We start from the raw sequence: 72089 nt of genomic DNA on the forward strand, positions 1-72089 counted from the left end.
CAGTTGGTTGCAATAGATAAATCATTGGCCGGTACAAGTTCTCCATTGTCTGGTTCTTATGGCAATTTTTAATGAAATGATCCCAACTCAATCCATGTCTTATACAACCAGCCATTGCATGAGAGCACATCATATGATGGATCGCCCATTTTCCACACATGCACGTACAGTCATTGAGGTTGACGGCCTGGGTTTTACCTCCCTTTACCCTTCCCTTAGCAGTTGTGTACTGATGTGTAACTATTTTCAAGATCCCATGTACACGGTGAAAAGTAATAACCGTATGTCATGTTGTCTTTCTTTGAATTTTTGCTAACATGGCGGCTGAACACGCACATAACTTTTGACCCTATTGCAGACCGTCATCCACTATATTTCGATGTGTGTCAATAATTGTGACCTCCTTGTAGAAGAGGTACTCAATCATCGCTGTTACCGGAAGGAAACGAGCCCTTCTTATGTTGCCGTTGAAACGCTCAAGCATGTTTGTGGTTGTTTGACCATAGAGAACACCATTATCGTGGGAAAGTGTCCCCTCTCCACAGGTATTCTGGCAAGATAGTCCAGGGCGGGTGGGGAAATTTCACCAATCCTTGCCATGTATGCATCATGTTTCGAGACTTGCGTGGTTGTTCCAGTTTTCCACATCAATTTTTTTAGTTCACCACTAGGGTGATGATGGCAAAAGTTGCTTCTGACATGGAGTAGACAGACTATGGATTCCTAATGGCTCAGCAAATCCATTTTAAGGGTCTCGTATTGTAGAGATAATACTGGTTGCACGATCTGAGATGATGCACACGCCGACCTTTTGGCGATAAACATGTCTACGAATACTTTGCAAAAACCAAGACCAGTTCTCGTACGTCTCCTCATCAACCAAGCCATAACAAAAAGGAAAAATGTGGTTGTTCGAATCTACACCCATAGAAATAAACATCTTGCCCCTATATCTTCCCTTCCAGAAAGTTCCGTCTATTGAAATCATAGGACGTGCATGTTGCCACCTGTCCATCATTGCCTTCAAACACCAAAAGATTCACTTGCATACAGACGTGCCCCATTCCTCAGCATGAGGCACATCATCGATCTCAGCAATGGTTCCAGGATTTGTCTTCATGAAGGCTGCAAAAAACATGGAAAGAGTTTGGTATGTTGTAGCCCAACTGCCATAGACTTCCTCAATGGCTATTTGCTTGCCTTTCCACGCTTTCTTGTACCCCACTATATGGTTGTGCTCATTGTTGATAAGCGGGATAATGGTTTTAATGGGGATTTCTGGTGTATCGATTACCTGTTTCACATATCACAGTAAATGTCAAAATATTTCTGTACCAAATATGTATCGAAGTTGAATAGTTATGTATGTGAAATTGCTTACGAGTGGTTTCACAATCCGCGAAATCATCCTTACAGATAATTTCTTGTAAACTTGCAACGGCTCATCAACCATGCATATATGTTCCTCTCTATTCACATTTATCCTCCAGTAGCCAGAATTATGCATGAAAGCAGCTCGCATCCTCCAGTTACAGCCCTCATCCCGACACTGTAAAATGAGTTATTCTTTGTTACTCTTCGTCATTTTATATGTACGATCAGTGGAAATATGAGCATGCTTCACTGCCAACAAGAGGGTGGCTTTGTCACGATAACACATTCCTTCACTCAGTTCCCCCTGATCGAGGTCTTCATCATCATACATATCAATAGGGTTATCTATTATTGGGGGAATATATTTCTCTGTGCTAAACCATGTAACCCTTGGAACATGATGCTCTTCCCCAACTACTGAAAATATGCTGGAAATTTCTTCGTTCCTCTCGAAATGCCCTTCATTTCCATCATTGCCTGAAGATTCTTCGTCATCATCATCATGCAGGTGAAAATTCTCCTCACTAGATGAACTGGATAAAGCTTCATCTGCCACGAGTGCTAACCGCTTACCTGAACCTCTTCCTACCATATTCTTTGTTCGTGAAAAAGCCATATCTACATTACCTCCACCATTACCTTCCTCATTTTCATAACTACTCCCCCCTTCATACCCTCCACCATATTGAGTACTCTCCCCTTCAAACACTCCACCATGCTGACTAGTCCCCCTTATACCCTCCACCATACTGACTACTCCCCCTTCCATACCCTCCACCATATTGACTAGTCCCCCTTCCATACCCTCCACCATATTGACTAGTCTCCCCACCTTACCCTCCACCATATTGACTACTCCCCCCACCATATCCTCCACCATATTGACTAGTCCCCCCACCATACCCTCCATCATATTGACTAGTCCCCCCTCCATACCCTCCACCATATTGACTAGCCCCCCCCCCACCATACCCTCCATCATGTTGACTACTGCCCCTCCATATCTTCCACATTTTCACTATGTTCGCCTTTGTACTCTCCACCTTGGAAAACTAGATCTGACTAGCCTGGGTTGACATTACTGTCGTATGTTATTTGTGTCGGTTGTGATCCTATATTAAGTTGGAATGAGTAAGGGTCATCAACATCAATTTCCTCTGTTTCGATAAACAAAGAAACATCTCCTTGAACGTTCAGTAACATGGCAGGGCCATTTAACATGCGTGTAACATCATCATCGCATAATATATCCATTTGATAAAAACCCTCGACTAGGTTGTATTAACCTTGGTAAGGATACTTCAAACTCAATTTCAAATTCCATTGATACGAACGAACTAATATTCATTAAATTGTAGACAAGACGTTTAAACTCATCAAAAGTGGTACCAAACCTAACAAACATCATTTTTTGGGATCTATAGAGTAGTTGATATTAGTACCTTCTCAAATAACCACTCCACCCAAAAAAAAATTGACATTCACGTGCCCTTTCATATCCCTGCGGAACATAAAACATTAACAATTAAGCAACAAAAGTGAAGAAAATGTATATATATGTATTTAAACATACACATAACTGTAAGGACGACATACCCTTATACATGTAGGAGGTTTTAACAAGTATTCGTTAAACTTTTAGAAAATTTGAACATAAGTATGTGTTGAACATGTGCAGTGCATGAGGACATGTATAAATAGAAGACGAGTATTATTGTGAATTATTGATTGTGTCAATAATTCCTCCAAAGAGAAATCTGATACTGCCCATTTCAGATAAGAATGAATTATTCATACTATCTGCTTAAGATTTCAGATAAGATTACCTTAAAAAAAATCTACTTTTTCGTCAGAAGATAAAGTTCTCGAAATTTTCAACCAAAAATGCAACATTATTAAAATTCAATCAGTAAAAATTACAGAAATAATTATTTTAATTTATGAAATTTTAAAGTTTAATGAAATACATAAGCAATTTATGAATTAAATTGGTGAAATGATATAATATATTATGAAATTTATGAATTTCTGCAATTTATTTTAAGTTCTGGTAAATTAAGAAAAAAATATATTATTTTGGTAAAATAATATATTAGTACTAAGGAAAATAGTAATAATACAAATACAAATTTATGAATTAAAATTTTATTATAATTAGGTTTACTTATGGGATTTTAAAATTATATTTTATGAATTTTTACAATTTATGTTTTATGAAATATATAATATTAGTTGAAAGTAATATTATATATGAATTACAAATTAATTCATATGGGACTAAGTAATATATAATAATAAAAATTAATATAAAAAAATATAAACAACTAGTTAAATATGAATTTTAATATTAAGATATGAACAACTAATTAAATATGAATAAATAATTAAATTAATATTTTACGTCATATTATATATGAGATTAATTAATATATAATAATAATTATTAATATAAGGAAGAAAAGATAAGGAAAGAAAGAAGAAATAAAGAAAGTGCAGATAAGAAAGAAAGAGAGAAAGAAGATAGAGAGAGAAAGAGAGAAAGAGGAGAAAGAGAGAAAGAAGGCGGAAATCAGGCGGTTCCCCGGAGCAAGTGGCGTTGTATGACAGAGAAATAAAAACGGATGTCTTCCCCTCCCCGGAACAACCGGCGTTCTCATGTATACTCTCTCTCTCTCTTCCCAATCCCGATTAGTTATTCATATTTAAATATTTGTTCATATGTAATTAGTTGTTTTTATTTAATATTTAAATATTTGTTCATATTCAATTAGTTGTTTTTCTTTATTTACTTGCGTAAATTTAATTAGCTGCTTACAATTAATTAATAAATGTGTTGCTTAAATTTAAATAATTACTAAATTGCTTAAATCTAGTTAATCAATTCATTGGTAAAAATTAATTAATTCATAATTATTAATAAATTATTGTTTAGAATTATAATAAAGCAGGATGATTCCTACGTGCAATACTATTTTATTTGTACTTTACTGTATTTTTACGTAGTTAGTTGTTTATATTTACGTAATTGCCTAATTTCATTCATTTGCTTATATTTAATTAATTACTCATATTTATGCCTAACTTTAGTTTGCTTCTTATATTTAATTAATTGCTTATATTTAAATAATTAATTCGTACATGCAACATTATTTCATTTTTTGCTTACATTTATTGCATAACAGACTTGTTATAGTGAGTTTGTTGGTTGTATTTTTGGAATGGGAATGTGATAATATAGCGGAAATGTTGCCCATTTTTTTAAAATTTTATAATTCCTTGTAGCAAATTCCTTTCTTGTGCAGGATTAAATGGTTGGACGACAAATGATCAACCCGGGTCCAATTGACGGGGAATTACTTAATCAACAAAATAGGCATCGTTCAAAGCTTGTGTGGGATGGCACGGTACACATTCATTACCCAAATTACGGTTTACTTTTCAAAGTTCTTTATGCGTTTTTAAAATACATAAATTCATATTTACTTGCCAGGTAATGACGATCATTTACGGCTCCGCTCAAATTTTAAGATATATTGGGATTGTATTGAGGCTAATCCACTACCACAACATATCCAGGATGCCATAAGAGAAGCTGGTTTTATGGGTGTTCTGCTAACCGTTAGTATGAAATATGATGCTGGCCTCATATCGGTTTTTCTTGATCGATGGCGCCCGGAAACTCATACTTTCCATCTTCATTTTGGCTAGGCCACTGTGATACTTGAGGAAGTTTACTACATATTAGGGCCGCACTGTGTCGGACGTCCCGTGTTACCTATTCTAGGGGATGCAGGTGCATTGTTATTACATGAGCTTCTTGGTGTTGCCCCCGATCCACAACAAGATACAGATGTCATCAAGAAGGGTGAAATTAAGATTAGTTGGTTGGTTCGTCATTTTGGTGATTGTTCACGTCTACACTCAGCTACTGGTCATGATCATGAGCGTGAGCTACTATACCACACACGTGCACACTTGCTTCTGTTCATTGGTTCTACTGTGCCGAATTATAGTGGTTACTGCATGCCTCTGAACCTCCTCCCATTTGTGCGCCATGTGGCACAAATTAGTACTTAGTGTATGTCTTATTTATCTTTACCGCCGCTTGTGCTCAGCCATCATTGGATATAAGATGGACCTATGCAGGTCCATGACATTATTACAGGTACATATCCACACAACATACTTCATATTATAGGGTGCACTATCTATGCATACTGTAGGGGGCATTAAACACACCGCATACTTCATGCATACCATTAGGTGCATTATCTATACTTCATTCGTCCAACAAAAAATTATTTTTCAAATGCATATATGGTCCAAGTTTGGATATATGAGCATTGTATTGCCTTAGCTCCCAGGCAGCGAGACGGTTATTTGATGCAGCATCCCCGTGCTCTTAGGTATGCTAAATTATCTATGACTCTTTATTTCATGTTCAGAAATATTGCAACCATGTCGTTAACACAATACATTTGGCTTCAGGTGGATGATCCCATTGGATGGTACGAATGTGCAGACACATTCGTTACGCGACATTCGTTATGACCTAGATACCATGTCTCAGGATTCCTTCAGGTGGATGCCCTACGATGATTGCGCGGTTGAGGCACGAGGCATCCCTGAGCTTGAGCTATCATTTATGAGTGCACCTTGTCCCCTCATTTACTTGACATGGGTGGAGTGGTGCAACACTGATAGGGTCACGAGACAGTTTGGATACTTGCAGCAGGTCCCTACCGACTCTCCGCTTACATACCATGATTCTTTCCATAGGGGTCAGAGAGAATGGCCTTTTCAGTTCGGTAGGGTGCGTGAGCTGTGGGAGTTACGCCACACTGCCGTGCTTGGGCCACCATCTTACAGACGTACTCGCATACCTATGTGCGCAGTTCAGTATCCTCAGTGGTACGATAAAGTCACTATGCGTTTCATGATCAACCCCAGGATTTTGAAGGACCAACAAGGATTCCAGGGGTCGCAGGGGCACCTACCTATGGCTGTAAGATTTCTCTTCTTAGATTACTACCTCTTCATTTATCACAATATGAGTTTATATAAACACATTTACATGTTGTCAATACAGGCTGAGGGCTTGTCCACTGCCTACCACCAGATTCGGGGTTCCGGCGTGGCTGAGGATGATGATACTGTGGATGAGGCGCTTCAGGGTTTACATGGCACATTAGATGTCATAGGTTCACATCTCTTTTACAGAGGCCCCTGTATCCAACTCCTGCCACCCCACATACTAGCGGTGCTCATGCCCGTAGGCCAGGTACTGCATTTCTTCATGCTGCACCAGCTCCTCGGGATCGTTGGGAATTTTGGCTTCATCCATCAGGTGGAGAGGGTTCTTTGTTATACACCTCCTCTGGATCAGGTTGGGAGCATAGTTCACATAGGTCTACTTAGGGTCATAGTTCACAGGTCCATGATGCTGGTGGGTGTTCGTGGGGGTAGAGCTCACAAGTTCACAGGTCCATGAGCATTTCGATGTGAAGAATCTGAAAGTCTTACACATGATCTGATTGCAATGGGTGTAAGGGTTCCACTTCGTCGTTCCCTATCTATATATCCCCGCCCTGAGGAAATTCTTCCTTGGTCTGAATTTAGGCGAAAAGTGGTTAAATCTGTGACTTATATTCGGAGGGAAAATAACCGAATGTTGTTGCGTATGAGTCGTTATTATATATTTGAACTGGCACCAGATTCAGTACGTACTTCTGGTATAGAGCTTACGAAAATGGAACAACATAGACTATTACAAAATGAGGATTACATTTCCGATGATTACATGTCTGATGAACAAATTTGACTTAAATGTTTTCCTTCTTTTTTATGTTGTATCTGTTTCATGAATTTCCTTTCCATTTCATAGTTCCATTTTCAATTTAAGGATAATTATTTCGCACACTTGCATGCTATGTTTTGTATTTTTTTGGAAAATACTATTATTTTTAATGTTATGTACATGCAATGACTTTATTTCATTTCATCTGAAAACAGTGAAATATTTTATCAAAGACTTATCTTTTCCTCAGCATTTCATTAATATGATTTGACTTGTCTTTGATGCTTGCATGTGGTTTCTACTGTGTATTCACTCATTTGCTCAAACACAAGTTCCATCACATAACATAACATTTTTTGAAACACAAGTATTCGCTACACAGTCGAAAACTATGCCTAGTTTGATACACAATAATAATAGTTACCGTGTTACATAATAACAGTTAAATGAAACACGTTAGATTGTCCATAGCCTACGAAAACACGATACATAAATAAAAATGAGTACAATCCAACAATACAAATATTAAAAACCAACAAATATGAACAAGATCATTCATATGTATCATCGGAGTCATCATCATCTTCATTGATGTTCCAGCTATGGGACTCGATGAACGCCTTCATTATCTATAATTCCCTCTCTGCCTCCTCATTTTCACGCTGCAACTCACGAATTTTTGCACAGTGGGCTACATTCTCCATGGTAATTTCTCCCCTAAGCATTTCTATGAGAACTGCTGCACGAGGTTTAAGTGGCTCTTCGATCCAACATTCATAAATGCAAACACCGTCAGGACATTTGATAAAACGTCTGCCTGCGTCAATACCCTTCCAGTAATGCGCTACAACAATTGTTTTTTCACAAAAAAAATATCCAAATTTGGGAGTGAAGACATAATTACTTTTGACGAGTGTGCGTTCATGAGGTTGTAGCTCTCTTTTTATAAGTGATTTGGTAAAGAATAGATTTACAACTGTGAAGCTACTTTGAATGACGGTCCACGTGCTAAACATACTATACAATTATAGTTCCTATTTCAAAACTTAATTATGACTTGTCATTGTTGCTATCACATGCATTATTTTCAAAACAGTAGATTCATTGTCTACAATGACTTTATTTCATTTCATCTGAAAACAGTAAAAACTTTTATGAAAAACGAATCTTTTCCTCTGTATTTCATTTATATGATGTGACTTGTCATTCTTGTTATTTTTCATGTGTCCATCCACTTGAACAACTCATTTATTTTGATGAATTCTGCATGTGGCTAGCGGTGGCCACCCTTTATAAATTGACAGTTGTTGAAACGGATTTTGTTTTAAATGCTCAATGCACACTATATGTACCTCTACATCAAACAATTAACATTTTTATATATCATGTTGAACCACAATGCTAAAATTCATGACTATGAGTACTCGTCAAGAAAAAATATATTTCGTCATCATACCTTTTTCCAAAGAACTAAAACCATACCAAAAAAATTTAAAATTTAAATAAAAATTACATACTATAAATAAGTTTACATCACTACTCAACAAAAAAAGTAAACCAAAATATTACTTTGAAAATTAAATATGAGCGTTCCAAAACATGCCCTCATGTAACAAATGTGCACTCGACTCGTAAGGCACCCTTTCCGAAGCTACGAAAGCTATATATATATATACTATTATTTAATTAAAATAAAAAATGTACTAAAAATAGGTTCATATCACTAACCAATAAAAAAAATTAAACCAAAATAATTTTATAAAAATATAATATTAGAGCTCAAAACTTGAGCTCCAGAGAATTTTTTTAACCTTTTTAACCTTCAAAAATAAGAGACAAAGACAAATGAAGGGGGAGAAAAAAAACAAAAAAATTTTATTTAACCCAAGTACGCCACTACTTCTGGGCCTCTAGCGTTGAACCCCAAAAGTAACGGCGTTCTGGAACCCCAAGTGATTTTTGTGTTCAACCGTGTCAAAAAGGTTCGTAGCCATTTTTTGGGCCCAATACAATAAAAAGCTAGGCCCAAAATTAAAAAAATTAGCTGAGTCGGTAATCAGTAATTTTTGGTGTTTTACCTAGATGTACTTCTTTCCTGTACTCTATTCCAAAGAGTCTCCCTTCTTTCAATTCTCTCTTCCCACTAACAGGTATAAAGATTAGCGTTTTTTTTCTTTTACGAGTTCTTGAATTGCTTTATTTTTCTGCATGGTTTGTTGATATAATTTGACAACATTAGTGTTTGTATGACATGGTTGTGAATTTTTAACAATCCTTTATGTTTGAGTAAGGAGTACACATGAGTAGGAACACTATCTTAAGTATCTTATATTAAGCATAGTCTTAGTTATAATGAATTGAACAAGTCTAACCTTAATGAGTTGAGAACCAAAGCACCTGTTTTGTTAGGGCATGAACCTTTCGAATATTTTACACTCTCCCAAATCACAACTGATATATAAAGTACGAACAAAGTATGAATGCAAGACGAAACACAAGTCATCCTAACAGTCACGGTGCATGATCCACCAAAGATCCTTAAGATACAATCATGCAAATGTAAGTGTTAGAATAATATAAGATCCCGGAAAGGGTTATTCTCTAATACCTTGAGGTTTTAAAGTATCCTGTTCCTTGAGAGTAAGGATTGTTTATTTTGTTGCTTATTTAGTAAGTACAGAGCTTAGAGCATTTGGAGGCAGTAATACAACTTCTTTTTTGTAATTGGAGGCTTTGAATGTACCTTTTTTCTTCTTGTTCTGCAATGTGCTTACGTAAAATAATCCTTTTTTTCCTTATATAAGATGTCAAGCATTTGAGAAGGGCTTGGCAATGCTTCTACGTATAAACAAGCAGTAATGAACATTACCTGAAAAATAAGAAGCTTCTAGGGCTTGATGATAAACACATTAATCTGATTTCTGAATGGTCACCTGGACTGTTGTGCCTGCATTTTTAAGTACAGTATATGTTTTTCTTATGAAAGCAGTAGTGGGTTAATTCTGTTTTTTCGCTTAGTGATAGACTTTTATAGTGTTACAGTGTGAAATTAGATTATGTACGCTGATCTAGAAACAATTGCATGCCATCCTGACAGATTGAACGCAAATCTAGTTATTATTGAAAATCCTTCAGACAGATTGTTCATCAAACACAATCTATTTTCTAGCAAGGTACAGCGTAAATATTATCAGTCTGAGGTTATAGAATAATTGTTTCATGAAATATATTATACATTTAGAATAACTGCCCATTCTGCACATCCAGAAATCTTTGATCAATCAAATATATGGTAACGATCATTCAGATTTAACAAATGACCACTGTCTTGGTGAATCTTAACAAGCGAATGAGCTGATCCTTTCTCTGTTATTGGTTTTTATGACTGTTAAGTCTCTAGTAGACTGGTTCTTTTTTTTTTGTAAATTGTTTAACTGATGGTTAATGTTGGCCCTCTTTGTTTCAGAATTTAGATTTCTTTATACAGTATCCATATCTATATATCATTTTCCTATCCTTTTTGTACTTTGGTAGAACGTCAGAGTAATAGAAGATGGGAAAGAAGAGAGGAAAATCAGCGAATGCATCGGGCAAACCAAAGAATTCATCTGATGCCAACCGAGCCAAAGGCGGTCGTACTGCTGCTACTGTAAGGAGACTCAAGATGTACAACAAGAGGCCCAAGAGAGACAGTAAAGGGAATGTTCTTAAGCACGACTTGCAATCCAAGGAGTTGCCTTCTACTCGAATTCAGCCTGATCCCCGTTGGTTTGGTAATAAGCTTTTTCTGTCTTGTACTATTCTTATTTAGTCGTCTTACTGTCTTAGGTTACACTCTTTTGAGAAATTGGCAAGTACTGGTACACAAAAACATAACATTTCTAAGAGCAACTCCTATGGAGGATGCCAAGAGGGGTGCCAATGCCATGTGTCTTGACACCCTTGTTAGCATTCTATTGGAGTCGAGAGATGCCATTGGGGTGTCAAATGAGTTGGCATGGGGTGCCAACTTGGGGTGCCAAAAATTGGCATCCCATAAAGTAGGGTGCCAACTTCATTAGTGGCCCCAATATGATCCCAATGATGTATAAAATATCATTTCTCTAATATATTTCTATTAAGCATTTTTTTTATTGAATTAATGAAATTGACATCTTGGGATGCCAACCATTGAAGTGTTTTTTGAAAGAAGGGTGCTAAAAATGATATGGAAGAGAGAGAATTTAAAATATAATACTTTTGATTATGTGGCGAAGTTGACACCCTTTGAGGGGTGCCAACCATTGGAGTTGCTCTAATTAGCTACTAGTCAGATTTGAACTATATCCTAGATAGAATGACAACAATCATAAGCAACAAGCTCAACAGAAAACTAGCTAAAGGCCCTGTTTATCAAGTAGTATTAAGATCATGAGCAATGATGCTGATTTTTTTTTTTGTTTTGACGAGTGAAAAAAGAAAAAGCAACCAAACTCGGGTAATTTTCAGTTGCTGGACCTCCATAGTGACAAAATGGTGAACGAACCAAAGTAATCAATTGTGATGAACTATGTAATTAATTTAAACTGCACAAATGAAACACATTAAAGTAATCAAATAATTTACGTGAATTAGCATCACACTGTACCATCTTATAGAAGAATGCAGTATTTTATCTTGTTTTTAGCATTTTAGAATCCAGTCAACCCACAAAAACGATGTGGCTGAGCTGATTGGTCCAAGCTCCCTTATGGACTTACCTATAACCTATTCTTGTTAATGACTTATTTCTATAGAACTGATTTAGGCTTCCAATATAACTAGCATCAAATTTAGATTCCTCTTCGAGTTTAATTTCAAGTTTCATTTTCATTATTGGTTGTCTGTGATGGTTCCTTCTATAGTTCTACGTGCTATTGCAGTGAAAAAACTAAGCCCAACAGCCTCAGTTTACTCCTTTCACTTGTAGGCAATACACGAGTTATCAGCCAGAAGGAGCTGGAACGGTTGCGGGATAAGCTCCAGAATCACTTACCAAGTAATTCCACTATCTTCATGAAGATGTTTAGGTCACCGTTGTCTTGTTTGTTTGGCTTATGGTGCTATTAGCCCATTCTTAGCTGCGAAAGTTGCTAGAATATGATTGTCTTCATTCTTTCTTGCATACTTTTCTTAATTTGAAAGTTTTAGATAATTCTCCACTCCCATCACATAAGTTGGTCTAGCTGCAACACAAGTTCATGACTATAACTCCAAAGCAGATATATGAAGGTACAGAAGCTGTCAAGCTCAGTACTGAGGGGATGACTTGTTATATATGTGCATAAACTTTCTCCTGGTTTAGCATTCCGTAAAATGTCATATGAGTTGGGTGCTTATTGTGGCTGCCATGCGAGTACAGAATACTCACCTGCGTAGTTGCTGATTATGGATATAGCGATAGAATTCAGATATTTATGGCCTTGGTGGGTGCTTCATAATAATTTACAACATGTATAACTTTACTTGCAGATGCCACTAAAGCGATCCACGTGGAGAAGGGACCGAACAAAGCAAACCTTGTCTCAGGTGCATGCCTACTAGACCCAAAGCAAGCTTCAAGTAAGAATATAAAACCAGCTGGCTCGGCTACAAAGAAATCACAAGTTTATTTTGGAAAGATTTAGCAACAGTAAGGAATGCAACTGTCTTAGATGGTCAGAGCAACAAACGACATTAAACTCCAAAAAGAGAAACATCTGCTTAAACTTCAACTTTATGTGCTCATGTTTTCTGCGAGCAGCTTAGGAAAAAGGCTAGTGATTCGGTTTTTTTGATTCGAGAAAGTAATGTAATTAAGTGCATTTCGAAACTTAAAACACCTGACTAGTTCAATTACATGAGTACAGGGATCGTAATTAGTTCAATTTTATATGTTGTCACTGATGCTTCATGGTATTCATCGTTCTCTTAGAAGAACTGCAGGTACAAGAAAAATCAGTCGAGATCCCATAGTTGTTTCCACCTTGGTGGTCATGTTGAGAACGTACTGGAATATGTCATTTTATTTTTCACTTTTTATCTGAATATTGACATAAAATTTAAGAAATATGAAACAATTTCAAAAATAAAAATAATTTGGTCTGAAATTAAACTAACCTTTTAAAGTATAATTTCGATACTAATTTTCAGTGGAAAAACTATAAGTTAGTTAATAAAATCCATTTTTAATGTCGTAACAACACGAACTTTAACTTGACACTACTAAAGGCCGATATTGTTGTTACAGACGGTTACAACAGTTTTTTGCAAAGTTATTGTATGGAGAAACGCTTTTGGTCTAAAAGTTGACGTTAGCAAAATCATGCCCCCATACTTTTGTAAAAAGTTGTTTTCAACTTTTGTACGAAATAACTATCAATTTCACCATCAAACCTTCTCAAAAATATTATTTTTATATATTATATCTCAAAATATGCATAAATTAAAAAAAATACCAAACAATCATCTAATTTTCGCGACAACATTTTTTTCTCGAACACTTTTTTCTCATAGCACAACCAGCACTCTCAAACGGAGCAACAATACCAAATGCCCCTTTTGACAAAATTTTTCCCCAGGAAAAGTACATGTAGATTTTTTTTTGAAAATAATCAACTTATTTTTTTTTTTGAAATAATATTAATCTTAAATTTCTATAATAAATACCAATTTATTGATTTCTTTTTTAAAAATATGATTTTTTACAAAAAAAACACCTAATTTGTCAAACATGGCCCAAGTTAGTTAGGTTTCTGGGCCAACTGGGTTACAGGCCCACATCTTCCGGGTTGAGTCCATTAAAAAAACCCACTTACACATTCATAAAACCTCCTCACCGCCACAAACCCTAGCTCCTCTTCTTCACTGTTTCAACTCGCTCAATTCAACTCAGGTACTTCAATTCAATCACTTGATATATATACAAACATGTTTTTTTTTTATAAATTAAAATTTGATATCATTTTTTTTGCTTCGTAGAGCGATGGGTAAAAAGAGGGAAAAGTCAGTGAATGTATCGGGAAAGCCAAAGCATTCACTTGATGTTAACAGAGACAATGGCGGTAGCGCATCTAAAAACAGCGCATCTAAAGGCGGCCGTACAGCTGCCACTGTACGGCGTCTTAAGATGTATAATACAAGGCCGAAACGAGACTCGAAAGGAACTATTCTGAAACATGATTTGCAGTCCAAGGACTTGCCGTCTACTCGTATTCAGCCTGATCGTCGTTGGTTCGGTATATAACGTTTTCGTTATTGCGTAATTGTTCGTATTTGTTTTAATTGGTGTGAATTGGATAATTTAATTTGTTTTTCGTAAAATTAAAGTAGTAGTTTTACTTAGAGTAGGCTTTCGTGGAGTGATTAAGTGATTATTAGTTACTTGTTTTAATTGATGTGAATTGGATAATTGTGTTTGTTTTACGTGTTAGTTGAAATAGTTTCACTTCGAATAGGCTGCGGTATTAATAGCTTTCGTGGAATGAATAAGTGATTAAGGAGTACATGAGCTCAATACGTCCCAACTTAATACTGTTTTGTCAAGTAGAATGCGAATAATGAGCTATGATGGTTAAGTTTGAAGTAGGTTATTCCAAAAACTGCCTTCTAGCTTCTGTGGGAAGTTAAGTGATGAAGGAGTTCATGAGCTCAATACATCCCAACTTAATGCACTGTTGACAAGTAGAATGTGAATAGTGAGAAATGATGGTTAATTTTGAAGTAGGTTATTTGATAAATTGCCTTATGTAACACATCTGAAGTAATAAAACAATATGCATATATTAATTGTATTCTAGTATTTACAATTATATTCTATTGTGATGGTACATATTGTAGAAGTTTGTAATTTTTTTTATAGATGTCTGAATTTCTTAGAATTTTATGTTTGCAATGATGTGGAAATGTGTAACGTTAATTGATGGACTTTAAAATACCTGGTTCTAGATATAAATGAATTTGTTCTTTTTTCTGTTAGAAATTGTTTCTTGTATGTATTGCATCAGAGAAATTAAGTCAGCCGGTCTTAATTTACTTCCTTCACTTGTAGGTAATACGCGAGTTGTTGGTCAGAAAGAACTTGAGGTTTTCCGGGATGAGCTGGAGACTCGCTTATCAAGCAACTACAATGTCATTTTGAAGGGCAAAAATTTGCCCATGTCGCTTTTAACTGACCATCAGAAGGTGAGATTTTTCCATATTTAAAGTTCTTAACATGGTTGTGCGGACATGAGCCTGAAATGTAGTTTCCCAATACCCTGTCGAGCTTGACTGCATTAGTACTTGTTTGATGTACTTGGTGTAATTATCTCCTGTGGTCCTGTAATATCTCTGATGTGCTCACTCCATGCTAAACTAAATTGTATGTTTTGATGTTGATTAAATTGGCGTCAAATTGGCTCATTTGAAATCGGTTTTTTGGTTGCTCCCGGTTCACGCAATCTAGTAGACATATGTTCCTCGAAACTTAACTTAGCACTTAACTTTTGATGCATTTGAATGCCATAGGTTACAGACATATTAATCCAGTGTTTTATGGTTAATGTCTAGTAATTTGTATCAATAGGAAAGTTTTAAATGTTCATGTTCCATGGTCATTTAGGCAAAAGAAATAGTCATCCCCATTTATAGTCACCCTTATGATTTGCGTAGTATCTTTCTATACTACATAGGAACTATAAAGTCCAATTATAAAAGATTGCATGGTTGATTTGCCGTATGTGACTTGGTTTTCTTTGTACATGTAGCAAGCACGAGTTCATCTTCTTGACACAGAGCCCTTCGCTGATGCATTTGGGCCTAAAAGGAAGCGGAAGCGTCCAAAGCTAGTGGTATCAGATTACGAGGCATTAGCCAAAAAGGCTGATGGTTCACAGGGTATAGACTTAAATCTTGTTAATGGATCCTAAGTTTGTACCTTGCACAATATAATGTGTACAGTTAATTATGTTGAAAGATAAATTTCGGTCAATAATGTACATGGTTTAGTTCTATGAATAATAATTGGTAAATTTTGTAGTGGCGATTATCACTATTTTGTGTCATTTTTTTGCTAAGTATTTTTTCTTCATCTTTAGATGCCTTTGAAGAGAAATATCCTTCCAGCGCCATCGAAGCAAGCGAAGATGGCTTTAGAGATCTTGTTCGGCACAATTTGTTTGAGAAAGGTCAAAGTAAGAGGATATGGGGAGAACTCTACAAAGTGATTGATTCATCTGATGTTGTTATTCAGGTTTGCTGTTTTAAGTAATCTTACTTTTCTATCTACAAAAGTTTCCTATATTCTTTTTTCTGCCAACAATGTGATATATTACTTGGTATACAGTAGATTAAATTATAGAATAACCTATCTGACATAAATACATTTGATTAAGCGGGACAGGATTAGTTCTTTTAACTTGCGTTGTTGGCCATGATAATGATTGTATAGGCTGGAAAATTTACTATAAATTTACTCATGTGCTTTACCTTTTCAAATTATTAAATGCTTTTGTATTTAACGTTAGCACTAAAAGTGACGAGGAAAAACAGAAAATACAGTATTCTTATGATGCAATGTACAGGTTTTGGATGCTAGGGATCCGCAGGGTACAAGATGCTATCACCTGGAGAAGCATCTGAAAGAAAATTGCAAGCACAAACATATGATTCTCCTTTTAAATAAGGTTATTGCTTGTTATTCTGCAGTAGAAGTATGGCCAGCTGTTTGTAGTTTTGCTTAGTTTGAAAAAGTATCAAACAGTTTTTCTTTGATTTTTCTAGTGTGATCTGGTTCCTGCTTGGGTAACAAAAGGTTGGCTAAGGGTTCTATCGAAGGAATATCCTACTCTAGCATTTCATGCAAGTGTCAACAAGTCTTTTGGCAAGGTAATTAGTTAACCAGTGTACTGTAGGCAAACATGTTTTACTAAAAAAATATATAAAGACGTGGGAGTGGCTGAAATACCTCGTATAAATATTAAGGAGTGTCCATAGTAGAAGTCGGAAAAAATACAAAAATGCCTCGAATAAATTTTAAAGACTGGCTAGAGTAGTTGTAGAAAAAAGAATCACAACTCCTTGTTAAGTAACTGTACAGGGTAGATTGACCCCATAGAGAAGTACATGTAAAGCAGTTTAATGTCTCCAGTAAGAGGCATATGTTTCCGGTTTACTGTCCTCTAACATGCTTATCTTTTACATTCTCTTTTCTCTAGTTTGTATAATTCAAAATTATTGTCATGTGGTTAAGTAGCTATTAGCTAAGCCTAAGATCCAATATACATAAGATATTTAGATAGTTTCTTAGGAGATTAAAAGTTAGATGGTTACAAACTTACAATAACGCGGATGATTTCATTTTAAACTTTAAACAAAGACAAAGTTATTTTAATTCTGGTGTTTACATTGTTATTAATTCCGTATGATTTACTACTTTTTAGGGGTCACTTCTATCAGTTCTGAGACAATTCTCCCGTTTAAAAAGTGACAAGCAAGCAATAAGTGTTGGATTTGTTGGATATCCCAATGTTGGGAAGTCATCAGTTATCAACACTTTACGGACGAAAAATGTAAGTCATATATTAGATTGTAGCTCATCTTCATTGTTATTTATGTGCCTGCATGTATCTAGAATGTTTGATGTATGTGGTTGTTTGCACCATTTGCATACTTAAATGTATCAAAGAACTTGAACTGTCATTGGATAGTAGAAAGAGTGACATGCCGAGCCTATCCCGTGAGGTCCCAGAAGTTTTATTGTTATTTTAATATTTCTGGTCTTATCTCTCGTAGATGCATCATTCTTCCATGCCATCTTGTTTGTATTTAAATTACTTGCTTTATTGGTTTCTGTCTTCATTAACTTGTTAATTGTGGTATGTGAACTTAATAGAGAAAATATTATGTCAAATTTAACAGGATATATTGTTATAATATATAAGAATTTTATGTGGTGTTTTTTATGGGGGACTTTTGATGAATTTCTAATACAATTCCTGAGAGAACCATTATATGACCCTTTCATGAAATCCTGCAACAAAACACGTTATTACTTTTCCAATATATATGTTTTAAGAAATCGATATAGCACATATTAATAGACCTCCTTGATATCACGTGGATCAGCTTGCATATTTTTTTACTGTGCTGTAGAATCCAGCATGTTGCAGTGTAAGTTTTATGTGATGTTTTATTATATTCTTGTTACTTTGCAATATTTTCACTTTTTCAGGCTGTGATTAGATGATGTAGCTTGTATTTGTTCTGTATTTACTTTCAATCAGTTGAGATAGTTGTTGAGTCCTTATTTGATATATGCAGTATATAACTTGGACCTGATTTTTTGTTTTCTTTATATTCATGCTGACTGCATGGTTCAATAGTGTAAGTTGACTTTATATTGTTCTATTTTCTGAATAAAGGTATGCAGGGTGGCTCCTATTCCCGGAGAGACTAAAGTCTGGCAATACATAACACTTACAAAGAAAATCTTTTTGATTGACTGTCCTGGAGTTGTTTACCAAAGCAACGACTCTGAAACAGATATTGTTTTAAAGGGCGTGGTATGCTATTATTTTGCTCCACTTCTTAATTCATACTTATCCCAACTTTTTCCAGTATTATTAAGAACTTTTTGTAAGTATGCAGCTAATGTTACCATGGTATAGTTGGATTTTACAGTTGCTAATTCTATGTAGATTGGCCACTTCTCATGTTATTTATGTTGCAATAATATGTGGTTTGGATTTCTGTAACCAGTAGAATTTAGTTTAGAATTTCTAGTGACTTCTTTGCTAAATAGTGAAATAGCTATGCCGACTCCACAGGTTGATCGGATAAGTATCTTTTTTTCCTAGGTACGTGTTACAAACTTGCCTGACGCTTCAGAGCACATCGGTGAAGTTCTGAGACGTGTGAAAAAGGAGCATTTAGAAAGAGCTTACAAGATAAAGGAATGGTATGTTGTGTATACTTTATGTACATATTTGTACATATGGCAAGTTCTGTGCTTGCCATATGTACGTACGTGTACAACTGGTTTGTAGTCATTGTGGCTCGAAGTTCTGAAAACCTTTAAGAAAGAAATGAGAAAGATACTTATAATTAAGATGTGAATCTTTTTATCTGCAAGCTAAAGTTGGGAAGAAATGACTGAAAATAAAAAGAATTCTCAATTCTATAAAAGTGTAATAAGCACAGACACAGTTCTTAAAGCTGTTTTTAAATTTCACTTGTCCATCAGGTTTTCAATTTGTTTACGATTTATGATAAAATAATCATTTGCTTGTATTGGCCTTTGTACAATGAGATTTTTTGGTATCCCAAGCACAGGAGAATACTTTTCATTACCAAGTTGATAATTTTATTTGTTGTAAAAATTTTGTGGTTACATTCTCTCATATACAGATCACAAGCTGGTATTCTAATCTGAGAATAATATCCTTTGTATGGTTATCAGGGAGGACGATAATGATTTTCTTGTCCAGCTATGCAAACTCACCGGCAAGCTCTTGAAGGTAAATTGATGGTCTGGTCTTTTTACTTGTATTTCTGTAGTTGGCAGTAGTTATATTATGGCGAGATAGTATTGCTGAAATATGACATGGTTTCAACTTTTTGTATACAAAGTAAGGTTTCCTCTTTAAATACCTAATGTGATGCAGGGTTTGGTAGTAAAAATTTTGCTACTCAATTATTAGTAATATTGACACCATCTTACACTGCTTGTTATGAAGCAAAGTTTGTAATTAGGACTCTTTTAGGTTTTTGTTATTGTACAGGAAAAAACATTGCCCATTTTAAGTTTAACATGGTAAACTCGGGAATGAGAATACTGAAGACTTGTACAAATGCTGAGAACCTAATTAGATATATAAGCCTAAAAATTGATTAGTATTGCAAGCCTATGACCCAAGTGTTTTCTGTGCATCCAAATTTGTAATTTCTTATATGAGATCTGAATTTCTAAAATCCTTTGGAGGCTCATTCAGACCATTTCAGAAAATGTCTGTCTATTGCTGTTTTGTAAGTAGATCTAGGTCAGGAGAGTTGGTAATGTTTTAATTTTTCCTCTCAAAAGATCATGCTATACATAGCAGTAGTAAATGTCTGAATCAGTTATGGTTTAATGGTTGTGTTACAGGGAGGGGAACCTGACTTGAAGACTGCAGGGAAGATGATTCTCCATGATTGGCAGAGGGGCAAGATTCCTTTCTTTGTGCCACCACCAAAGCTAGAAGAGGAGCCATCTACTGAACCTGCTGGACCAAGTGTGGAGCAAGACAAGGTGATAGATGATGATCAGCAGGCTGCAGCTAGAAAGGCCATTGCAGATGTAATTTCTTCACAGCAGCTAAAAGAAGTCCCCGTTCAAGAGGAGCTCTTTAGTGAAACTGAATTAAGAGGTGAAACAGCTGAGCAGTGTGAACCCACAGCATCATAAACTCATCAGGGGGAATCAAAATTTTATTAACAAAAATTACAGTAGTACATGTGTTTTTTCTTTTTATTCAGATTTCATAGAGCTTTACTTAATGCCATATTATAAAATTTTATGCAAGCACCAACTCGTATCTTTATTTATCTATACCGTCCTTATACATTAAAAGTTTTTTACTTAGTATCGTGGGGGTTATTTTTTTAATTTTTTCCAAAAATTAAATTCTGTATTGTGTGTAGTGTGTGTGTATGAGCCAGCGATGTGTGTGCTGTGGAAATTTATATTTTTAATGAATATTTATAAACCAATATACTTTCAAGTAAAATTATTCAAGAAATAGCTATAAATTAGTTTAATTATTAAGTTAATCACTAAATTGTGCTTAATGTATTAAATACCTATCGGTATTTGCTCAACCGCATCCAGTATATACCGTCTATATACTGTCTATGACAGTGTTTGGGGAGATTGTACTGTATGCAGATATGTGTGTTTAGGTATAAAGTGATGTGTGTTTAGGTAAAAAATAATATACAATGATACATATTATAGTACTACCAAATGTGGTACCATTTATTATGTTGGTGCAAAGTGATATACAAAGTTAGTTGGTGCCTTTAATTTCTTATTGTTTCCTTTTATTTTTATTATGTTGGTGCAAAGCGATATACAAAGTTAATTAGTGCCTTTTATTTTTTATTGTTTCCGGGATTAATATAGTTATTATGTTGGCTAATGTGTGTTTCCGGGAATGTGGCTTATTGGTGGTGTCTTTAGAGTTGCGTTGAAAAGCAACTGGTATAATAGCAGCGATAGGTGCTGCCCGAGTCCCGTTGTTTGTTATTTTCTGTCTCTGGAGTATTATTTTAGAAGATGAATTTAGGCAATCATATTATAAATAATATTTTCTTTCCTCGGCCCTAATAACTTCATAAATAACTACAATATTTTTGCAGTTTGTTTTTTATTTATTGTTAATGTTAATAGGGAGATGGAGGGGGGGAGATGGAGAAAAGAGAGATGTATGAATTGATGTAGAGAGAGGAGGGGGGAGAGAGACTGAGAGAGATGGTTGTTTTAGTATATTGTTATTTTATTGTTAGAGATAAGAGTGAAAGTGTACACATCTGAAGCACATGTATTTTCGTATAGTATTGTGAGTATGTTTTGCGATTTTGATAGAGATTTTGTTAGTACCTTTTATTTCTTATTATTTCTGGGATTAATATAGTTATTAGTTGGGTAATGTGTGTTTCCGATAATTTGACTTATTGGGTGGTGTCTTTAGAATTGCATTGAAAGCAACACCGTTAAAATAGTGGGTTTCGCTGCTACCCAAGTCCAGTAGTTTGTTACTTTCTTCCTCTTGAGTATTATCTTAGAAAATGAATCTGTAAACCTTACTAAAAATTTATTGAGCTTGTTTTGTTCTTTTCGCCCTTATTTTGTCGCTTAGCAGATAACGAGCCTGGTTGAAGCTCCCTATCAGCTTGCTCCAAATGGGATTTTGTGTTATAAACGACATATGAGCTCCAGTACTACTATCATATAAGATATGGACACATAAGTAATAATGCAAGAAGTTAAAGGGGGTAAAAAGGGTAGTTCAAAATAATTATGTAAAAAGGGGGTCCGGGGAGAATAGGGATTCATTCTAAAAGTATTATCGAGTTAGTAGTATTTAAGAGAGTCTTTCACCTCTCGAAGAGTTAGGCTAATACATCTTATTGTAAACACTGATATTTGTATTGTTATCATTGGAGCTGAAAATTGTGTTTATTATTGCGTGAGTAGTGAGTTCATAGCAAGTGGTATTAGAGTCATACGATTTTGACGGGAGGATGGGGCGCCACCGAGCAATCAACATCGAATAGAAGTGATAAAACAAATTATGGGTGATCTTCGTTCATTTATGACAGAGCAGATCTCAGTAGCCGTCAACGGAGCCACTATAGAGATGCAACGAACACTGATTGAGCAACTAACTCAGTCGATATAACAAGCTACCCAGTGTTTGGAGGATCGAATCGGTCGATTCAAAGAGAGACAAGATGGGTTGTTGAATGGAATGAAGGCAGAACAGGAAAAATTCCAATCAGAAGTACGTTCATCTCTATCGTCTCTAAAAATAGGAGAGGTGTCACAAAGATTGGTTGAAATGGTTGAAATTATAGGTCGTAATGGAGAAAGATGTACAGATCTGGGTCGAACTGGTGGGTCCGGATACGGGGCAGGTCGAATTGAAGGTAACGGGTCGGGTCATATTGGTGATTCCGGGTTGGGAATTTTTTTTTACTGATACTGGCGGCCATTCAGGGCAGGGTTACAATGAGGGAACTAATTGGCGATTTAAAAAGTTGGATTTACCAACTTTCGAAGGGCAAAACCTGGATGAATGGATTCTTAGAGCGGAAATATATTTCAATTTTTGTAGACTAAGTGAAGAATAGCAATCGGAGGTTGCAGTAATGTCATTGGATGAAGATGAACTATATGGTATCAATGGGAACATGGGCGCCGTTGACGGTGGGAAGAATTTAAAGGGATGTTGTTATATCAGTTCCGCTCTACGTCTTCAGGATGCTTTCACGAACAATGGTTAAATCATCACCAAACTGCAGGAGTGGTGGAGTATATGAGGAGATTCATTGAACTGATGGCGCCATTGATCAAGATTTCGGAGAAGATAAAAAAGGGGCAATACATAACAGGGTTGATGGAGGATATACGAGCCGAGGTCCGACTGTTAGGGCCACGTAGCTTAGACCATGCAATGGACCTTTCAGTGAAAGTGGAGGATAAATTCAGGAGCGGACTACATAGTAGCTACAACGGAGAAAATAGGCGAACCTGACAGTTGTCTTTCTATTCTGGTAATTACAACTACTCTTTTAGTCATAATTCTTTTGGATCAAGTAGTCCTTCGACTCGTACTACATCAGTTACTCCCTCACGCGACACGGGTTATCTTTAGTTGGCTAAGCCGGTTAGAGACGTTAAACGATTGACGGAGAAAGAGTTACAAATCAAAGAGAGAAATGAGAGTGTTTTAGGTGTGAAGAGAAATGGTTTGTAGGGAACATATGTAAAAGGGGGGAATTGAGTGTCATTTTAATGCAAGGGGAAAAATGGAGGATAAAGGAGGCGAACATGAGGATGGAGACACTATGCAGAGCTAGTTGGGGGAATTGGGGTAGATATCTTTGAATTCTGTAGTGGGAATCACCAGCCCTAAAACCATGAAGCTATTAGGGGAAATATCGGGTCATCAAGTGGTGTTCATGATCGACCTAGGGGCCCCACACAACTTTGTGTCGGTGGAAGTGGTGAAAAAAATTGGGTTACCACTTGTTCACTCAAAGGGATTTGATGTATCTTTAGGAACATGTGATGATGTCCAAGGTCAAGGAGAGTGCAAATCTGTTGTCCTTTATCTACAAGGAGTGACAATAATAGAAGAATATTTTCCTCTACAGTTGGGAAATTCAGACGTAATTCCGGGGGTCCAATGGCTCAAAAAATTCGGGACGGTGTCAACCAATTGGAAGACCCAAACGCTAAAATTGAGGTTAGGTGAGGACAATATAGCGCTGGAAGGAGATACCTTATTGGGCAGATCCATGACTTCGTCAAAGGCAATGGTTAAAATGTTTCGTAAGGGAGAAAATGGGTTTTAAGTGGAGTGCTACCATCTGGGTGTTTCTGCAACGCAGCGGAACACTAATAACAACAAGATGGGTGCCATTTTACTTGCAACCAATGCTAAAATATTTTACCGAGGTGTTTCACATGCCTCATGGACTTCCTCCACAAAGAGAACATGACCATGCCATTAACCTAAACGAGGGGACATATCCCATCAGCGTGTGTCCATACTGTTATCTCCAATCTTAAAAATACGAGATTGAAAAGTTGGTCTACGACATGTTGGAGGCAGGCATACACCATAATTTATATGATAATGAGAAGAAATGTGAGTTTGGGCAAGCACAATTAGCCTATTTGGGCCATGTTATATCGGCCTATGGAGTAGCAGCAACAGATGCAGAAAAAGTTCAGGCCATGGCCAACTGGTCGACTCCATGAAATGTAAAGGAACTACGAGGTTTTTTAGATTTAACATGTTACTACTGCAGATTTATTGTAGGTCATGCTTCAATTGCCAGGCCTTTAACTGATTAAACGAAGAAAGATAAATTTGGGTGGACGGAAGAGGCTTCCATGATATTTGATAGGTTAAAGGCTGCTATGATGCAGGCCCCAATATTAGCTATGCCAAATTTTACGAAAGAATTCATCCTTGAGACTGATGTTTCTGGATTTGGAGTGGGGGTTGTGTTACTCCAAGATGAAAATTCGATAGCGAACTATAGTAAGGTTTTGGGGATGAGGGCTCATCTCAAATCAACATACGAGAAGGCGTTAATGGCGATAGTCTTGGCGGTATTAGTATGGAGGCATTTTTTCTGGGGCAGAAAAACTATAATTAGAACTGACAAACAAAGCCTTATGTTTTTATTGGAATAACGAGCTGTAGGATTTGAGTATCAAGGGCGGGTCTGTAATTTGATGGGTTTCCATTTTGACATTCATTATAAGCCAGGGCCTACAAACAAGGTTGCATGTGCGTTATCTCGGGAGTTTCCAAGTGATGTTGAGTTTGGTTCGCTAATTTCAGCGAGAGGGCCGAAGTGTAAAGATATTCAAGCACTTATTCAGCATGACCCATTTGTACAACAGTTAACAAGTGATTTAAAAGCTGGCAATTAGGTGCCAAAAGGGTACCACCTCGATCATGACGTGCTGAAATATAAAGGAATAGTGGATAATTCCCAAGAACTCATCTCTGGTGACGACATTGTTGCATGATTACCATGATTCACCTATGGGGGGTCACTCAGGTAAATAAAAAACATATCAACATCCGGCTGTCAATTGGTACTAGCCCACCATGCGCAAAGAAACATCGAACATGTGCAAGCATGTGTAACGTGTTAGCAATAGAAAACATCTTCTCTGAGCCCAGCAGGCCTCCTCCAGCCTTTAGAAATTCCATATCAGGTCTGGGAGGATCTCTCCATGGATTTTGTGGATGGCCTCCCGAAAAAAAAGGGTAGATTTCATTTCGGTGGTGGTGGATCGTTTAAGTAAGTGCACACATTTTATACTACTAAAACACCCCTTTTACAGCATCAAATGTGCCTGAAATCTTTGTGCGAGAGGTAGTCCGTTTATATGGCTTCCCATCTACAACTGAATCGGATAGAGACAAAGTGTTTATGTCCTTGTTTTAGAGAAAATTATATAAACTCAAGGGAACTAAACTATGCCATAGTACAACCTATCATCCCCAATCGGATGGGCAGGCGAAAGTAGTTAACATGTCGGTTGAAACTTACTTGAGGTGCTTTATTACTGGACAGCCTAAAACATGAATGATCTGGTTACCATAGGTGGAATATTGTTACAACACAGCCATCATACATCGACGGGGGTTAAACCCTTCAAGGCGGTATATAGAATAGATCCACCGCAATTAGTCAAGTTTACACCAGGGAGCACGAGGGTGTCATCGCTTGATGATTAATTACTCGAAAGGGATGTGATGCTAGATGATCTTAAGGCAAATCTGGTTCGAGCCCAACATAGGATGAAATTACAGGAAGATTTAAGTCGAAGGGAGGTGGAATTCTAAGTGGGGGATAAGGTGTTGCTCAAACTGCAGTCTTATCGGAAACAATCACTGGCTAGACGTCCATTTGACAAGCTCAGTATCAGGTAATATGTTTTTTTTGAGGTAGTGCAACGAGTGGGAAAAGTAGCCTACAACTTATCACTTCCTTCTCATGCCAAGATTACCCCCGTATTTTATGTGTCATAGCTTAAAAAGGTTGTCGGAGAGAGCTCTTCAATTCTGCAGCTACCACCAGTCTTCATGTTTTTGGAAAGCAAACCCGAGAAAGTCTTGGGTATTTGTAATAAGGCATCAGGTGGTTACATTGATTCAGAGGTGTTATTCAAGTGGGAAGGGCTACCAGAAACTGAAGCCACATGAGAATAATTCTTCAATATTGCTAAGCGTTTTGTTGACTTTCACCTTGAGGACAAGGTGTCTCCTTCTGGCAGGGATAATGCTATAAACGACATATGAGCTCACGTACTAATATCATATAAGAAAAGGGCACAAAGTAATAATGCAAGAAGTTAAAGGGGTAAAAAGGATAGTTCGGAATAATTATGTAAAAAGGGGCTGGGGAGAATTGGGATTCATTCTGAAAGTATTATCGAGTTAGTAGTATTTAGGAGAGTCTCTCACCTTTTGAAGAGTGAGGCTAATACATCTGATTGTAAACACTGTTATTATTATTGTTATTATTGAAGTTGAGTATTGTGTATGTGATCAATTATGTATACATCAAAATAGTAATTATATTGGCTAATGTTTGTGGTCGTTTATGTATAGTGAAAAGAACAAAGGAAATTTTATTTATTGATGTCTTTATGTTAGATATATTTGATAATGTCATGGCTAATATGTTTTATGTTTAGATTTCAGATCTTATTTGAACAGAACAAATCAGTACTTAACTGATCAGTACTTATACTGGAAGTCAGAACTTAAGGTACTGGAAGTCAGAACTTAAGGGATATCAGTACTTATGTTATCAGGAGATAGATATCAGAACTTAAGTGCTGAAGGACGATCAGATAAGGACAGTAGCTGATTAAAGTTAAGAAGATCAAGATAAACATAAGAAGAGATATGCATGAAGAAGGAATTCCGTGAAGGATGGAATACTTGGAATAGAAGATATCTGATTGATATATTTTAGGAAGCAGAATTATATTCCATATCAATTAGCGAATATCTTGTAACTGTGTAGTATATAAACACAGAAATAGAGTTTACACTAGAGGTGTTATCATTATCGAGAATATTATTTATTATAACTCTAGAAGCTCTCGTGATATTTTGTTCATCACTGAGAGATAACAGTTCCAGATTGTAACAGAGTTTATTGTTTAAATAAAGTTTGTTTTCTGTTACATAAGTTCTTGAAGTTTGATTTGATTGTAATAAACACTGTATTCACCCCCTCTACAGTGAAAGTGTGACCTAACAAGTGGTATCAGAGCTATCTGTTAACACACATACAGTTAAAGATCCAAACACAATCATGTCTGACACAGAAACTCCAACTAAGCCTACCAAAACTGAGGAATCATCAAAGATATCAACTCAGAGTCGATATGAGACTATCAGAGTTCCCATATTGAGACCATCTGAATATCCCATATGGAAGGTAAGGATGACCATGTTTCTGGAAGCAACAGATCCAGAATACCTTGATAGAATCAGGGAAGGGCCTCACAAACCTACCAAGCTCGCTGTTGTAGTTGCAGGTGAAGCAGCAATGACCGTACCAAAGGAAAAGACTGATTACACTGCTGAAGATATAGCATCTATTGCTAAGGATGCCAAGGTACGTCACTTATTGCATAGTGCCATTGATAATGTAATGTCAAACAGGGTAATCAACTGCAAGACTGCTAAGGAGATATGGGATGCACTGGAGACAAGGTGTCAAGGAACTGAAACAGTTAAGAAGAACAGGAAGACAATACTCACTCAAGAGTATGAACACTTTGACTCTAGGACTAATGAGTCATTGACTGATGTATATGATAGATTTGTCAAACTCTTGAATGACTTGTCATTAGTAAATAAGGAGTATGATCTTGAAGATACAAACCTCAAATTCCTGTTAGCTCTTCCTGAATGTTGGGATTTGAAGGCAACAACAATAAGAGACAACTACAATCTTGATGAAACAACTCTTGATGAAATCTATGGAATGCTCAAGACCCATGAACTTGAGATGGAACAAAGAAGCAAGAGAAAAGGAGGAAAGTCAAGGACAGTTGCTCTCAAGGTTGAAGAGGAATCCCCCAAACCACCTTCCTCAAAGAAAGATAAGGGTAAAGCTCTTATCATAAAATCTGATACTGAGTCATCAAGTTCTGAGAGTGATGATGACTAAGATTCTGAAAGCTTGCCTGAAACTGATGCTGATGAGGAGATGATGAAGCTGTGTGCTCTTATGGTGAAAGGAATCACAAAGATTGCATACAGGAAGTTCAGGAAGGGAAAGATGTTTTCCAGGAAAGGCATAAGTTCTGATAAGAAGAATTTCAGAAGATCTGAAGGAAAAGGAGGAAAGTCTGACAGAGGAGATTACGCTAATGTTAAATGTTATAATTGTGGTGAGAAAGGCCACATATCTCCTGATTGCAAGAAGACCAAGAATGACAAAGGCAAAGCTCTTATCACAAAGCAGAAAAGCTGGACAGACACCTCAGACTCTGAAAGTGAGGAGAACTATGCATTGATGGCAAATGCTGATAAATCAAGTTCTGAGAGCAGTTCTGAAGCTGCTGAAACAAAGGTACCTCAGACTACTTATGCTTTTCATACTGATGATATTGATGAGTTGAGAAGATATCTTAAAACCATGTTTGTTAGTTATAGAGATCAAACTTTAACATGTGAAAGATTAACTTCTGAAAATATTGCTTTTAAGAAAAGAAATGATTTCTTAGAAAAAGAGTTAGTCATGTTTCATCAAACTCAGCAGGATAGAGATAATGCTTTTTATATTAGGGATGAAGTGCTAAAAATGAATGAATCTCTAAAAACTGAGTTAGAAAAGGAGAGAGAGATTATCAGAACTTGGACTAACTCTGGCAAAACAACTCAAAATTTGCTAAGCAGTGGAAACTGGAAAGAGGGTTTAGGCTATGGAGAAAATGAAAAAGGAACTGTAGAAATTAAGCCTGTTGATAAGCAAAAGCCGAAGTTAAAACTTGTTAAGTTTGTAACTGAAAAATCCGAAAATGAGAAATCAGAAGTTAAAAAGGAATTAGCTTCTGACAAACTAAAACAGGAAAAGACAGCTGAAGTTAACATAGGCTTAATGACGAAGAAGCAGCTTAAGCATAAGCTGAAAGATGTTAAGGATGCAAACAAGGTAAAATCACCTAGGAAAAACAGGAATGGAAAGGAAGGTGTGAATAAAAGCAATAACTATAAATCTGTTCCTGATGCTCCTAGGAAAGCATGTCATAACTGTGGAAGTTCTAACCATCTGGCTTCTTTTTGCAGGAAGAATAAGAATATTAACTCCTTATCTACAAAGTCAGGAGTTAAGAGTCAGTCTGTTAGATACAAACCACAAAATCCTTGTTTTCATTGTGGTAGTTTATGGCATTCCATTTATACTTGTAAGGAATATCATAGTTTGTACTATGATTATTATCAAATAAAACCTTCTTTAAAGAAAGTTTCTGTTGTTCCTTCTAGTATAAGGTCTGATAAGAAAACTGTTAACATAAAATCTGATGTTAAATCCGCTGCAAATGTTAACAAACCTAAAAAGGCCAAAGGATCCAAGCAAGTCTGGGTCCTTAAAACTAATAATTAGTGGTCTTTTTGATTGCAGGGCAACAGGAAAAATATTCTAGTTCTGGACAGTGGATGTTCAGGACATATGACTGGAAATAAGGCCCTGCTATCAGACTTTGTGGAGAAAGCTGGCCCAAGTGTTTCTTATGGAGATGGCAACATTGGAAAAACTTTGGGATATGGCAATATCAATCTTGGGAATGTCATTATTAAAGATGTAGCTCTGGTCTCAGGACTTAAACACAACTTACTGAGTATAAGTCAAATTTGTGACAGAGGTTATCATGTTGATTTCTTTGCAGAACATTGTGAAATAGTTAGTAAAACTAAAGGAAAAATTGTTCTGAAGGGATTCAGGCGTGGTAACATTTATGAAGCTAAGCTTTCAACAAGTTCTGATGGTTCTGCAATCTGTTTAGTGAGTAGAGCCTCAACTGAAGAAAGCTGGAATTGGCACAAGAAACTCTCTCATTTAAACTTCAACAAGATAAATGAACTGATCAAGAAAGATCTTGTGAGAGGACTGCCAAAATCAGTGTTTGTTCCTGATGGTCTTTGTGACTCATGTCAGAAGGCTAAACAAAGAAAATCTTCGTTCAAGAGCAAGACTGAATCATCAATTCTTGAGCCTTACTATCTACTTCATGTTGATCTATTTGGTCCAGTGAATGTCATGTCTATTGCAAAGAAGAAATATGCGTTGGTCATAGTAGATGAGTTCACCAGATACACATGGGTGTATTTCTTGCACACAAAAAGTGAAACTGCATCTATCCTGATTGATCATGTCAAACATCTGGATAAATTGATCAAAGATTCTGTGAAAATTTTGAGGAGTGATAATGGCACTGAATTCAAGAATTTGATAATGGAAGAGTTCTGCAAAAATCATGGAATAAAGCAGGAATTTTCTGCTCCTGGAACTCCACAGCAAAATGGAGTTGTTGAAAGAAAGAATAGAACTCTAATTGAAGCTGCACGAACAATGCTTGAAGAAGCAAAGCTTCCAACCTATTTCTGGGCTGAAGCTGTGCAGACTGCTTGTTTTACTCAAAATGCAACACTCATTAACAAGCATGGAAAAACACCATATGAGATGGTGAAGAACAAGAAGCCAAATCTCAAATACTTTCATGTATTTGGATGTAAGTGTTTTGTTCTCAAGACTCATCCTGAACAGCTATCCAAGTTTGATCTAAAAGCTGATGAGGGAATCTTTGTAGGATATCCACTTTCTACAAAAGCCTTCAGAGTCTATAATTTGAGAACAAAAGTGGTCATGGAATCTATCAATGTCTCTTTTGATGACAAGAAGATCACTGGACTTGAAGATTGCATTGATCATAATAAGCTGAGATTTGAAAATGAAGATTCATATTCTGATACCTCAAGTCCTGACAGTCTAAGTCCTGATACTGTAAATTCTGATGGATTAAACTCTGATGTTATTGAAACTGTGGTGACTACGTCAAAGGAAGATGCACCATTGCAGGGGAAGCATACTCAAGATTTTATCACATCTCAAGAAGCATCAGAACATACATCTGGCTCGTCAAATTCTGATTCGTCAAGTTCTGATAAGCCAAGTACTGACAGTGCTGAAAATCTAAATACTGAAGGATCCAACTCAGAGAGCATAGTTTCAGGGGGAGCATCAGAAAATGAAATCGAAGACAGCATGAATTATGGGGGAGCATCCAGTTCTAGAGAAAATCTTCCATCTGCAAGGAAGTGGACAAAATCACATACACCTGATTTAATAATTGGAAATCCTGAGGCAGGTGTCAGAACTAGAACAGGTACTTCGAATGAATGTCTTTACAATTCTTTTCTCTCTCAGTCTGAGCCAAAGAAAGTGGAAGAAGCTCTTCAAGATGCTGATTGGGTGCAAGCAATGCAGGAAGAGTTGAATGAATTTGAAAGAAACAAAGTCTGGACCTTAGTGCCAAGACCCAAGAATAGATCGGTTGTTGGTACAAAGTGGGTATTCAGAAACAAAACTGACAGTGATGGCATAATTGTAAGGAACAAGGCAAGGCTGGTTGCAAAAGGATATTCTCAACAGGAGGGAATTGACTATGATGAAACATTTGCTCCAGTTGCTAGTTTAGAAGCCATAAGGATATTCATGGCTTATGCTGCTCACAAAAAGTTTACTGTCTTTCAAATGGATGTGAAAAGTGCTTTTCTCAATGGAGAATTGGAAGAGGAAGTATATGTTGAACAACCTCCAGGCTTTGTAGATTCCAAACATCCAGATTATGTCTACAGGCTTGATAAAGCACTTTATGGACTTAAGCAAGCTCCTAGAGCATGGTATGAGACTTTAGCTCAGTTTCTTCTGGAAAGTGGATTCAACAGAGGAACTATTGACAAAACATTGTTCTATCTCAACCATGGCAAGGACTTACTTTTGATCCAGATTTATGTTGATGATATCATTTTTGGGTCTCCAAATGACAAACTTTGCAAAAAGTTTGCCAATCTAATGCAGTGAAGATATCAGATGAGTATGATGGGAGAACTTAGTTATTTTCTGGGCCTTCAAGTCAAGCAGAGTGAAGAAGGAACTTTTATTTGTCAATCTAAGTACACCAGAAACTTGCTGAAAAAATTTGGAATGCAAGACTGTTCAAGTGCATCCACTCCCATGGCCACTGCAACAAAACTGGATAAGGATACTGGTAATTCAGTAGATATTACTGATTACAGAGGTATGATTGGCTCACTTCTCTATCTAACTGCTAGTAGACCAGATATCATGTTTGCTACCTGTCTTTGTGCAAGATTTCAAGCAGATCCAAGAGAACCTCACTTAACAGCTGTAAAAAGAATCTTTAAGTATCTTAAAGGAACAGCTGATCTAGGATTATGGTATCCTAGAGAATCAGATTTTAAATTAATAGGTTACTCAGATGCAGATTTTGCAGGTTGCAAAATTGACAGGAAAAGCACAAGTGGAAGCTGCCAATTTCTTGGAGGCAGATTGGTTTCTTGGTATAGCAAGAAACAAAAGTCAATTTCCACATCAACTGCAGAAGCAGAGTATATTGCTGCAGGAAGCTGCTGTGCACAGATTCTCTGGATGAAGAATCAGTTACTGGATTATGGGTTAACATATTTCAAAATCCCTATTTACTGTGATAATCAAAGTGCTATTGCTATGACAGATAATCCAGTTCAACACTCTATGACAAAGCACATCAGCATCAGGTACCATTTCATCAGGGAACATGTGGATGAAGGTACAGTGGAATTGCATTTTGTTCCCACAGATCAACAAGTAGCAGATATCTTCACAAAACCACTGTGTGAAGCTACCTTTTCAAAATTGGTAAATGAACTTGGAATGATTTCAGGTTCTTTCTCTAAATCTGCTTAACCTTGTTCTATGTTATCAGACTTTATGATCAGTATTTACAGAATTAATCTCTTTGTATATTCTGTGCATTAATTGATAAATGTCTTCAAGTACTGACTGTTGTCTGATATATGTGTCTAAACTCTGATAAGTGATATGTCTGTTTCAGTAACTCTTCTATCCTATGAGGATAACTGTGCTAGATACTGACCTACTAGTCTTCAATAAACAAATGATCCCATGAAAGAAGTAGTTATTTCTGTGGAAATCTTATGACACAAGCAAATTCTGATAACTGAGCTTAGTTAAGTTTACTTTGTATATCTTATTACTAAGTCACAAATTAGAATAATGCTACTCATCTGTTTAAGTTCTGATTCTAGTAAAACTGCTGAATGTACTAAGTGCTGATAAACCTCACTTATCAAAAGAAGAAGAACAATAATCAAAGAATAATATCAGGTACTCCTTTGAGATCTAGAGTAAAAATGTGAAAGGGACGACCCAAGTGCATTGCTGGTATTAAGTAAATATGCATTAGAAAAGCAAAATATTTTCTTGGTGACTTTTCACACTCTATGATTACTGGAGAAATACTCTGATAATAGCATAAATTCTAATAAACAGTCGTGACTCACTTACACTGAGAAGCCTCTGTAAAATAGAATTTCAAAAGATGCATAAAATTAGCACAAAAACAGTAGAGGTGAACTCATGCATGAACTCATTTATCAGTAGGTTTCAGGATAATGACAGATCTTTAGCAAAATTTTAATTATGACTTACTTCTAAGATGTACTGAAGTAGATCAGACTTTACTCTTTGTCTGTTATTTAGCTTAATGCACACACACATCACTCCATATGAATGATGAAATTTCTGTGGTGGTCTATGTTATTTTAGATAAACAGTCATTGTGTCACTTCTGCACAAATTCTGAGGACAAGTTCTAGTTACACGTTCTGATGATTAATTTCTGACGTTCATAACTAAGAACTTGTATGAGTATTTACTAAGATAGATATTCCTTGTTCGAGTTAAGACATTATGTTCTGATGACTGTTAAGTTCTGGTATAGGTCTAAGTTCTGATTTTTCAGTCTAACCCTTTACTTAACTTATCTGTGAGTAAAATTTGGTAACAGTCTCAGATTAATTTCGAAATAATGAAGCTGAGAAGGCAACTTCTCAGAAGGATTCTGCAATTGGGGGTTCTAGGCTTCTCAAGAGGCTTAGACGTATGACTGTTCCTGCAACTCCCAAGGAATCCAAATCAACAAGGAAGTACAAGAAACAGAGGGCACAGAGGCCAGTTTCAGATGATGAGGAGGAAGCAGCTAAGGAAGGGGATCAGGAATCTCTGATCTCACAAGACAAGGAATTTGCTCCAGTCACTTCTTCTCCATCAACTCCATTTCAGGAACCTGTATCTGACAAGGCTAATTTACCTTCTTTATCTCTTGTTGATCCAGGCACAAGTGCTGAAATTGATATTCAGAACTTGGTTGTGCCTGAAATACTTTTCTTAGAAGCTCCAACAGCAAATAATCCTTCCACAACACCTGTTACTGATGCTGTTCAAACTCCTGAGTTATCACTAACACCTTCTCTGCATCAAGATGATGATCAGATTTTAGGTGAGCATCAGGATATGGCTGTTGATCAGAACTTAGTATCAGATCAGCTATTAGAGGATGTTGAAGCCTCCATTGCTACTCATACAGTTATCTTATCAGAAGATACTGATTCTTTAAGTTCTGATGCTGCAAATGTTGGAGATACTGGTGAAGCTGCTACAACTGTAGATGCTGATGCAGCAGGTCCTTCAGGACATACTCCTCCACTGACTCTTCCTAAGTCTGAACTGCTAAAGGAGTTTGTTATCAGGGATGCACCAGTACCTTGGAGTGAAACTCCTGCAGGACAGGAGTGGACTAAGGAATGGAACTCAGTTTCATGTGTTCCAAATGCTTTACATCTTGCTGAGCACTTGACTAAAGCTGATGAAATGTTAAATTCTGATGATTTTAAAACCCAGCTTAGAGTCACTGCGTTGAGTACTAAACATCTACAAGGTCTTCATTCCAACACTCATGCAGAGCTACACAAGATTCAGGAGAACTTTATTAAACAGGAACAAGTTTGGAAACTTGATAAGAAAAAGTTCTTCCAACCTACCATTGACAGGGTTGCTTATATTGAGAAAACTCAAGAGAAGCAACAAGCTCAGATTGATCAAATTCTGACAAATCAAGCTTCTCAGCAATCGCAACTTACTGAAATCCAGACCTCAGTGGAACTACTTATCTCTCTTTTATTACCTGCTGATGCCAAAAAGGGGGAGAAGGTAATTAAGTCCAAATGCAAAACCAACAAGTCACTGCAAGGACAGGATGATGGAAAAGATGACCAAGGAAACTCTGGAATGGGTAGTGGTCATAGTCGAGGTAGAAGATTTACATCAAGACAAGCTAGTCACAGAACAAGTTCTGATACTGGGAAAAGAATAAGTTCTGCTGCTGGTAAAAGGATAAGTTCTGATGAACTTCTAGATCTTGATGAGGAAATGTCAAGACAGTTATTTCTTCAAGAAAATCCAGGGATGGACTTGGAAAGTTTAAAGGAAGAAGAAGCCAGACTTAAATCAGAGAAAGTCACATCTAAATCTGAAGCTTCTGGTAAAAAGTTACTTCCAAAACCTAAAGGCATTGTGATCAAAGAGAGGATACATACTGAAGAAACTTTGGCTAGATCACAACCACAGATAGATCCAAGATCCAAGGGTAAAGAAAAGGTTGGTGAACCTATCAAGCCTTATGTACCTCCTGAGGAAGAAGAAATTACTGATGGAAAACATAATCTTGCTCTGACTTCAAGAAAAATTCTTAAAACAACCTCTGACATGGCTCAAGTTGTTCAGAGTCAAGAAATTGTAAGTTCTGATATTCAGAAGAAGCAAGTAACCTCTGACAGTGCTCAAGTTAACTTGATATCAGAAGATAAATCTAAAACACTCCTACCAGGATTCACTAAAGCAAAACAGACTCAATCTTTGAAGACTACTTTAAGTGGTTTTGAAGCAAGAGTAGTTACTGGAAAGGAAGCTAGAGATAAAACTGGATTGGGAAGTGCTGATGAAAGAAGAGTACACAACACTACTGATGATCCAACTTCCTTGAGTGAACCAGGTATTGGAGCAACTCCTGAGAGATTGAATCAACTAGAATCTGTACAGATGGTTTACCATACCTACTTGAAAGAATACATCATGTTGTATTTCATGACAGATGGTAGGGTTTATCATATAAGACAAAATGCCATTCCATTGAAGTATTTTGAAGAATTGGAGCATGTATTATTCTTACTTCAAGTGGATGACAGAATAACAGAGACTGCTGCAAACTACTTAAAGGAACAGATTCAGAGACAGAAAAGACTTTATTCTGTTAAGTCTGACAGCAGATATGTTCCAAAGTACAGAAATCACAATGGTGATATTGTTGATATGAAGCCTAATACTGCACAGATCAGAACATATCTTGGTATTAAGGGGCTTGAATTCAATCTAGAGTCTAACAAAGCTTATGTCATAAGACTAGATCGGGAGTTGAGAAAAGCAAAGATTAATGATCTCAGAGCTGCAATATTTCAAACTGGTGAAGATACTGCAGAGCTTAAAGATGTCAAACGGAGAATGATTGATGAACTCAGATATGCTGAGAAATGTTTGTTGAAGAATTATCTCAGAACAACTTCTGACATCAGAGAGATCGGAAAATGATGAAGCCAAGTCGAAGATCTACAACTGCTTAAATTCTGATATTTATACAGATTGAAGTTGTTATCAGAAGTTGAATTGGTAAAAACTTTAAGGACTGTAAGTTGTAGTTATCTTGTCTATTTCTCATGCATTTGTACTTAATGTTTTTGACATCATCAAATATCTGTTAAACTTGTATATTTTGTTAATTTACAAGTTGGGGGAGATTGTTAGATATATTTGATAATGTCATGGCTAATATGTTTTATGTTTAGATTTCAGATCTTATTTGAACAGAACAAATCAGTACTTAACTGATCAGTACTTATACTGGAAGTCAGAACTTAAGGTACTGGAAGTCAGAACTTAAGGGATATCAGTACTTATGTTATCAGGAAATAGATATCAGAACTTAAGTGCTGAAGGACGATCAGATAAGGACAGTAGCTGATTAAAGTTAAGAAGATCAAGATAAACATAAGAAGAGATATGCATGAAGAAGGAATTCCGTGAAGGATGGAATACTTGGAATAGAAGATATCTGATTGATATATTTTAGGAAGCAGAATTATATTCCATATCAATTAGCGAATATCTTGTAACTGTGTAGTATATAAACACAGAAATAGAGTTTACACTAGAGGTGTTATCATTATCGAGAATATTATTTATTATAACTCTAGAAGCTCTCGTGATATTTTGTTCATCACTGAGAGATAACAGTTCCAGATTGTAACAGAGTTTATTGTTTAAATAAAGTTTGTTTTCTGTTACATAAGTTCTTGAAGTTTGATTTGATTGTAATAAACACTGTATTCACCCCCTCTACAGTGAAAGTGTGACCTAACACTTTAGAATTGCGTTGGGTTTTTTTTGGTGTTTTTAAAATTTGGGTGCGTAGACTGTAAAGGTGTAGTTGTAGTTTGTAAAAGAGGGGTACCCGCTAATGTGTGAGTTTGGGGTGAATACATTGGAAAGGAAATGAACGGATCATGACATTTCTTATCAATATATTCCTAAACTTTGCTAGCAAACAAAAAACCAAATTACACTAAATACCCTCCCATCCAATAAAAATTATACTACTCTATGCCCATTTTGGTAAATATACTTTCAGCTATGGATAGTCCAACTTTAAATGGGTTAACCAGCTGTTCTATTTTTACACTTTTTTGGGTTAAAAGATGGATAATCCAGTTTCATGGATAAAACCCATGTCTATTATTGTCAAATCATATCAAATATTGTGTAACAAATTAACAAGATCAAACCTATCATTACTCCTCAATTTAAGTAAAATTCAAATTCAAATTACATTAATGCTTCAATCAAGTGTAAACATAGAATTCAAATTCAAATATAGTCTTTCTTCATATCAATTAACAATACATCGGTTACAATATTTGCAATTTTTGGATTGTATCGATACAGTAGCATCTTGCCATGATTAAAGAGGGTAATCTAACTGCACAGAAACGGCGTAACAATGGTTCATTATCTCCTTCTTCTGCACAGAAAGGTAAGACTCTCTTCGATTACCAAGCCATATTCGAATTATAATTTTTTGACATGGTTTATGGCATGATCTGTTGTAGATTTTAGGAGAAAAATAACCAGTCAGTTGTTTACATTTTTTATTGGTAAAGAGAAATCTTCTATTAATTCTACGGTTCCTGAGAAACACAATCACTATGTTCAAGGATCTTCTGGTTTAGGTATGTGTTATAGATATTTGTTAAGCGTAGAAATCTTAAATGATCTAATTCATGTTCTGTTTTTGTAGGTATTAAACGAAATCCTCTTGGCCAGTTGTCTCAGACATCTTCATCGAAAGGTTTGGGTATTGTCTTTTTGTTTCACTAGACTGTAAAATTTTCAGCATTACTAACTGAATTTTTGTAGGCTTGGATGAACGCTTCTTGCATGCCAATAAGAATTAACAGTTATAAGATAACCTCGATGCATTAAATTTGATCTACCACTCTGGAACAACTCAATTAACAGGTTCTCGAAAGGAAGGACATGTGAACCAGGAATCATCATCAGGTTTGTTGGACGATATGTTGTTTAAAATTTGTTAGCAAATTAATGATCTTCCTCACATTAATAGGTCATAAGCGGTTCTCTCCTACACCATTGTCTCCTTCTTCCTCACCTAAAGGTCTGTCATTTTTAAACATAGTAATGCAACTAACCTAAATTATTTCACAGATCAGTAATTGGGCATCAAACTAACAAAATATTTTGAGCATATTTTCAGCTTCAAGGATAAAAACTCTACAGCCTTCTGAAAAATCTAAATTGTTGCATCAGCATTCACATGATGAGAATGCAAATCCCAATGTTTCAGCATCAAGTAAAAGTGGTAAATATAGTACTCCATTGACTTACATTTTGTTTGCCAACATATATCTTGCCCATCCACGCATGTTTGACAATATTCTTATGTTAGGTTTTGTTAGTCGTGCAACTAATCCTGTAGTTACTACACCATCACAACGAAGGCTTAATTTATTTGATTTAACACCTCAATCTGGATTGACCAACATAAACTCCTCGGCTAATCCAAATAGTAATAAACAGTCAGCGTCTTCAGGTATAACTATTCATGTTCAATAACTTTATAACTTTCGGATAGTTAGTAGTAGTACATTTAACTTTTTCAATCCATGTTTCTCAAGTTTTGCAGCAAAGTCCGGTAGCTCGAATATTACAGAATAGGCCAACATTTGCTAAGAAACATAGTATGTTTGAGCTCCCTGCATCTAGGATAATACCAAGCAACAATCCAAACTTAAATATGAATGATCCAATTCATTGTTGTAAGAATTTACGATCCCCGTCAAAGTCACACACTTAAGATAAAAAGGCACAGATTGATACTCGCATTACTGAAAATTCTACCATGGCTAAGAAAAGAGAACGATGAAATACAGTATCAGTTACAATTCCAGAGATTGAGGATCTTGGTGTTCCGCTGCCAGGTCGTTTCAATATTACTATATTACTTATTTTATCTGTAGTTCTCTCATTGTTTTTATATTGATATTATTAAATTTAAAAATTCTCTGCATATTGGTTTCCCGTAATTAAGGTTAGTTATGTCCGAATATTTTTTTTTTATATTTAAAGGCATTTCTTTTAGCATGTTTTTTGTTGTTTCGACAATTTTTCATTAAGTGAGTATAAAATTCAGAAGGAACCTCTGCAAGCAGAGGAAATTTGATGGATGCTTTCAATGATGCAAGTGATGTACCACTAGAAGATATGCCGTAATATGAGCAATATATAACTGGTAATGTCACATACATATATTGAATATTCTTCGGATAATTTGGGAAACATCCATGAAAGATGAATGTTTTAATTTTACTTCCTGAATGTGTTTACAGATGATGAACTTGATGCAAGTGAATGCCAAGGTGAAGATTTATCAGATTGTAACGATGAATATATAGATGAGGATTTAGGTATATGTCAAATCACTTAATTAACCTATGCACTTTATATAAAGAAATTGATGAAAAACATATCATAACCTTTTTAAATATTTTTCCAGATTTTTGGAAAGGATACGTGAATCTTGGACCACCATCGAAAATATGTGGAAAATATAAAGCAAGGATGTGGAATGAAGAGAGGAACAACAAATCAAATAAAAATAATCCACCTACATTCTCAATTTGCTGCAAGAATGGTCAGGTTGAACTTTCCATAAAACGTCCTCCTCTTCCTTTCCTCTACTATTTACTTTTCGGAGGTGAAAACACTGCTCATTTCCTGAAAAATATAAGGACATACAACTCCTTATTTCAATTTACCTCACTTGGAGGTAAAATAGATCGTAAAATCAACAATGGAGGAGGTCCGTATTGTTTTAAGCTGAATGGACAAAATTATCATTTGATTGGAAGTCTTAAACCAAAGGAAGGACAATCACCAAAGTTTGCTCAACTCTATGTGTATGACACTGACAATGAAATCCAGAATCGGATGGACACGGTACCTGGATCTGATGGTCTTGATCCAGAGATAGTCGAAGGAATCTTAAAGATGTTGGATGAGAATAATAAGCTCTCTGAAGGATTCCGTTATGCACGTGATCGCCTTAATATTCCAGACACAGATGATTTTAGTTTGATTCTGGTGTCTTCACAGGCTGCATCCGGCAGAAAAAATCAGGTTGGACCATCCAATGAAGTAGTTGCGTTAATTATTGGTGACAGTGATGATACATGTCCATTCAGAGACATTGTAGTTCAGACAAAACAAAAATTTCTTAAGAGAGTTTATGAAACATGCAAGCACTTCATGTCTCTGCAGTATCCGTTACTTTTTCTGTATGGTGATGATGGATTCCATCTCAATATACCGTTGAAGAGCAAGAAGCAGAATGTGCCTGTTGAACCGGTTAATGATCAACATCCTGACGAAACCAGACACATAACTGCAGTCATAATGAGGGAATATTATGCCTATAAGCTTATGATACGTCCTGATGAAGGTATTATCCGTTACAGTTTATGTAATGTTAAATCTTATTGTTTTTTATTTCATACGTTATACTATTTATGTTGTTTTAGGAATGAATCTACATCTTGGTGGTCGTCTTTGGCAACAATTTGTTTTCGACGCATTTGTTGTAGTAGAACAGTACAGATTGGACTGGATTAGAAACCACCAAAGCACCATTTATTCAGATTTGTACAGGCCTATTTGTGATTCCTTTACAAAAGGTGATACAAATCCTGGAAACATTGGTAAAAATGTTATATTACCAGTAACCCATACAGGTTCTCAACGGTACATGAACCAGTATTTCAAAGATTTTTTGGCTATTTGTCGTACGATTGGACATCCATCATTATTCTTGATAATGACATGTAATACTCAATGACCGAAAATTAAACAAATGATGGAATATCTTCCTGGAGTGGATGTAGCTAACAAACCGGATGTGATAGCTAGAGTGTTTAAGCTGAAACTTGATCAACTCCTAGTCCTTATAAAGAAAAAGAACTATTTCGGCAAATGCATTGGAGGTTAGGCACAATTTTTTTAATTCGCATGACACACAATCATTATGTCTAAACAATATAAATTAAACAGTAGTCTTTTACGCATTTAACATAATTGTTTTCTTAATTTTTAATATCAGTTATGCATGTTATTGAGTTCCAAAAGCGTGGACTTCCTCATTGCCATATGTTAATATGGTTGCACCCGCAAAGCAGGCCACAAAATGTGCAACAGATTGATGAATTGATATATGCCGAAATACCAGACAAAAATATGGATCCTATTGGCTACAACTAGAGCCGGCCAAACGAACGGTTTGGCTCGGCCCGATCGCTATTCGGCTCGGAAAAAATTCGTATAATTCGGCTCGCCACGTGCCGGTTCATAATTCGTTCAAACCGTATATTTTAACGAACCGAACACGAATCCAATATTCTGAAACCGGAACCGGCCCGTAACCGAACCGACCCGACTTGCTTTATTCGCCAGCGATTAACAGTCACGCACGGACCACTCGGCACGCGGTTAACCGTTCGGCCCGCGAGTGTCCACGCTAACTTCCTACTATTACAAATTTTATAATCCAATTTAAATACACTTTATACATGCAATTGCACCACATCCACATACTAAACAATTAATAATAATACATTTATAACACATCTCACAGGTCGTCTGGTCACCAATTCTCAAAGTAAAAACCTTGAAAACCGTGCTATATAATTAAACCCCCTATCCCCTCCTCTTCTTCCATCCCGCACCTTACGAGAACCACGAAAAATCGATAAGAGTTGTAGCAGCTCTCCGACGTTTGCAAACCCTGGTTCGCCAGAAGAATTCAAAAAAAAAAAAGTCACCATATTCGTTAACTGGTTTTCTGCCTAATTCGTTAACTGGTTATTCGTTACTTCGCCTAATTCGTGGCTCGCCTTTAACCGCCAGAATTCGCCGGACCGCCGGAGTCGCCTAATTCGCGAGCTGGTTACGGGTTCATATTCAGTCAAATCGGCACGACACGGCACGTCCATCTTCACGGGCTGTTCATGAGCTAGCTGATCCATGAACCGGACCGCCGGAAATTCGGCCCGACATGCTCGGCCCGACCGTTTGGCCAGCTCTAGCTACAACGTAGTTCAAGCGCATATGATACATGGACCATGTGGTAAAGATTTTTCATATTCTCCGTGTATGGTGAAAGGAAAGTGTGGACGTCATTTTCCTAAAAAGTAAGCGTGTGTTAAAAATTTTGTAATCCAAGCAAGGATTTTAATTTTTAATTGAATAATGCAATTTATCATATACGCAGAAACATGCATTGCTTAATTTAGACTTTTTTTCTCTTGTTAAAGGTATAACACAAACACTTTCTTCGATGATTGTGGATTTCCTGTGTACCGTAGAAGGCGGACAGAAGCAAGTGTTTTGAAAAAAGGAGTTCTTCTTGACAACAAGTATGTTGTACCATACAATAGAAATTTGTTGTTGAGCTTTCATTGTCATATAAATATCGAGATTTGTAACTCCTCGAGATCTTTGAAATATCTTTTTTAAATACTGCTTGAAAGGTCATGATACTGCCACAATGCTTCTTAGAAAGAAAAATAAAAAAGATACACCAGATGAATCCACTACCAAAGCAAATTCAACGGATGAGATCAAAAATTTCCTTGATGGTCGTTATATATGTGTGTCGGAAGCAGCTTGGAGATTACTAGGTTTTGACATACACCATTGTTTCCCTTCTATTGAGCGCTTACCGGTACACATGGAAGATGAGAAAAGTGTTTCGTTTAAGCCACACGATGATCTTGGAGATGTTGCTGAAAGAGCCAAAATTCGATTTACCAAACTTGAAGGCTGGTTTGAAGCAAATAAAACTTTCCCAGAGGCAAGACAATACACTTATACTGAATTTCCAACATATTTTACTTGGAAGGCAGACTTATGTAAATGAAAAATTCGACAACGTGGTCAGGTGTTTGGTCGATTATCAGACATTCACTCGTATTCCGGTGAAACATTTTTTTGAGGATGTTACTCATGCACATCAAATGTGCCACATCATACCAAGAACTCAAGACTGTCAATGGAATTGTTTATAATTCTTTTCAAGAAGCGTGTGACGCACTTGGACATCTAAAGGACGATAGACAATGAGATGTTGCTATATCAGAAAATGCAATTCATGCAATGCCACGTCAACTTAGGTAGTTATTTGTGCATATATTATCAAACAATCAGGTTGCTGACCCTTTAAAACTATGGGAGAAACATTGGGAATCCATGTCTGAGGATATTCTGTTGATCAGAAGACGGATAACCAACAACAATGAACTACATCTTAATCAATCAGAAATTCAGAATTTTTCTTTGGCGAGTATTTTCTAAATTGTTTAAAGTTGAACAAACTTCATTTTTAAAGGTATACCATACAGTTAACCTGTTAATTTTTCCATTAATTCCGATTTATAAATACATTGCAGAAATTGAAAAACTCTTTAACGATGTTGGCAAAAGTCTTAAAAATTACAACTCGATGCCTTTTACTGATGACAGCTTTATGCATGGACTTGATAACAGATTATTGTCTGATAAACTTTTTTACAACAAGGAACAAGAGCATGAGGAACATGACAAACTTTACCGCACACTTATTAAAGAGCAGCTTCATGCCCACGCTTCTATTATTGATAGCGTCGAAAATGGAAAATGAGTTGTTTTCTTTGTATACGGCAGCGGAGGATGTGGAAAAACTTTCATGTGGAATACTCTTTGCTGTAAACTACGTAGTGTTGGAAGGGTCGTTCTTCCTGTTGCCTCTTCCGGCATCGCAGCTACGCTGCTTCCCGGGGGAAGAACAACTCATTCAAGGTTTCACATTCCTTTGAAGGTTGACGAGTACTCGGTTGCCGGAATCAAGCATGGTATTGAACTTGATGAATTATTGAAGCAGACCAGTTTGATTATATGGGATGAAGCTCCGATGCAGCACCGACATGCTGCCGAAAATGTTGATCGCAGTTTACGAGATATTATGACGTCATTGGATCCTGAAAGAGCCAGCCTACCATTTGGCGGTATAACTATTATTTTTGGAGGAGAATTTCGGCAAATCCTCCCCGTGATACCAAAAGCTTCAAGAGCCCGGGTTGTGAGTGCTTCTTTAAATAGTTCAAAGATATGGGATCATTGTCGGGTATTCTTACTAGAAAAAAATATGTGTCTTTCCTATGGAAAAACAGAACAAGAAAAACATGAAATTGCAGAATTTAGCAAGGTGGTACTTGATGTGGGTAATGGTACGCTTCCTAATGTTCATCCAGATGATATAATCAGTGATCCGGAAGTAGTGATTCCGGATAAATTTCTAATTAGAGTAAGAGAGAACCCACTAAAGGTTTTTGTTGACGTAGTTTATCCCGTTCTTGTAATGAACATAAAGAATGCTGACTACTTGAGAGAAAAATCAATTCTTACCTCAACGAATGCCATTGTGGGTGATATAAATTCATACATTCTTGATCAGGTTCCAGGAAAGGAGCACTCATATTTTAGTCAAGATTCCTTAGTAGACAGTGAAGGTGATAACAATGATTTTGGTTCTGCTTTTCCCATTGAATACTTGAATTCCATTAGCCTTGCCTGCCAAAACATCATTTAAAAATTAAAGAATGATGCGTGATTATGCTCATGAGAAACCTCAGTCAGATAATGGGACTTTGTAATGGAACAAGAATGATTGTCAAAAGGTGTTTGCCCAATAGTATAGTATGTGATATACTTACCGATTCTCAAGTTGGAACAACTCACATTATCCCAAGGATATAAATGGAACCTTCAGATACTCAATGGCCATTTGAGTTCAAAAGAGTTCAATTTCCAGTCCAGTTGTGTTATGCTATGGCGATTAATAAGAGTCAGGGACAATCTCTTCACAAAGTTGGACTTTATTTGCCGAGATCCGTATTTACACATGGACAACTTTATGTTGCTGTATCGAGAGTTACTTCTCCTTTAGGCTTACATATTCTGATTGACAGTGACAGTGGAGGATATACAAATGTAACGACTAATGTAATTTTTGAAGAAGTTTTCTACAATATGCCGAGCAAAGATAATCAAAATCGGTAGCTGTATGTTGTCCAGTAATAATACAATTGTTTAAGGGGGGTTGGATTTTGTATAGATGTTTCTAACAAGTATAAAAATATAACAGTTCTTTATATTTCTGATAAAAACTGTTACAAACTCTCTCATGAAATACTGATATTCTTGAGAGCTGCTAGGTCGTACAATATTCGAGTTAATCACTATGTGATGACCTAAACTGTGTTTAGATATTAATTCGTTTAGATAAATATATTAATTTAAAATATTCTGGAATCTTTTTGTGCAAGTTATTGAGTTGAGAAAATATTTGTTATTTGCGGAAATAAGTGTAAGAATAAATTAAAAAATCAAAATCATTTGAATTTAGGTATTTGTATGGGTCAAATATTTTATTTTTAGAAATTACTTGGACAAGCGGTAAATTATTAGAAAGAAATTTTGTTATTTCCTAATTGAAATTAGGGTTTTTGTGTGCTTATATAACAACTCCATATGTTATGAATTAGTTGTACAGAAATCGCCGGTCAGGAGGTACATACTTTCCCTCCGCTGTTTATTTTATTTTAAATTTTCTGAAGCATGCAAGTACATAATTAACTGCTACTTGATGTATTCGTGACAGGACCATGTATATGCATGTTAAGTTTTATTTTACTTTTTTACTTGTTTAATAATTGTGTATAAATTAACTATAGCATGTACATGCTTCCGAATTATCAATCTGTCTCTCTGCATCAATGAATCATACCTATATGTTGTCATCTTTTAGAAATCAAGATTTGATCTTTATGGGTAAATATTAGTTTCATTTTTTGTTTTTAAAAGTAGTGACAGTAAATTATTATTTTTTATATCAAACAAAGCTAGTTAGGTTTTATATTTCGGTTCACTATCATAATTATTTTATAATTATTTAGCTGATAGATTTTAAATAAATATATCATGTTTAAGGTTGCATGTTAGATTTTAACCATAAAAGTAATGAATTTAAAAGAAAAATAATGCAAAATTTGACAAGCCACGCAAGTATACCATTAATTGTTTTTTTTATTTATTTCTTTATATTATAATTTTTGACTTCATCGTGGTGTTAATGATTATGCATGTATGCTAGTGTACGGTGACATGTTAAATTGGACAAGTCTCTGTGTAAAATTTTCTTGATTTAATATTAATTATTATAATATATAAAATTGGTCCATGTACTAGTATGTGTATGCTTAATACAATTTGTTAATTTACCTTTAACCTGCTAGTTGGCATTAGCTTGCCATGCATACATCGTACATTACTTTTACATTAATTCTGAACAAAAGTGGCCAGGATCAAATATAAAGATTAATCCTTGACTGATGGGTTTCTTAGTTGGCCTGATGTTTATTTTCTTTATATTAGTTGATATATTTCGATATCTGTTTATGTCTCTGTTCATGCTTATATGATCATATGGTCGCTGCTTCTTGGTTCATAATTTGTTTATGAATTTAATAATTAATTAAGTTCCGCTCATTAAATGTTAGGTTTGTTCGTGTTGTTAATTTCGGATTTTTAAGTGTCGACTTTAAAGTAAGTACTTTTGACTTATTTTTAATTTTCGGAAAAGATATTTCAACTCTGTTTTTGATTTCGTATAAGATATAAGAACTTTGATTTCGAAATTATAATATATAAGTATTTGTGAATTTTAGAACCCAGTCTCTGCGTTTTCGAACCCGTTCATAATTTACGCTATAGTTCCGGAACTCGCCTTAGATACCCTTAGTAGCGCACGAGTGTGCAACTTTAGATACCTATTAAGGGCACATAATTATTGAACTTTAGATGCCGACCACTGGAAAAGTGTGGTATAAATAATAAGAATAAGAATAAGATGCCGGCTACTGGCAAAGTGTGGTATAAAGAATAAGATGCCGGCTACTGATAAAGTGTGGCCGTAGATCAAGACTGTGGCATTTATAAGAATTATCATTTTGTTCTGTTTTATCTGCTCTATTTTGTTTTAAATTCTGAATTTTAAAAATATAAAACTTTGGGTTGGATCTATTTTTAGAAAATATTTTACAAAATTATTATTGTTTAGAGAAAAATCGTTTTTATTAAAACACCCATTGTTTTTCTAGTTTAAGAGTTAGTCAATTTGTACTTGCTGAGCTGTGTAGCTCATCCCTTTTCTCTATTTCAGGTTGGTAAGCTCTGGATTTGAATAAGGATGTGAACTTTGTGGATTTTCGTGCTATTTAGTTTGAATAAGACTTTCGTACCATAAGAATAAATTTGATTATCTCTTTAGACAATTAATATCGGATTTGTGGAGCTGCGTCTCTATTTTTATGATTTTGATTATTGAGTTTGACCGCTGCTTTGACCTTCGTCATATATTGAATTTTTCGATTAAAAGAATGTGTTTTATTTAAGTTGTGTATTTAGTTTTTATAGTCCGAAAAGTCGGGCTGTTACAACAGCTGCTACAAATCAGTCTAAGATATGCATTATCAAATACTAACAGAAAATGATACATATCTCTAACTGAATACATAAACTCTTATCACTCAGAACGAAATAACTATCCATCCCTCAAATTAAGGAACATAATCAATCTTCACAATCGACCGCCTTCAGATGCTGATGACATGCAAATACTGATGATGCATCAAATCCTGACGACACATCAAATATTGATGACATCTAAAACACAGTCAGATCCTGAGCTTCTTCTGATCATTGAGAATCAGCACGTAACACTGTACAATTTGCATTTATCTCTAATAACAACTTTTGTTAAAGAATATCTTACAAATTTATAGAGTGGATATGTATCACTTAACTTCCTAATCTTTACTTTATTGTATGAAGTTAATTTATAGGATTGTTCAAATATCAGAAACAATATATTCATAATTGCCTTATTTTCACCTAATTTATAGTAATGTGAAATCGATATTTGATCTTCCATGTGTAAAGTATTTTTAATAAGATTTGAACATAATTCTTCCGCTTTTTACATATCCTGTTAATCAATATTGCACTATCTTTCTACGAAATCATTAAACTATATGTGTTATTCTATTATACATGTAATTTAGACAAAATAGTCCATTGTGAGATGCCTACATGCACTAAGTAAAATTAAACAAAGCATTCGAATGTGTAATGATTTCAATTGACAAAGCATAAAAATTTATAAAACATTCATAAAATGACAATTAAACAGAGTATAATACTCGCACGTAGCAACATACTTTGAAAAACTTGATACAAGATGGCCATTTTACTCTAAAATACATAAATAATTTTATTTTAAATTAGCTTGCCTTTCTATGACTCTAAAATACATAACGAATTCACTACCATTCAGGAAACATGCTTAGAATTAATTGTCTGGTTCAAATAAATCCATATATAACAATTTTTCTTTAACAACCATTCAGTAAACATGCTTGGAATTAATTTACAAAGTCAATAAATCCATATATAACAGTTTTAGTTAAACATTAAAGTTATTTTAACGAAAGCGTATTAGTCTTGCCCAATTATAATCAGGGTCGACCCTTGGGTAACGCGACCAAGGCGGCCGCCTAGGGCACAGGGCACCAAAATATTTCAATAACATATGTACATAGGTGTATTTATTTTTTATATTATTTATTTTTTATATTTTTTATATTTTAAAATACAAATTTTAATTAGAATACATTAACATATATTTGATTGGGGGACATATTAAAATTTTAAAATATATTATTATCTTTGTGATAACTTTATTTTAAAATTAAAATATAATTTACTTTAATTTACTTTAAAAATATAATTAATAAATTTATTTAATAAACAAAACAAAGTAAAAATGTGAAAGGTTTGGAGAAATTGAGTTTTTGGACTATGCGCGTCTATACCCATTATCCCAGATGGCCAGATGAAGTCATATAATAAAAGTACAAAACCCTCTCCTTCCCTCTGCTTAGCTACCGAATAAAATACAAAACACGGATTGTTCTATGTTCATTCTGAATATCAATTATCAAAACACTGGAAGTCATCGACTCATCGTGAAGATCGGATCATCTGTGCTTTGCAATTCAGCAATTATAACACATGTATGGTTTAAAGATTTCTATTCTAATTACCTTTTTAATAATATTGTAATTTACTATTTGTTTATTATTATTTTTCAATTTAAGGATTTGATGTGAATAATTAGAGAATAATTGAGATTTGTTTTTGTAAAAAGTAGTATGTCTTTTGTGATTTACTGATTTGGGATTGGTGACTAAAATTAATTGCATTATTTTGTTTGATGACTAGATAATTTGAAAATGAAGCGTAACCAGTTATCGGGGCATCAAAAAAGGCAAAAGAAATTGAAAGCGGCGGAAGCAGAGAAATTGCAAATGGGCTCTCTTGCAAGTTTTTTGGGAAAAAACAACTAATAGTGGTGATATTGGGGTTCCTATTGAGAATACATATATTAGAAAAGAATCTGAGAATGAAGCTACATATATTGAATTTGAGCAGGAGACTGAAACTGAGAAGTCAGAAACTCAAAATTTAAAAGATGGGCTTATCGAGAATAATGTTAATGTTGAAGAGACTGAGAAAAAAATTTCAGATGTTAGTATCAATTATGATCCTGGTACGTGGAAGAAAATTGATCAGTGGCTACGAGATTCATTGGTAAGAAAAGGACCTATCAGAATAATTTTAGAACATTTTCCAAAATATTCAAGAAATAGACATTTTTCTTCTGTGCATTACACTCGGTATCTACATCAGTGGCTTGCAGGAGATTATTCCAGGAGGTTGAAAACTTGGATATTTAGCGTATAAGAAATTCATTATATTCACTTGCTACTTTAGATTCAAGTAAGTTTTCTTTTATACAATGAATATATCTTATTGTGATTTTTTGGTTATGAATATGGGGCACCATTTTTGAATCCCGCCTAGAGCACCCAAATACATAGGGCCGACCCTGATTATAATATTTATATTATTAATGATAAATCTTCTAATAATATTGAAATATTGAATAGATCATTAAGTTTTTCCCGCCTGTCAATTGTCAATTACCTGATAAGACTTGCAAAGTCGTATATACGAAAAAATCCTGTAGAGGTGATATTTTATAATATATAATATATTTATATAAAGAACCAAACATAATTGTCTAATATAACTTTAGATTTTTATAATATAAATATATGATATCGATACAACTACGATTTTTTAATATATTTGATGAATTTTTCGGTGCACTATTGATTAAATCAATAACGTATACGTGAGTTGCATATTTAAATGGTAATTTTAGTAATACAGTGTTGCGCTATATAAATATTGTCACTTTTCATCTTTGTAAAACACGTTATATCTTTTTATTTTATACAGAGATCATATAATTAGTTTGCCTCCTAATTTTACGTCTTCAGATTGATATATGTATATCATGTATATCATTACAACAACTTTACAATAAATCAGTTTGTCTGTCATATCTTACGGTTTGTAACAAACATAAACTGATTACTCCTCCTAATTTTATGCTTAGAGATAGTTACTCCTAATTTTTCGTCCATCAGTTTCTTATATAAATTGTTTTTTTTTGGCAGACCATATTTGGTTTCTACAGCAAACAAATCGACTTCATACAAGTAATCAACCACATTCTACCGTCCTTTTCTTCTATCTTGCTATTGTACTTAATGTTTCTATTTTATGATACAGATAACTATCCATAATATTTGATCATCTCTCTTCTATTGATGCCTCTAGAACCACATGGAAGATAAAGGCGAGAGTTACCAGAATATGGCATTTTGTTTCTGTCGCAAATAATGGGATTGAAATAATGAAATGATACAATTTAGTTTTACTGGATGACGATGTAAGCATCTAAATTTATAAATTATTTTCTTACATTTTATGATAAATTAGACTCATATTAACTGATTTATACAACATTATCATCTCTATTTTATTATATGATCAGGACTGTCATGTTCATGTTTTTATTTATGCTGATAACTGGAAATATCATGCTGACAAAATAGTCGAATGTGGAGTCTTTGTTTTTTCTAATTTTTACACAAAAGAAGCTTTGGGCTCTCTTAGACCAGTGAGCTCTAAATTTCGCATCAATTTCTCGCCGTCGACTAATGTTAAAAGAGTTGAAGACGACTTCATGATAGCCAGACACAAGTTTGAATTTGTTGATTTGAGCGATTTGTTTGCTGTTGCAAACGCGTATGAGAAACTTGATTCTCTCGAGTATTCAACAGGTTACACTATTTTTCAAGTACTTATGTATCAATAAGTCGAACAAATTAAGTTTTTATATTAGTCTCGCAAATTATTTCATTTTATACATTTATTAATCCAATATATAAAATTGATCTTGGTGTGTAGATGTAATTGGTGTTTTAGTGAATTTTGAGCATCTATGGAAAATCAAAACTATGTACGGTCTGAAGGATATTTGCAAGTTTAGGATTACTGACGGAAGGTTTATATTGGACTTCTCATTGACTAATATTTATTGTTGATCATACTCTGTTTTTATCCTGGTTATTGTATTATTTCATAATCTTGAACGTACATATACATAGATTCTCATAAGGTTACTGCATGGGGTAATCTTGTCATGACTACTGATGCACGTGTTAAAGAGGTTAAGGCAAGATTTAAAGATGGTGAGGAGGAGCCTATAATTGTTATAGCGTCAAGTACAAAGCTTAAGATTTGGAATAGTAAGTCTAATAAAATTCAATATTAAAGTAGTAAAGTGTGAGGTGATTAACATATACTCAACATGATTTCATTTCATATGTATATACAGCTTCTGTTCAGATTAGCACACTACCCGCGTCTAAGATATACATCAATTTGGATCATGATTTTGTTTTTGCTATGAGACGGATGTACACTCATTTTCATCAACTATATTTCATTTATATATCTTAGATGATTAGTTAATTATTTTTTGAAGAGTTTAAAATCATTTATCCATATTTGCATCAGGCTTCGCGAAGAAGTTTATGTACCTTCCGACAAGACAACTTCTTCTCCAACTACAACAGATGTTAAAGAGGTGGTGCCTGTCATTGAAACGGTTACACTAAAGGAATTAAGTGAGAAAACTTCTACTGATTTTCTGAAAGTATTATTTTTTTATATGCTGCCAATTTAAAATCAGTGTGTAAATTCACATATACTACATTCTGTATTTGATTAATACTGCCTGCATACATACGAAGTAGAGTTTTTTGTGAATGTAATAAATTAAAACATGTTAATGGAATATGTAGATGAGTTTTATGTGCAAAGTAAAGGTTAAATCCATTGAAGAAAGTGACAATTGGTGGTATGGTAGCTGCAATTAGAATGATTGTCACGAAGAAGTTTTTAAGTTCGAAGGAAAGTATCAATGTGCCAGATGCCAGAAGAATTATCCATTACCACAAAAGAGGTTATCGAGAAACAAATTCAGTCTCTACTTATATATATATAAATCTATAAAGTTAAATGTATATATGAACAAATATCTGTATAAATAAACAATCACCAACAATTCATATATCTCATTTGCAAGTTCAAGATCGTTGTTCTTGCTGAAGATGACACATAAGCTTTTAATTTTGTTTTATATGATCGTGTCGTGAAATGACTGTTGGGTAAAACAGTAACTAAGTTGATGGCGAAAGGATACAATGTAAAGTACTTTAATCCCTTTAGTGTCAATTAATTATTTTATCAGAAACATATGTTACCGTTTTTATGATTATATCAAGTTTTCTACTGATTGTATACTTTGTAGGATCGTGCATCATATCCTCCACCTTTGAAGCAAATTGCAGGAAGAGAAATTATTGTTAAAGTTGAGCTCACTGATGATAACATATTAGTTAGCAGCACAATATATTATGCTCATGATGCATATGAATGTTCAGTTATCACTTCTCCTGTGCTTGAAGCCATTGATATTAGGACTTCCGTTTCAAATTATACAAATGTGAGTTTCATGTTTCACATCTTAAAAATTTCCTGGTTATTCCATAATATACCTACCATACTGTCTATCCTAAAGATATTTGTTAGCTCTTGAATTTACAAATATTTTCATACTATATCCAAAATTGTAAACAAATGTTCCTAGTGCATCCGATGGTGCAGGCACTCCAGGTTCAGCTCTATCGACCATCAAACCAGTTAAAAAGGACGATAGGTAGGGAAGGCAATCAGGTCGGTCGAAACGGGTTTAGCAAAAACCAAACCCGAACCCGATTATTTTTGCCAAACCCGAACCCGAACCCGGAAAAATCCGAACCACTAAACCCAAACCCAGAAAAACCCGAATCACTAAACCCGAACCTGACGGGTTCGGTTCGGGTTCGGTTCGGATTCGGGTTTGTAGATCACTATCAAATTGCACCTTAATTTGCACAAACTCTAGTGAAAAATTACTAGGATCTGGTTTGAGCAAAGTGCTCATAAATATGACGATATTGAAATTTTTGGGATTGAATTAGAGGGTTTTGAGAAGACAATGGATAATATACCTCTACGAATAAAATTGTTGGTAAAATAATGCAACGATCTTGACCTTTAGTATACTTGTTGTGAAAATGCTGCTAAAAACATATTTAAACAACTTTAATGCAATAGTTTGTATAAAGTATAATTTTTTAATACTAATATTAGTAATATATTATATTATATATTATATTATTACTTATAAAATATAAAATATTATTTATATATTAACACCGGTTTCAGATCGGGATCGGGTTCGGGTCGGAACGGAACGGGTTTCGGGTTTTCGGGTCGGGTTCGAAATGGTATGCCTTAAAAACCAAACCCGACCCGAAAATGGTTCGGGTTTGACCCGAACCCGAATCCAACCCGGAAATATTCGGGTTCGGTAAAACCCGATCGGATCGGTACGGATCGGGTATCCATCGGTTCCGTACAAATTGCCATCCCTATCGGTAGGTTGTATAATTACCCATTATTAGATGTGATTTATCATACATAATATACATACAGTTTGTTATTTCTTCATACTGCATTAACATTATATTAATTCCATTATGCAAGAAAAGTAAAATATTTTTGTAGCGGACTCAAGGTTCATATAATCGCTTTCTTGCGAGGAATCTTGAATGAACATTATTTCATTTTTCCATTTCAGAACTTCAATAATTAAGTTTGATTTTTATTTCCATTGTTGTTTACTGATTTGCAAACAAAAACTTTTTGCTTTGATACAGTGAAGTTGAAACTTTTGGATGTTTTTTATGTTTTTGCAAATTTTTAAATTAATGGACCAATAATTTTTAATGGCAGGTAGTTTATCCTATAATTTGATTATTATCCTTTCCGTTATGTGGTTAATGTTTAAACTATATACAAAATATAGAACTCTTTATAATATTTGACTACAATACTATACCATTTCTTTATCAAAGACAGAAAAAGAGACGTTATCGAATGATTCTTTGTTAGTGTTTACACGTGATGATATTGATATAAAAATGTTGACACACATTATCGCAACTTCATGAATATATATCTTTAAAATTTAAAAAAAATCGTTTATAACTAAACTCCGTGTGCGTAGCACGAACAAAATAACTAGTCTTACAAATGTGAACTTTAATTAGAGCGATAGATCTGTAAATACGTTTATAAAGTTTTGAAAAACTAATAATTTAAATATTTGTATTAGACAACGAAGGCTAATAGTTTAATTACACATATAATTATTAAAATAATTATGACCCAGAAGAGCATGTAATTGTATGCTTTGAACACATACATAAAAAATACAAAATATGACCAAATTCGCTCGCGCTTCGCACCTAATTAAATTTTGAGAAATGCAGTTACCCAAAATTTATTTTCAAAATTTTCAAAATGTCACGTTACATGTTGTAACATGTTGTGACCGGTTATCATACAATTAATAAGATGGACTTCTCATGACATATGACAAATATCACATCATTTTAAAATTATTTTTATAATAATTTTAGGTACCTAGCACTACTTTTAAGTCTTATCTATACTAAATTATTATAACCAAAATGAGGTATAATTTAGTTCAACCTCTATTTTGGTTATCCAATCTCAGGACCGTCATATTTTCATAATAAAATGATCAAAATCGTTAGATTTAAATATTAAAATAATGCAATACTCAATCTCACAGGTTCGAATTGCTCCAACAACAAATATTTATATTATTATTTACAGAGATACAAATAAGTGTTAAGGTTCGAATCATATCAAAAATAAACATTATTCAATATTAAAATAATGCACTCCCCAAACTTTCAAATTCGAATCCATCCGACAATAAAATTTTGTATTTCTCATGTTCGAATCACACCGTAACAAACATTTATATTATTTATATACAATTTTATTATTTGATAAAATCTTGAAATTATACACATTCAAATCAAAAAAATATTCATATTATTTAAAATTTAATTATTTACATCAAATTTTTAATATATATATATATATTTGTATATATATATTAAAGGAACCTGTGCACCGCACCAGTTTTAAGATATTATTATATAAAAGTATTAAATTATACTCCTCCATCCCCTCATTTCTTTACATTCCGGGAAAAGTGTCCGAAACACATTTTAAGATGAATATAAGTATAGTTTTATTTTTTTTAAAAAAAATCTTTTTATAAATGAATAAACTTAAACGTCCAATTTTTATTTAAAATCATAAAATCGTAAAATTAAGTTATGAAATTATATTTTATTTTAGAAGTCAATACTGACTGCTGACTACTGAGAGACTCGGAAATGACATTTTTTTCAAATTTTTTAATCGAACATTAATTTCCAATCAAGGCAAAACACACAACCTCATAAAACCTCCAGAAATGAGAAGCGTGTGAGAGAATATCGACAGAAAGTGTGAGCGTGATTGAGTGTGTAAAATACCTACTTTACTCTCCGGCGACTCTCCGTTCTCCTCTTCGCCGTCGATCATTCTCAAGTAAACCTAATTTTATCTACATTGTTTTTTTACTCTCTTTTATTTATTCTCTTAACCGATTACTCACCTACGCTTTTTTGATTGTTTTATTCTCTTATTCATTAATTTATTGTGATTGTTTAGGCGATGAATTTGATAATAATCTCGATTGAACCTAATTTTATTTACATTTCTTCGCTTTATAATAAACTGTTTAACCGATTGGAGTACTAGTACGGTGTGATCATCTCGTATTTTTTTATTTAGTGTGATGTTTGGCGATTAATTGGATGATACTTGCGAACGTTGCGAGGAAAATCTGTTAGTTGGAGACCTTGTATGTATGTGTGTGTCTGTATAGGTTGTTCGCGGTCTGTGTACTAGTTTGCATTGCTATATTTGCCCTGACTATCTCTTCGCCCATTTATTTGTTTAAAATTGTTTATAGTATGGCTTTGTAATTTCTCTGTTGTTTATAATTTTACATGTTTGAGTACGGAAATGCTATGCGCGTGTGTGAATGTGTAGATAGATAGTGTGTTTAGTACATCAAATTCACCTCTACATTTTAATTCACTGATATTTTTTAGTGAGATGATCCTTGAATCCATTTGATGTTTTGGTAGAGTTAGTTGAAAAGGTTAGATGAAAGGTTTCCGATGCACGTGTGTTTTATGGACATTTCACTGGGAAATAAGACGAAATGCTATGTAGTAGTTGTGTATGCACTTAGCGATCTGTATTGTACCTGCAGCTTATTTGAATCATATGACATTTGGAGTTTTCCAGACTTCAGAATTGACATATGAAAGGCACAGCATGTTAAATTGTTGCATTACGCTACATCCTTTCTTAGTAATGGTGTTTCAGGCCCGTCCCATTAATAGTGATCATGAATGTATAGGTTGCTTTACAGATAGTGTTAGATTAAGCATTTCATTTCCAACTTGAACGCCAATCCTTGGTTTACAGAGTGATGTATTCTCTGTGCTTCAAAATTATATATGCATTGATTGTACTTGCTTCTTCTGACGTGAAGGATGAAGATGGAACTGCTTCCTGCAAACAATTCATATCATGATGACGATAGCAAGGATTTGGAAATTTTACTTGAAGCTTTCAGTTCAGTAGTGTCTCTTGAGGATATAGCATCGGCTTATTGTCAGGCAGGGCGCGATGTATATTTAGCTAGTGAATTGCTTTGTAATCATAATGGGAGTATCTCATCTTCTTCTGGATCCAAAGATGATCCTGATGGAGCTAGTTCTTCTAAATCATCAACTGAAAATTTTCCTGAAAACTCTTGTGTAGAAAGAAATTCTATTTCAGCAAAGCAAAGGACTCGTCCTGTTTCACTGGGAACTGTTTCAGGTGTAATTGGAAAGGAATACTCCAAGACAAAGCCTTCATCTTATGAGCAACACACAGTGAGAAAACCGTATAAAGTCTACTCAAGTGAACTACCACCCTCTGAGGTATGGGGTGAAAATCCACCCAACAGTGTCGCGTCTAATGAAACAATGAAAGAGGATGTTGAGGAATTCCTGTTTAAAATGCTCGGGGATGGATTTAAACTTGACATGGGTGTCATCCGTGACGTCTTAGGTAATCATACAAATTAAATTATTGCAAGGTTTATATGCTGAAATGGAGCATGTGATATATGAATTTCTTTTAACAGTTTTTCTATCACAATGGTTAATAAATGACTCAATATAATTCTTTCTGGGTTATCATTCTCTATCTTAGCTTTTGTAGTAATTATTTCCCTTTTTACCATTATAGTATGGTCGAGAGTTAAGTGTTTGGTTCCCTACATATTAAATTACTAAACTCCATTAATGATTTATAATTTACCTGTCACTTATAAATTGCTAAATGATATAGGAAACTATCATCTAGTTGATTTGTTATTTTATTAACATAATGTTTTTTATGTTGTGTGTTGTCAAACTATGTATTTTAGAACTGAAATGCAGGTCTCATAACTAGCAAATTAAATTTAAAGGCTTCTTATGAAATTTCTTGGATGTATATAAAAGGTTGTGAAAGGTTTTCCTGTTTAGAGGATTCTCGCTCAACATATAGGTCAGTGTAATATATAATATATAATTGAGATTTAAGCATAGAAGATTTTCACTTGCTTAGAATAAAGTTATCTACTTAGGCTGGATATAGATCCTGAATTGCAGATCCCCCCCGCCCCTCCACTTGGTAATGCGAAATGCAAAAATTTAATACTCAGTACACATTTGCCATCACTGAGGCTTGAAACCTCGGCCTTTTGTAAGTAAGGACGAGGGATATCCCCTAGACTTGCAGATCAAACAGTTTCTGTCTGGGGATGACTTTTGGCAACATAGTATCTGCTTCTGGATGTTCTTGGTTGACCCCTTGGGCAAGCAGTTAAAAGTGGACTCTTGTGGTCTTGTGTGTATTTTGTATGTTGAATTACCCTACTGTAATCCATATATTGAAGGATGTATTGGGTTTGTAAGTATTGATTTGTATTATATATTTCACATGAATATTTGTTTCTCTTTTCCTTGCCTTTTGGTTTCCTCAGGTCACACACACGTCCAAGTATTCTCTCTCTCTCTCTCTCTCTCCCTCCCTCCCTCCCTCTCTCCCCCTCCCTCTCTCCCTCCCTCTCTCCCCCTCCCTCTCTCCCTCCCGCTCCCTCTCTCCCTCCCTCTCCCGCTCCCTCCCCCTCCCTCTCCCTCCCCCTCCCCCTCCCCCTCCCTCTCCCTCTCCCTCCCCCTCCCTCTCCCTCTCCCTCCCCGTCCATGTGTGTGTGTGTGTTCGATTGAGTACTTACTACTTAGTTCGATGTTTATGATTTCATGATTTCTTATGAACTATTAATATTTGTGTTTATATCTTATATTGTATTGATTACTTTGTTTAAGGCCGGTAGGATACATGAATTCTATTTTCAATATATATATATATATATATACGTTTTGTGAAAGACTTTTTTCCAGGCTACCGACCTAGTTTGGTACAAAATTCATATAGGTGAGTTGCAGAATTGTTCTTGTAGCACGTGTGATGAGATACTCGTTATATGGCTTATTTGTATTGTCGAAACTTGTTTAGAAAAAAGCTTACGTTTTCCCTCCTTATTTTCTGATAATGTTACTAATATCAATTAGGTTAAAAACTCTTAATGAGTTAATGTTCTTTTCGGTGTTAGATTATTTAATTCCTCGACTCTTGTCATCTTGTATATCTGTTTGGGAACCATATTACCTTTTTATAATGTATGATTTGCTTATGTAAGGCACACCATTTTTAATCTGTAATTTTATTACTAAGTAGTCAATTTAAATTGATTTTCTTAATATTCTGTGTAATAACGATCTTAATTATGCAGGATTTTGCGGTTATGATGTCAACAAGGTGAGTCCTCCTCAGTTTGATTTCCTTAAAATTTTCCCAATAGAGAGACTAGCTTCAGTTTAAATTTGCTATAGTTTACTTCTCACGCAGTCGGGTTTAACTATTACAAAATATAAGTGAAGAAATCTATGTATACTTTTACTTTGTCCTTATATATGTTTTAATAATTTTAAAATGTACCTTTTTTTCTGATCTGCAAATGTATGGTTTTGATGGGCATGTAGAGTATGGAGACACTTCTGGATCTGTCTGCATCAAAATTGGACGAGAATGGTGGCTATTCATGCACGCTTGCTCAAAAAGTAAGCTTCGGATCAAATTAAATTGAAGTATGATGCATACTATCTAGATTCAGTTGTATAGTCATCTGTCGCAGATTAGACTATTTTTAGGACATTGTATCTGTCTCCCTGCAGGCAGATTTTGGTACGTGCTAACTATTTATATAATACCTAATATTAATTTTGGGTGTAATGTCGATAGCTAAAACAATCCTGTACTTGGTGGCTAAGAATCTGCATATTATGTGGAGGCTTCTATCTTGTCACCTATGTGAGCACCTAGGTGTTCAAGTTGGTCGGGCATCTTCTTGACAACTAGCGCTGATAGTAGAGTACGCATAGTCATGAGTGTAAAAGTACTCTCTATTGCACGTCCAAACTGTAAATATACTTTTTTTCTGAAAGTTGCTTGAAGCTAAATTTTCTTCAAGCTGGTTGGAGACACACGTACTACAATCATTCTTTCACAAATTTTTGTACAGACGTTTTAGGGATGACACAATTGTATTTAAGTTGATATTTACTATTCCTGGTATAATGAGAAATTTTAGAAGGCAGAACCCCATGGAGATACTGTCTTGTACTTGAAAGCATTGGAGGGTTGTCATAATTCGATGATCACCCTATACTAAAGTATTGTCAATATTCTAAGTTTGTGGAATTTTCTTTTGTGCATGCATATATGTGTTTTATGCAATAGAATTTTAATTAAAAGAGGGGAATGAGGATTCGGACCTATGACCTTTGGTCATGGGCGGAGGAAGGATCCTTGCCACTAGGATATCAAAGAAATTAGGCAAGTAATAATTTGCATATGATACCATAAAGTGTAAGTTGATCATGTCTTCCACACTTCTTGCAGAATTCTATTGAAGCAGAGGGGTTTCCATCCATCAACTTGCAGCCCAGAGGTTCCGCAAAAAGGTATATCTAATATTACCGGGGAAGTCTATTCTTTCAATCAAATATTGAGTACAAAAGTGGTGGAATATCTCATTTGACCTTGTGTTAAACCTGCAGTAGCGAGACGTGTATGTTAACAGGAGTTGAAACAGATTCTACTAAACTAGAGAAAGACACCTATGATCTCCAGAAAGATATCTTGAACTCATTGTTTAGTGCCTCTAGAAGAATTGAAGAAGCACCAAGAAAAATAATTCGTCCAGCAACAAGTAGGACAGGAAGATTTGGTAGACTGGTTCTCGAGCCTCCAGAAGACATACCTATAGGACCTAGGACTTTTGCAAAACCAAAAGTGACCAAGGCTGGTAAGCATTCTTATCTGTGTGGGTGGTAAAATAAGACCAGGAGGATGCAATCTGCAACCTGTAGAATCTAATTTGTAGTTAGTCTCTGTAAATAGTTTCTTAAAATAACCCGTTGATTATTTTTAATCATTTTACAGAATCGCGGACTATTTGATTCCACCCTCTTTGTTGTTTTATTAATCCTTATGAAGTGAACTACCAGATGATAATGGTAGTCCATGGTTTATCCTACTTTAAAGATAACACAGCCTTCTTTAGAAAACCGGTATTAACTCTTTTTGATGTAAACTGTCATCGTGAACTACCATATAAAGATATGTCATATAAGCTACAATGTCACTTCAATTTAGTGTCTATGGTTTAAGATAATGCTTTTACATTCTGTTTGCCATTTGGCTAATTAGTTTGAGCCAGTCTTACTGTTGGGCACTAATTTAGTCACTTTATCAAAACCTTTAAATTAAATGAGTGCTGCTAGGTAGCCACATTTCATCCCATTTACACTTGATTCGGAAAACTCATATTCTAGTAATAGTTGGTATTGTTGTTATGTTGTCGGTTTGCAGAATGCAGATCCTGCATTTTCCTTCGATTTATACCTATAGCTTCTCTTCATTGAATTTTGTTTGTCCGTGTGGCAATTTGCATGTTGAAGCCGATGTAAGTGATGATAGCTATGATGTCTTGCGAAAAGCTCACAAGGAGTATTTTACTACAATGAAAGAGTATTACAAAGCAGTAAGTTTAGTTTTAAAGAGAAATTTTCAATCCCCCTTGGTTGATGCCATTAACATAATTTTACTCCTGGCAGGCTACTGATGCATTTGTGAACGGGGATCGTATGCTGTCAGAAAAACTGATGGAACAGGTAGATCTTCAAAGGATTTGTAGAGTTAAAAGCTTTTCCAAATTGTTACTATAATGAGTTCTAAATTTAAGTTCCTTACCCTGCCGAGTACTGATAAAATTCACCCATGTGAGAAGGGCTCAGAATGTTGTCAACCATTATTAGCTTCTACCATGTAGTTAATATTTTCTTATTTTACCTTAAAATTTGAATAGAATTCTGTTGCGAATTGTTTCTGAGTTCTTATTTATTCCTTCTATCTGTTTCATTTTCTTCTTTTCCACTAGCCCTGTGCCTACTAGATAGTCAATGCTACTAATTGGTTACCGTGATATGTTCTTATTTTTTAATTTATAAACTTAGCATAGGAAGTTTGTGTCAAATTTTGTTTTACCATGCTAGTATAGTACTCTATAAACCTGTCTTAAATATACTTTTGGTTCATCTTGTTTTACAGTTTGACTACTGTCCCTTGTATCTAAATTTCTTAGCTATTTTTCTTTCAAATTATTCATCTTACTTCACTTACCACTATATAGGCAAAAGTTCATGTCGTGCTAGTGTTATCAAGTGATTTCACATGTAATTTTTGTAACATATAAGACACCTAGATATAGGTTTTAAAAGATGGCAGTCCCCTCTCTGTACCAATAAAAGACCAATGTAGTAAAACTCGTGCTAGTGTTATCGTATGTATCTTATCGTTAACAAGGCAAATAATGAAGAATCTATTGGCTAGAACAAGTGTATAACATACAGCTGTCAAAGATTATATCCTTGGTTAGATTAAACTCTTTTTTTCTGGATGCATACAGGGAAACTTTTTTAAGAAGAAAGCCAAAGAAGCTGATAACAGGTCTACGGAGAAACTTCTTGAAACCAGGTTTAGGCAAAATCCATTTTTGTTATATTTTCACTTTGTTTTGTAATTAGAATAGTCTTCAAGTTGTATTATTTACTGCAGTGATGAGGAAGAAGTGGTGCTCCTTGATTTGCATGATCATGAGCCAAAGGAAGCTCTACGTTCTCTGAAGTGTCATCTAACTTCTCTCTCTGGTATTGCGTGTAGGTCACTGCCTTATTCCTTACATTCATTATCTTGGTTTTAGTTAGGAAAATGTCATGGTTTCCTGCTTCTGCTTTTGTCAGCTATTCCGCATCTCAAGGTCTTTGTTGGTAGCAATGATAATGATACTAAGCGAGAGGCTCGCAAAAACCGGGTATGTACTTAAAGCCGATGCTGCTACAGTGCTTCTATTATGATAAACTCCAATCAACTAAAATATTCATCTTTTGAAATACTCCTCCATTTCTAATAAGTGTCGCTTTGACTTTGTGCACGTTTTGAAGGTTTACAAAAAAGTGGCTTCCACATAAGTTTTACAATTTTTTTTTGAATAAAAACTAAAAAATTAATTTGTACAGGTCAGTTTTTTGCACCTTAAAGTACGTGCAGAAAGTCAAAGCCGCACTTATTTTGAAATAGAGGGAGTATGCACTTACAATTTTAGTAATTACCTATCGACTTTAGCATTTATTTTCACTTTTTGTTTTTCATGCTTGGGGAGAGAAGAGTGAGTGTGCTGTAACTCAATGACATTAGTGGAGTATTGAGCTTTAACATGTTTAATCAAGCCTTATGATTGTACATGGAACAATTGTCTAATCACCCCGAAATTATTGGACAAATTATAATATATTTTGTCTAATTTAAGTGCTAGCCTTCCTTCCCTTCCACTTTGCAGTGAAACTTCGATTCAGTTTAGCTCTTTATATTGCTTGTGATATCATCTTTGGCCTGTCGGTATTGTCTTCGAAAAAATGGGCTTCTTTTTTATGTCAAATACTCAAAATATGGATGTGTATCCAGACTTCTATACACAACTGCCATGTAGTTCCCAAGTTTGGTTTCGTGGCAGAATCAATTTATTTGTGGAGGTATTTAGCAAAAAAAATAAAATTATTTGTGGAGGACAAGCAGAATCTACACAGTACTGTGTTGGGTTTGTGGGATTTACAATTCAGGACTGTATACATATACCAAAGATGCACGTGCCTCCTTCAGATATGCATATTCCACAATTTGTGCCCGAAATTTTGAAAAAGGAAAGCTTTAGTATCACCTAAAATAGCTTAATAGAGACAACAATGAGTTGATAATTGTTATTTATTTTGTGTGTTATGTGTACATATCAGAAAAAGAAAATAAAAAATTCAAAGCATATCTTGGTAATATACGCATGTCATTGGCCTAATTTTGGTAAACATTTATAAATTGGTGTTTGTGTCCTGGATTATTGTTGCAGATTATAGAGCTGCTGGAGAAGGACTCAATAGAATGGACTGAAGAAGATAGTGGCCAGATTATTGTTATTAGAGTGGACAAAGTCAATCCAAAACGCCTGAGCTTTGCAAAGAAAACTTAGTCTTGTTGATTGGCATAATACAAGTGATATGAGCTCTGTACTTTTGAGATATCAGTTGCTTCCTGGGAGGGTGTTAAGCACCAGTTATTTTTGGGAGAAGACATTTTCGATACTTTTTTTGGGATACTAATACTATATTGTTTATGATTAATCCGTACAGACGGCAGAAAAGGATATATGAATCCACCGCAGCCCAATTATGTTATATCAAAAATTTGAACTTGTTTCATGAAGGGAATAATCTGTGAAATGACATATACTTGCATATTTTATGCAAATTTACAGAAAAAGGAATCGATAATTTGTACTGCATGCAATACAAACAGGAAAGGCACAACCCTAGACCTTAAGATCGTTATAGGAGGCAAGAAATATGTTTAATAGACTTGTAAAACTTGACATATACACGAGGCATTAACCTTCTTAATCGAAGGTTTAACCAATCAAAATTTTTGGAAACCTAGTTAATCGTTGTATTTAACTAACAAAATTGAAATTAAAATTAAAATTAAAATCATCACCATAATTAAGCAACGTAATTAGTTCTACAACACACCCCTTGAACCTACTTAAACAACTACTAACAATCTAAAATAAGACTCATTATGAAACCAACTTGGTAAGTTAATCTTCATTGCCATCTTCCAGTTGATTCTATTGCTGCATTTCAGGGTCTGGGAGCGGGACTTCTACAAGTGCCAAATTCAATTCTTCATTAACTCGAAACGACCATACTTGCAGGTCTGAGCCAACTTCAAGATGATTACTTGTTTGCATTGCAGTCCAAGAACCGCACAAAACATACCAAGGCGATTTGTTCACAACCCACTTTTTGAAATCAATATGTGACCTCTTTAGATTTGGCTCCAGCACCGGAACTTGCATTGGCACTATTTTACCTTTCGCGTCGCGTTTGTCCAGAGATAAGTTTTCAGCTTCTGTAAGAAAATCTTTGGCTTCTTCTCTAGTTTGGTTGGTGGGAATATTAAGCCTGTTCTCTTTTGGGTTCAGATCAGTAGCAGAAAGATTCTTCTGTATCAACAATCTAACATCATTACCCCCCAACCTTTGAATTTCATCAGCAAACCTTACTGGCAATGGTGCAGTTTCCACAATTCTATTTCTCGCCTTATAATTGTTACTCCTTGGTTTCTTCTCATTCTTTTCGGAACCCTCGGAATCTTCATCTTTGAAATCATACCAATTTCTTTTGTTTCCAAGAACCCTCTCTTTCATTACCTGATCATAATACTCAAAATCTTCGTCTTTCGAATCATAGCACTTTCTTTTCCTTCTGAGAACCTTCTCTGTTACAACCTGGTCATCATGATCACCCCATGATCTCCTCACATTAGCATACTCGTAATATCGAGAGAACGAAGAAGTCTCTCCTCTACTCTTCTTGCAACCCCCCTTGAACAACTCCTCTTCTGAGATACGACAAGTTCTTGAACTAGAAAATGGCTGTTTGTTACTTTCTTGATGATGAGTAGTTACAGGCCTCTTTTCTAAAGATTTATCATAGCAATCTCTTTCCATTCCAAGAACCCTCTCTTTCCCCATCTGATCACAATACTCAAAATTTTCGTCTTTCAAATCATAGCAATTTCTTTTCTTTCCAAGAACCCTCTCTGTCACAACCTGATCATAATACTCAAAAGCCCCGTCTTTCAAATCATAGCACCTCCTTTTCCTTCCAAGAACCTTCTCTGTCACAACCTGATCACCATGATCACCCCATGATCTCCTCACATAAGCATACTCGTAATATCGAGACGACGAAGAAGTCCCTCCCCTACACTTCTTACGTGCCCCCTTGAACAACTCTTCTCCTGAAATACGACAAGCCCTAGAGCAACTAAAGACTGGCTCTTTCTCTTTGTTAGTTTCTTGATATTCACCTACAAGCCTCTTTCCCAAAGATTTATCAGCAGCACAATGAGTATCGAAAATCGAAAGATTGTTCTGTTTATGTTGATCGTATAACTCACAAGCAACCCTACAAACTTCAGCCAATTTATCAAATTCAGACATGGAACTCGACTTGTGTTCGCTTCCCTCCAAGTCTTTATGTGTCAAATATCTCACATTGCCTTTCTTCATATTTCTTGAATTGTATTGTATAATGTTAATGTATGTAAAGTAAACAAATAGAAGGGCGTGTATGTATGGAAGTAGAGAGGATGATTGTCTGTGTATAAGGAAAAAACAGAAGGGTTCCTAATGAGATATATATAGCGTCTGCGGGGACTTTCAATTTTGTTTCCAATTGGATTTGTAATAAGTCGTGGTCAATCAAAGTCAAGATTTGTCAAGATTTAGAGGCAAGCTTCCCATATCTTACATATTTCAATTTCTAAAAGAATTTTAATTTAAACTTACGTAATAAAATCCTAATATTTATGCACAAATTTAAATAGGGCTACAATGTGTGCTAGACTGCTGGCCTTTCCGGGTATAGGTTAGACCTGACAAATCGTTCGTGTCGTGTATTTCGTGTTTCGTGTACTTGAAGGTAAAACACAAAATCGACATGTTTAGGGTCCATATAATTTCGTGTTCGTGACTTTCGTTTCGTGTCGCGTTTTCGTGTAAAATTGAATATTAATATTAATTAAAATAAATAAATAAAATTATAAGTTTTTAGGTAAATTTTTTACAAAATATATTTAAAATATATATTTAGATGACATTTATATACATATTATAAAATTAAATAGTTGTTTTAAAAATAAATATACATATATCTATAATAAAAATACATATATTCATTATATTTAATGATAATATTTATTTATTTCGTATAGTTCGTGTCGTGTACTCAAAGGAAAAATGAAAAACCTACACTAAATCTCGGTTGTGTACTTTCGTGTTCGTATATTCCCGTGTCGTGTACTAAAAAGACAAACACAAACATTAAATTTTCATATCGTTTCATGTCGTATAAGTCATGTCGTGTCCAAAATTGTAGGATCTAGTATAGGTGCCGTAATAGTTGGTTATAAAAAAATTATTTTCTTGTTTTCCTATTTTAGAGACGGGGGTTTGAGAAAAATGAATAATTTCGTTCGTGTAAACGGACAAAAACAAATTTATTCTGTACTCCATAAGTATTAATATGCAGTTAGGGATTGGTACTATTTTCTACTCCCTCCGTCCGGTCGAGATATATACATTTGGTTTGGATATGTAGGTTAAGAAAAAATTGAATGTTATAAGAAAAAGTAAAAAAAATGAGTAAAGTGATTAGATCAATCAATATTTAATATATAAAGTTAGTAATAGTGGAAGAAACTAGTGAATGTAAGTGAGTGTGGTTAATTTTTTATACTATAAAACTTTTACTATTTTTGTTAAGTTTTTAAATGTATAGAATTGAATGGAAATCCCACAAAAAAAATAAAGGTGTATAAAAATGAATGAAACAGAGGGAGAGAGAGTATAAGCAGAGCGAGTATAAGCGCCGTGCTTCTCTGTAATTAGAACGGCCTCTTCATAAGAATTTTTTTTATTTGTTTTATATATCTTTATGAATTTTTTTAATTTATGGATAAAGTATGATAAAGGGCATTTTACATTTCCATATCAAAGTAAAATTTAGTAATAATTAGTAGTTTTAAAAAAATTGAAATGTCTGACATACATAAAAATAAATATAAAATAATTTAGTAAATAATTTATGTATAGCCTTGCTTTTAAATAAAATTTAAAAATTAAAAATACCCAAGTTGTAATTATTATTATTTTTTGCAAAAATACAGTAAAACCTTATATGCAATTTTTATGCATCATATTTAACTCATTTTAACCAATTATGCAACCGCCCTGGAAACTTTATATGCAAATTTGATATGTATTTTTATAAAAAAAGATGAAAATTTTGTGTTTTTTCATTCCTTTAATAGTGAACTCAACGATGATTTTTCTTTAGCCAAAAGTAGAAAAAAGGACAAAAATATTTCATTTTTATAGTTTAATTGTCCAAAATGACTAAAGACTTTGAACACTGTACTAAATTATATCGTATATATAATTGGTTTAAAGCAGTTAATATGGTACTGTTACATGGTCGTCATAACTAACTAAGAGTGTCATTTCACATAAATATTAAAATCTTATAAAACTCTTGCACCCCTATTTTCAAGACATACACGGTAAAAAATAATTTTCACAATAAAGTCTAATTATTTCTAATATATTTATAATACATAAGTATGGACAATAAATAACAATTAGTTTAAGTTAAAATAATATAATTTTAGTTACAAATTTCACTACACATGTATTCCCAACCTAAAAAATATAAATTAATTAAAAAATATAATGTAAAATTATACAAAAAGCAGATATTTGGATTTACTGAAATTAATTTTTTGCAAAAATATAGTTGTAAAAAAATTTAAAAAGATATATGTTATATATTATAATTTAAAAATATATAAATAAGAGAAAATAATAATTATAAACATGTAAAAATAAATTTTACCACATTTGGTAAAATAATAATCACGAGACATGTTAATAAAAAACAATTTAAGGGGATTCTGAATAAAATTAAACAAAAATATGTAAAAATAAATTTCACCGCGCTTAGTTAATGATAATCACCACATAAGCATGTTAACAAAAACTTTTAAGGGGATTTTGAATAAAATGAAACACAAATCAATAAATATAATGTAAGATTATAAAAAAGTACATATTTAAATTTTATTGAAGTTAATATTTTAAAAAATTTAGTTGTATATAAGTTTGAATTAATTAATTTTACTAAAATAAACGGAAAAACAATTGTGTATAGTATAACAATGATACTAAGAAAAAAAATAAAAATCTATAAACTTTGTTAATTTCAAAATTACAAAACTTCAAAAATATATTGTAAAATTATATGTGTATATATACATAGTCACACAGGTGGGTTCCACGTGCTAAAATATACTCCCTCACTCCCTTCCAATTGTTTAAAGTGTCCGACACGGTGCATAAAAAGTATATTTATGTAACTTATATTTACAATTTTCTTTTTCTGAATAAAAGTTGAATGTTTTAATTTTTATTCAGAAAAACAAAATTGTAAAAAAAAATTACACAACTATACTTTATATGCACCTTAAAATGCGTGTCGGACACTCTCTAAAAAATGTAAACAATTGAAAGGGACGGAGGGAGATAGACTATATTTATCTCATTTATTATATTATTTTACTATAAAAAGAAATCTAGATAGTATAACTTTTAATATAAATCCATTTAACCCACTTTCAAACTTCCGAAAAAAAATATAAATAAAAAAATATTTACATAAATATATTATATGATATGATTAAAATATTCTTCTTACAAATTTGTAATGTGAAAAAATAAGAGAACCAGGAAATAAAATAAATTATAACACATATGTTATATTTAGGTTATTCACGACAAATATAAAAATACAATAAGAACTAAATATACAAGTACAAAAAGTAATTTTTTTTTAAAAAATATATTATCCATGAAAAATATAATACAATTGATTAGTAAAAAAAATAACATAAACACTAATATAAAAAAACTTGAAAATATATTATAAATTAATTAACATGTTTAAAAATATATTTCATACAATGTTATTTTGAAAAATATAAGTAAGGGAAAATTATAATAATAAACATGTAAAAATAAATTTCATTACACTTTTTTTGGTAAAATAATAATCACATTTGTTATGAAAAAAGTTTTAAAATAATTATATAATTATATCATATATATAATTAGTATAAGCCACTTAAATCATGAAATAAAAATGTAGTTTGTTCAATAAAACTCATTCTAATTATTTGTATATATAATTATTTTAAATTAAAACCCTAAATAAATATCAAAAATCTATAGAAACACACAAATAAATATAAAAAACTAATATATAAACAAAAAAAATAAAAAAATGTGCAAACAAGCTACATAAATTAACTAATACATAGTTTAGAGTGCAACAAAAAACTAATTTTTTTAAAAAGTAGTTTGCCTAATAAATACAAGAAATAAATATGTAAATTGTTTAATAAAACTCATTCTAATTATTTATGATATGAAATTATTTTAAATAAATACTCAAAACAAATATCAAAAAAATATACAAAATAATAGAAAAAATAACAAGAACAAATAAATAAACATAAAAGTATAAAAAATGTACAAATAAGTTATATCAATTAATTAAAATATTAGATATTGCAATAAACAAACATTCCATCAAAAAATAAATTAAAAACTTGAATGGACAAGATACACATTGAGCATTTAATGCAAGAAATTTAATTATAATAATATTTTAGAAAAAATGAAATAACTAAAAGATAAATAAATATATGAAATATAACTATCGACAAAATAATTTAAAAATTTTAATAAAAAATATCAATTTGAAATCACAACATAAACTAAAATATTACACGTAATTTATGAGATACATTATTAATTTTAATTTATAAATTAACTGTAGTTAAATTTAGTTAGAATAATATTTTAGGTTAAATAAAATTAGAATTAAAATATTTATATTAACAATTTACAAATAGCCCG

General features: G+C 34.3%; 6 protein-coding genes and 1 long non-coding RNA gene across 8 annotated transcripts; 6 read left to right on the forward strand and 1 right to left on the reverse strand.

The window, feature by feature from the left end:
* Positions 1-9261: 9261 nt before the first annotated feature.
* Positions 9262-13062, forward strand: LOC141710572 (nuclear/nucleolar GTPase 2-like). The gene is made up of 4 exons (XM_074513136.1): positions 9262-9321; positions 10706-10944; positions 12120-12188; positions 12662-13062. The coding sequence occupies exons 2-4, from the start codon at positions 10725-10727 to the stop codon at positions 12814-12816; spliced, it is 444 nt and encodes a 147-aa protein (XP_074369237.1). The 5' UTR covers positions 9262-9321; positions 10706-10724; the 3' UTR covers positions 12817-13062.
* Positions 13063-13988: 926 nt separating this feature from the next.
* Positions 13989-20733, forward strand: LOC141711609 (nuclear/nucleolar GTPase 2-like). The gene is made up of 12 exons (XM_074514185.1): positions 13989-14063; positions 14150-14406; positions 15219-15352; positions 15916-16045; positions 16246-16400; positions 16732-16833; positions 16931-17035; positions 17590-17718; positions 18571-18711; positions 19006-19106; positions 19608-19665; positions 20292-20733. The coding sequence occupies exons 2-12, from the start codon at positions 14154-14156 to the stop codon at positions 20589-20591; spliced, it is 1608 nt and encodes a 535-aa protein (XP_074370286.1). The 5' UTR covers positions 13989-14063; positions 14150-14153; the 3' UTR covers positions 20592-20733.
* Positions 20734-21833: 1100 nt separating this feature from the next.
* On the forward strand, positions 21834-26968 carry LOC141711610 (uncharacterized). The gene is made up of 2 exons (XR_012571415.1): positions 21834-26366; positions 26470-26968. It is a non-coding gene; the product is annotated as an uncharacterized LOC141711610 (long non-coding RNA).
* An 11646-nt stretch (positions 26969-38614) lies between these two features.
* On the forward strand, positions 38615-44903 carry LOC141713835 (uncharacterized). The gene is made up of 13 exons (XM_074517405.1): positions 38615-38690; positions 38767-38886; positions 38955-39005; positions 39282-39332; positions 39432-39536; positions 39624-39767; positions 40564-40641; positions 40731-41675; positions 41755-41974; positions 43540-43641; positions 43784-44078; positions 44432-44567; positions 44674-44903. The coding sequence occupies exons 1-13, from the start codon at positions 38615-38617 to the stop codon at positions 44901-44903; spliced, it is 2553 nt and encodes an 850-aa protein (XP_074373506.1).
* Positions 44904-44948: 45 nt separating this feature from the next.
* On the forward strand, positions 44949-45851 carry LOC141713836 (uncharacterized). The gene has a single exon (XM_074517406.1). It carries the CDS (start codon positions 44949-44951, stop codon positions 45849-45851), a length of 903 nt encoding a protein of 300 aa, XP_074373507.1.
* An 11311-nt stretch (positions 45852-57162) lies between these two features.
* LOC141711612 (putative nuclear RNA export factor SDE5) lies at positions 57163-65755 on the forward strand. Of its 2 annotated transcripts, none has more exons than XM_074514186.1 (12): positions 57163-57319; positions 58338-58903; positions 60675-60700; positions 60925-61002; positions 61844-61905; positions 62002-62249; positions 62905-62987; positions 63061-63117; positions 63912-63979; positions 64061-64161; positions 64246-64316; positions 65403-65755. In XM_074514186.1, the coding sequence occupies exons 2-12, from the start codon at positions 58339-58341 to the stop codon at positions 65520-65522; spliced, it is 1479 nt and encodes a 492-aa protein (XP_074370287.1). In that variant the 5' UTR covers positions 57163-57319; position 58338; the 3' UTR covers positions 65523-65755. The 2 variants fall into 2 exon arrangements, with proteins under 2 accessions (XP_074370287.1, XP_074370288.1); XM_074514187.1 differs by having other exon boundaries at positions 64061-64152.
* A 146-nt stretch (positions 65756-65901) lies between these two features.
* LOC141710574 (uncharacterized) lies at positions 65902-67764 on the reverse strand. The gene has a single exon (XM_074513137.1). The coding sequence runs from the start codon at positions 67623-67625 to the stop codon at positions 66177-66179; it is 1449 nt and encodes a 482-aa protein (XP_074369238.1). The 5' UTR covers positions 67626-67764; the 3' UTR covers positions 65902-66176.
* Between the last annotated feature and the right edge of the window lie 4325 nt (positions 67765-72089).

This window comes from Apium graveolens, chromosome 3 (genome assembly GCF_009905375.1).
Source record: "Apium graveolens cultivar Ventura chromosome 3, ASM990537v1, whole genome shotgun sequence".
NCBI lineage: Eukaryota > Viridiplantae > Streptophyta > Magnoliopsida > Apiales > Apiaceae > Apium > Apium graveolens.

What these genes read in the sequence shown, in the direction of transcription:
- LOC141710572 (XM_074513136.1), top strand. Translation starts at nt 10,725, where the DNA reads ATGGGAAAGAAGAGAGGAAAATCAGCGAATGCATCGGGCAAACCAAAG. An exon ending in GCCTGATCCCCGTTGGTTTG is followed by an intron (nt 10,945 to 12,119) that starts GTAATAAGCTTT and finishes TTTCACTTGTAG; the next exon opens with GCAATACACGAGTTATCAGC. An exon ending in GCTCCAGAATCACTTACCAA is followed by an intron (nt 12,189 to 12,661) that starts GTAATTCCACTA and finishes CTTTACTTGCAG; the next exon opens with ATGCCACTAAAGCGATCCAC.
- LOC141711609 (XM_074514185.1), top strand. Translation starts at nt 14,154, where the DNA reads ATGGGTAAAAAGAGGGAAAAGTCAGTGAATGTATCGGGAAAGCCAAAG. An exon ending in AAAGGCTGATGGTTCACAGG is followed by an intron (nt 16,046 to 16,245) that starts GTATAGACTTAA and finishes CTTCATCTTTAG; the next exon opens with ATGCCTTTGAAGAGAAATAT. An exon ending in TGATTCTCCTTTTAAATAAG is followed by an intron (nt 16,834 to 16,930) that starts GTTATTGCTTGT and finishes TGATTTTTCTAG; the next exon opens with TGTGATCTGGTTCCTGCTTG.
- LOC141713835 (XM_074517405.1), top strand. Translation starts at nt 38,615, where the DNA reads ATGATTAAAGAGGGTAATCTAACTGCACAGAAACGGCGTAACAATGGT. An exon ending in ATATATAGATGAGGATTTAG is followed by an intron (nt 40,642 to 40,730) that starts GTATATGTCAAA and finishes ATATTTTTCCAG; the next exon opens with ATTTTTGGAAAGGATACGTG. An exon ending in TCAGAATTTTTCTTTGGCGA is followed by an intron (nt 44,568 to 44,673) that starts GTATTTTCTAAA and finishes AATACATTGCAG; the next exon opens with AAATTGAAAAACTCTTTAAC.
- LOC141713836 (XM_074517406.1), top strand. Translation starts at nt 44,949, where the DNA reads ATGTGGAATACTCTTTGCTGTAAACTACGTAGTGTTGGAAGGGTCGTT.
- LOC141711612 (XM_074514186.1), top strand. Translation starts at nt 58,339, where the DNA reads ATGAAGATGGAACTGCTTCCTGCAAACAATTCATATCATGATGACGAT. An exon ending in GAGAAACTTCTTGAAACCAG is followed by an intron (nt 63,980 to 64,060) that starts GTTTAGGCAAAA and finishes TATTTACTGCAG; the next exon opens with TGATGAGGAAGAAGTGGTGC. An exon ending in GAGAGGCTCGCAAAAACCGG is followed by an intron (nt 64,317 to 65,402) that starts GTATGTACTTAA and finishes TTATTGTTGCAG; the next exon opens with ATTATAGAGCTGCTGGAGAA.
- LOC141710574 (XM_074513137.1), bottom strand. Translation starts at nt 67,625, where the DNA reads ATGAAGAAAGGCAATGTGAGATATTTGACACATAAAGACTTGGAGGGA.